General features: G+C 41.3%; 2 protein-coding genes and 1 non-coding gene across 3 annotated transcripts; all 3 read right to left on the bottom strand.

The window, feature by feature from the left end:
• Nucleotides 1-12,206: 12,206 nt before the first annotated feature.
• TRNAK-CUU (transfer RNA lysine (anticodon CUU)) lies at nt 12,207-12,279 on the bottom strand. The gene has a single exon. It is a non-coding gene; the product is annotated as a tRNA-Lys (tRNA).
• Nucleotides 12,280-25,157: 12,878 nt separating this feature from the next.
• Nucleotides 25,158-33,521, bottom strand: LOC147903659 (uncharacterized). Its single transcript, XM_087372550.1, has 7 exons — nt 33,287-33,521; nt 33,005-33,097; nt 32,811-32,915; nt 32,484-32,525; nt 32,243-32,372; nt 32,019-32,120; nt 25,158-25,412 (listed from the first exon to the last, which is right to left on the bottom strand). The coding sequence occupies exons 1-7, from the start codon at nt 33,479-33,481 to the stop codon at nt 25,336-25,338; spliced, it is 744 nt and encodes a 247-aa protein (XP_087228676.1). The 5' UTR covers nt 33,482-33,521; the 3' UTR covers nt 25,158-25,335.
• Nucleotides 33,522-43,346: 9,825 nt separating this feature from the next.
• Nucleotides 43,347-47,185, bottom strand: LOC147903660 (putative GTP diphosphokinase RSH2, chloroplastic). Its single transcript, XM_087400489.1, has 6 exons — nt 45,625-47,185; nt 45,309-45,494; nt 44,769-45,229; nt 44,521-44,679; nt 44,061-44,421; nt 43,347-43,945 (listed from the first exon to the last, which is right to left on the bottom strand). The coding sequence occupies exons 1-6, from the start codon at nt 46,408-46,410 to the stop codon at nt 43,625-43,627; spliced, it is 2,274 nt and encodes a 757-aa protein (XP_087256615.1). The 5' UTR covers nt 46,411-47,185; the 3' UTR covers nt 43,347-43,624.
• Between the last annotated feature and the right edge of the window lie 24,904 nt (nt 47,186-72,089).

The raw sequence follows: 72,089 nt of genomic DNA on the forward strand, positions 1-72,089 counted from the left end.
CCTCAGGAGATCCGACAAGGACGAGCTCTACGAGTGACCCTATAAGCAGCTACCTCCCAATAGTCATCTATCAATGATGACTCCAAATGCCCTCAATGAGCATACACAGCTCCAACAAAGCGCAACCCGATAGCTTCGCCCAGTTCTCCATCGCTCGTCCAGTCTCAACGCTATTCTCTCTGTTTCTCTGCATGTACCTAAGCTTCTCTCTCTAATATCTCACTAGTTTCTCTTGCTTCTCTCTACCACATGGAAAATAAGCCCACCCCATGGTAAGGTCAAACTAATTCTAAGCGCTCCTCTGCATGATACATGGCACATAAGAGGACCTGAGCTAAGAGGGTTTGGTCAGGGTTTTGCCACATGGCCATATTATCCTCAAAGATGCATCATCTGCCCATGTGGTAGTGCCATATCATCACTACCACCTCAGCAATGCCACCTCAACATCTGTGCTTCATAGGCACTTTGTGCTTCTCCCAAACAAGCTAACTAAAGCAAAAATTATTTTTTAGTTTCAAACCAGCTTCAGTCCCCTACGGAACCTATCATCGGTATTCATCTCACTCAATCGATACATGTTCCATTCTTTGACAGAGGAAAGATTCACTCTTGTTGAGTCACTTGGTAGTTTGGGTTTATTGATTTATGATAGCTACACAATTTAAACTCACATGCCACCTTGTAAAGTCACTAGTTGACTATTTGGCATTGGTTCCTGCACTACTTCTTCAAGCCTTGAAAAGCCTTTGTCTATCATTGGCACTTAGTTGTTGCTATTTATATACAGGTTTTGATTCTTGGTGCACCATGGTGAAATCACGTGATGATGTTATATTTCTTCATCAAAGTAGCAAGCTCAATGATAAAAACTATGGTAAATTGAATTTCAAAATGTTGAACATTTTTTAGCTGAAGGGTTTGTGGGACATGCTTGCCTTGAACATCATCAACTTCAATGTGAAGGATACTATGATACCTTTTCTTTGTGGGTAGACCTTAGCTGTACTTGCTTGTTGGAAGACTTTGAAAAGAACGTACAATGCCAACAACATGTCACGTATTCAACTTGTTAGTAGAGAATAAGCTGAACAACAATCTAATGCTTCCAAATGAATCAAGTTCAGATTTCTTACTTAGATTAAAGGACCTCGGCCTAGTCTAGCTTGCCATCAATAGACTTGGACTAGATTATGGGCAGTTTGTGACTACATTAGTCACTCAAGATGCACCTCCATCATTTCAACTCATGTCAGACCTTGGGGCACCAACTCCTTTTAGTATGAAAACCTATCAAAATCTTGAGTAGGAGATGAATTTAACAATATGCCATGAGTAGAAATTATTCAAATTAACATGGTTGTGTTCTACACGAAAAGCGCTTCAAATATGTCTTTACACCTTGAAATTTGGGTAGCACATGAAAACGTTACATTCATTTGAAACGAGATGGGTTTTCACATTTTAGTGTATTTTTTGTTTTACACCCCCCTCATCCAAAAGACCCCCCCCTTGGGCCTCACATATTATGAAAAATATGTACAAATCTTAAAATCTTGCATATTTTTCAAGGTATATACTTTATATTTTATGGGAAGGGGGACATGAAATTTCCATATTTTTCCCTTGCATATTTGAAAAATTTTAAAGAAATTCATGCATATTGTACATGGACCTTGTCCCCCTATACCCTGGATTTTGGACAAGGGTAGTAACATATTACACATTGAGTTGGCACCCCAAGTGTCAAACATGCTCATGCAGGAGCAATTGATGCACAGTCTTAAAACGAATTCGAGGAATCATGACACCACCTTCACAGCAAGAGGAGGTGTGAGAGGGTCATACAAAGGAAGAGGCAAGAAACTTCAGATGCTCTAGCAACCAAGGAAAATATCAGTACCAAGGCAGGCAGTCTCCATCTTCATCGACTCAAAGCATGGCCCTCCCACATAGAGCAGGACATGGAATCCCAAAGGTAGAGGTAACACTAGAAGAGGAGGAAATTAGGAAAGTACTCCTAGATGAGAGGGAAATTGCAACTATTATGGCATCCCAAGCCATTGGGAACCATAATGCATAAAGAAACGAAGGGATTTAGCCAATGCAGGCCAGTCAAACAAGTCTCACAACTCTCACAGAGGTATCCATCATCAACATCAATCTGCCCACTATGCTTATGATGAAGACAACTCTTAGGACTATCAACACAAAGCTCTCATATCACACTCACGCTCAATCTGAGAAGTTCCACATCTCAGTCACAGAAGGATGAGGTGGTAGAAAAGCAGACTTCAAAGCCTTGGTAGAAAAGCAGCCTGGTAAGTACCTAAACGTCCTCCGCTGTGACAATGGAGGTGAATACAAGTCCACAAAGCTCAATGCCTTTTGCAGACATCATGGCATCACACATCAATTCACATGTAGATATACTTCTCAATAAAATGGGGTTGGTAAACAAAAGAACAAGGTGATTATAGAGTCATCTAGATGCATGCTTGATAAGAATAATGTTCCAATTCATTGCAAAACATGCCACCAAAAGAGGCATTCACAGGGACTGAGCCCTTTATTGGTCACTTGAGCATATTTGGCTCTCTTTCTTATGCTCATGTTCCCAATGCACTTAGGACTAACTTGATGTTAAGTCAATCAAGTGTGTTTTTCTTAGATATGGTGCAGAGTCGAAGGCATACCAACTCGACGATCTATATCCAGGGATGTTATCATTGATGAGGCTTCATCATACTTTGACATTTCAACTATAGTTTCTACTCCGCCTCAGCCAGCAATTCCAATGATACATCAAAATTCTTTGCCTGTAGAGTCAGACAAGATGCACTCCAGAGTGATGACACTCAGAGTTAAGGCAATGAAAAGGTCCTTGACATAGTGGATATAGCAACTACCACAGTCATCACTAAGATCAACTACAAGAGCAACTATGCATTCATGGCCAAAGTGATGGAATTTGATGAGCCGACCTCCTTCAAATATGCCTTTGAAGTCCCTGAGTGGCAACATGCAATGGATGAAGAGTACAATGCTCTTCTCAAGAACCATACTTGGACCTTGACAGATCTTCCTACAGAGAAGAATTCCATAGGATGCAAATGGGTTTACAAAGTCAAACTCAACTCAAATGGAGAGGTTGATAGATACAAGGCCAGGTCGATAGCCAAGGGATATGCCCAGGAGTATGGTACAAATTATTAGGAGACCTTTGCACTAGTTGTAAGAATGACTACCATCATAGCTCTTGCAACTCACTTTGATTGGCCTATCCACTAGATGGATATGAAGAATCTACATGATACAGCCTCTAGGATATGCTATCAGTGGGATGGAACACAAGTTCTACAAGTTGTAGAAATTACTTTATAGTTTGAAACATCCTCCTCGTGCATGGGAATGCAAGGATTCATCGTAACTTTTTGACATCTAATTTTCAGCCACCAAATTCAAATCCATCTCTTTACATCAAAAAGACTATAGAAGGCATCCTTCTTATAGTGCTTTATGTTGATGACTTGATCATCACCATCTCCAATGGAAATCTCATCTCAAAAACAAAGAGTTAGCTTGCCTCAAATTTTGACATGAAGGATATGGGAGAACTCCATGATTTTCTTGGGATAGAAATATGGAGAAATAAAAGGACTACACTTTCTCAAGGCAAGTATACTCAAAAGGTACTTAAGCAGTTTCACCTACATGACTGCAAGCCACTCCCTACTCCTATGGAATGCAATATCAAGTTGTCACCATTTGACATTTCACTAGCTTCAGATCCTCTATAGGACAGACAACTCATTCGCAGCTTGATCTACTTGACTATCACTAGGCTAGACATCTCATATGCAGTTCGTGTTCTCAATTAGTTCATGTAGAATCCCAAGAAGAATCACCTCCTTGCCAGCAAAGAGGATACCTTCATGGTACATGGGATCATGGACTATATTATGCCAAGTCATCTGACTTACACTTCTATGGATACACAGATGCCAGATTGGGTAGGTAGTGTAAATGATAGAATATCCACCAATGGAAATTTCTTTAGTCTTGGCTCCATATCTTTGTCATGGCAAAGCAAGAAGCAACCAACAGTGGCATTGTCTTCCACCAAAGCAAAGTATAGAGGATCCACCAATGTGACATGTGAAGTTATTTAGTTTGGAAGGCCTCTTTCATAGATTGAGATCCTTTTCGGAGAGCATACTATGCTCTATTCAAATAATATGAGCAGCATTCAACTGGCAAAGAACCCAATGTTTCATGCCAGAATAACACTTTGAAGTGCATTATCACTTCATCCATGAGAAAGTTCTTCGTGAAGAAATCGACTTGGTCCATTGTCAGACACAAGAATAGGTTGCAGATATCTTCACCAAGCCACTTTCCCTTGATAAGTTTGCACACCTTCGACATCATCTTGGTCTTCGCTAATTGTAACTCATGAGGGGCAAGTGAAGGTTAAGTTGTACACCTTTGTACATACTTTTTCCCACTGTGCTCTTTTTGCACTCTTGCGCATCTTTTCTGATCTTTGTTGCTGTTGCCATCATGCAACATGCAGAGAATCCAAAAATTGTGTTTTGTAAAGCACCCTCTTCTTATACAATGTAAATTGCATCTTAGGTTATGGGACAAACCCTAACCCTAACCCTAAGAAAAAACTCTCTCCGGGGGTCTGTTCTACATTCCATATGTCAAGTCAAGGCTGCCATATAATTACTTTCCATCGACATTGTTCATTATTATTGTTATCTGACCTTCTTCTTCAATGTACTAAATAGTCATTGATGTAAAGGTCCCTAATGGGCCCTATGTATCTTGCTCAGTCATATCAGTTCCTTTCTTGGGGCCATAATACACATTCCTCCAAATGGAAGTGGAGTGTGTGTGTTTTTCCCACCAACCGCATACCCGCAAGTCCGACACACAATCCAAGTGAGGGCAGTAGTGTTGAGATATCGAGCTCCACTTGTGATATGCCAGGGTGACCGTTGTGCATTTATGTTACCGACTTGTTAGCTGCAGATGCAGTTGGTACACTGCCCATGAATAATAGCTGGATGACAACTATCCTTATGTACTCTAGTTCGTGGCTCAGTTAGTATGCCACCTTAGTTAGCTGAGTTTGGTTTGAGACCCACATATAGGGTTCTTCTATTTCTTTGTACAAGAGTTCTTTTGGCTTTCACAACTAAGAAGAGAAAAACTATTTTCAGCCTCCACCTTTGTGTGTATTCCCCCATTGTGTATGTGAGAAAGCCGCAAGTGAGACTCCTTCCTTCTCTCCCACTATCTTCACATGGTATCAGAGCTTGGTTTGTGGTAAGGAGCTCAAGAAAGCAAACCAAGTTCGTGGTGTCCTGGTAAGAGGACTAGTGTTGCTTTCCTTTTTCGAGTTTGGGAGCAAATCTGTGCAGGTAGCACAGCCGAAAAGTGCAAGAGTGCATTGTCTCAGATTGAGACGCCCTTCATAGTGTGGCGAGAGGGCAATATATGCTGTGGAAAGATGGCGATGCCCTCGATGACTTAATTTTTTTTATTTGAGGCCATCTCGGGGCCGTTTTGGAGGCGAAACTTCTCCACAAGCACTGAGAAAAAGGCCCTGTTTTTGCTGTGCGACCACCGCTCTACAGGTCGGTGAAAAGTTACCACAGAAATTGCATCGTATGCCTATGCGCAGAGATACTGGGAGTTACAGAATCATCCTTATTGCCTATTGATGCAAAATCGTCACTAGGAAGTGACTATGTGGTCAAATACCACTTTCGTCAGTTTTGCAAATTTGCCCGTGTGAGGCAGAAGCTGTGGTTTTTTGTAGTGACAAAATATTTTGCAGTGTTCTGTAATGGCGTCTGATTATCTTTCACAGATTGTCACTAAAAAGCTTGATAAGAACAACTTCCAAGCATGGAAGTTTAGAATGACGAATTTCCTTATGGGAAAAGGCTATTGGGAGTTCATTACAGGAAATGAAGAAGAACCAGTCCTTCCTAATGTTCCCAATCAACAGGAAATGCAGGCATTTAAAGGATGGCATGAGAGAGCTAGAAAAGTTATGTACTGGCTATCTATCAGTATTTCGGATTCTATAATTGTGCATATTCAAGATGCAAGTACGCCAAAGGAGGCATGGGATACTTTGGCAAAAATGTATAGCACAAATATGCAAGCTAGGAAAATGCAGCTCAAGTAGGAGTTGCACAATGTGCAGAGAGAAAATATGAGCATCAACGACTACCACATGAAGGTGAAGAAAATTGCAGATGCACTTGCTTCCATTGGGTCACCAATGGAAGATGATGATTTAGTTTCTGTGACCTTGAATGGTCTAGGAAAGGATTATGCACAGTTTCAGACATCCATTTCCGTACGTGAAAAATTTCCTGATTTTGAGGAGTTTTTTGCTCTTCTAATTTCTGAAGAGGAGAGAAATGGTGATGCATCTTCTTCAGGAGGAACTTCAAAAGAAACTATCTTCTACTCAAATGTTGGAAGAGGTAGAGACAGAGGTAGAGGAGGCCAATTTGGAGGCCGTGGTAGAAATCAAAATATGCAGCAAACGCAAGAAAACCAGTCCTTTGGAGGAGGACGTGGTAACTCTAGAGGCAAGGGGAGCCAAAGAGGTCGTGGTGGATGGCAGAGAGACCAAAATGCAAACAGCAATGTCGAATGCTACTATTGTGGTAAAATGGGTTGTATGGCTAAAGACTGCTACAAAAAGCAAAATGACATTATGAATGGAAAATTGCAGCAAGGCAATTATGCATCCTCTAGTAGACAGGGTGATGACAAAAATGAGCATTTGTTTATGGTGCAGCACATGACCAATTCTGTGACAACTGCAGAAGAAAGTAATGATGTGTGGTATGTTGACTCAGGTGCATCAAACCACATGACAGGTCATGCAGAATGGATGCAAGAATGAAGGAAAATGGAAAGACCAGGATTTGTGGAGATTGGTGATGATACTGCACATCCTATTGTGCAGATTGGTAAAATTCCTTTGTCTATGCAGGATGGGAAAAAGAAATGCCTATCTGATGTATTTCATGTCCTGAATATCACCAAGAACCTAGTCTCTGTTGGTCAAATGGTTGAGCAGGGCTTGCAGGTCAAATTTAATCCTCATGGATGCTTTGTTGAGGATAAAAAAAATAACGGTGGCTTGATAGCAAAAGAAAAGAAGAAGGGGAGGATGTTTACATTGGATGTGGACATGCCTGAATTGAGTGCAGTAATGTTTGCACATGGGATCGGTGTAGTTGCAGATATTGATATCTGGCACAAACGCATTGGTCATGTTAATGTACAGTGACTTAAATCAATGCAGGCCCAAAATATTGTTGCAGGATTGCCTAAATTCAAGGTTGCAGAAATGCATAAGGTATGTGAAGCATGTCAATTTGGAAAACAGGTAAGGAAACCATTTCCTACACATGTTCAAGAGAGTAAGAAGCCATTGGAATTAGTCCACTCTGATGTGTGGACTACTAAAGCTATATCTATTGGAGGCTATCATTATTTTGTCACTTTTATTGATGGCTACAGCAGAAAAGTTTGGGTGTATTTTATGAAAAAGAAAAGTGAAGTGTTTGGGCATTTCAAAGCTTTTAAAGCTATGGTTGAAAAAGAAACAGGCCTGCAAATAAAATGCCTAAGGTCAGATAGAGGGGGAGAGTACCTCTCAAATGAGTTTGCAAGGTTCCTGCAAGAGCATGGCATAAAGCAGCAATATTCATGCAGTCATACCCCACAGCAAAATGGACTTGCACAAAGGAAAAACAGGCATATTGGAGAGGTATCTCGTGCCATGCTAAATGAAAAAGATCTGCTAGATTATTATTGGGCTGAAGCAGTTGCTACAGCAGTTTACATAATGAACAGAACTCCCACTGTAGCAATACATGTAGCAATACATGGCATGACGCCAGAGGAGATGTATACTGGTAGGAAACCAGATATTTCTCATTTAAAAATTTTTGGTTGCATTGCCTATGTTCATGTGCCAGATGAGTTGAGGTCCAAGTTGGATCCAAAAGCTGATAAGTGCATCTTTATTGGTTATTCTCTGCAGCAGAAAGGGTATAGATGCTATAACCCTTCTACTCATAAGTTTATAGTGAGCAGAGATGTTGTTTTTGATGAGATGGGCAGCTGGTATAAACCAATAAATGTGATTGATGATGTAGATGCACAAAATGGTAATGCTGCACAGAATTCATAGCAGCAATCACAAAATATTAGTGGACCTATAGTGTCCTCTAGCAGTGGTTCGCATACTTCGCCACGGACAGGTAGATTGTGATCAGGAGAATCTCCTCAAAGCAATGCAGATAAAGGTATGCGGGTATCACGAAAAGGAAAAGAGAAGGTACATCACCCCATGTTTGATGTGAATACAGGTCACTCTTATGTGGATGGTGAATCCAGTGGCTCAGAACAGAGTATTGATGATGAGTTGGGTATTCCTTCTATTGTTATACCTGGAGTAAGGAAGACCAGGGATGTTTTGAGAGCACCTGGAAGTGAGCCTACTTTGCACGGGTCTACTAGAGCTAGGTATCCTATGGATAGGCTGAAATATGATGGATTTACAACCACTCACTATGCTTATATGGTCAAAGTGATACAGGAACCAGAACCCACTTCTTTTGAGCAAGCCATGGGAAAAGAAAAATGGGAGAAGGCCATGGATGAAGAAATGGATGCCTTGGAAGCAAATGCTACATGGGAATTGGTGCCTTTCCCTAAAGACAAGAATGCAATTGGCTGTAAGTGGGTTTATAAGGTGAAGCACAATGCAGATGGTTCTGTGAACAGATACAAGGCAAGATTAGTTGTCAAGGGGTATGCACAGACATATGGCATTGATTATGAAGAAACATTCAGTCCGGTTGCAAGGATGGCAACCTAAGAGCAGTCATTGCTATGGCTGCATCAAAGGGATGGTCTTTACATCAGATGGATGTAAAAAATGCCTTCTTGCATGGTGATTTGCAAGAAGAGGTCTTTATGGAGCAGCCACCAGGTTATGTTCATGCTATTCATCTTGAGTTTGTTTGCAGATTGAAGAAAGCCTTGTATGGCTTGAAGCAAGCACCTAGAGCATGGTCTGACAAGATAGGACAGTATTTTGTCACTATTGGCTTTCAAATTTCCAAGGCAGATTTCTCACTTTATGTGAGAAAAACAGAGAAAGGTATTATGCTGCTTGTCATTTATGTTGATGATTTGATCATCACAGGTGATAGTGATGAAGACATCCTTCATGTGAAAATGCTATTGAAGCATAAGTTTGAGATGAAGGATTTGGGAGAGCTATGTTATTTCTTGGGCATTGAGGTGATTAAATCACCAAGTGGGATACGGCTCTTACAGAGGCAGTATGGATTGGACATGCTGTCCAAATATGGGATGACATGCTGTAAGCCTATTTCAGTTCCTTTGGAGCAGAATGTGAAGTTGAGCACAGATGCAGGTGAGCTTCTGGAAGACCCTACTATGTACAGGCGCATAGTAGAAAGTTTGATTTATATGACTATTACCAAGCCAGATTTGAGCTATGCTGTTGGATTGGTGAGTCAGTTTATGCAGGCTCCAAGGAAACCGCATTTGGATGCAGCTAGATGCATATTCAGGTATGTGAAGTCCACATTGCAGTATGGACTATTTTATGAGGCTGGGGTTCAGATACAGTTGCATGGACACACTGATGCTAATTGGGCTGGTAGTATTTTTGATAGACGATCTACCAGTGGATATGTGTTCTCTTTTGGGAGTGCTGCAGTCACTTGGAGTAGTAAAAAACAGCCTACAGTTGCCTTGTCGAGAGCACAGAGGCTGAGTACAGGGGTGCAGCAATGGCTGCATGTGAGGTAGCTTGGTTGCATAAGCTACTTTATGATATGCATCAGTCTACAAATGGGCCAGTTATCTTTTATTATGACAACATGAGCAGTATACACTTGGCAAATAACCTAGTCTATCATGCTAGAACAAAACACATTGAGGTACATTATCACTATGTGCGGGAGAAGGTTTTACTAGGTCTTATTGATCTAGTTTATGTCAGCACAGAGGATCAAGTAGCTGACATATTCATGAAGGCATTGGGCACAGAGAAGCTGCGCAAGTTCAGAGACCTGCTTAGTGTGCAAGAATTGGGATTGAGCTCGAGGGGGAGTGTTGAGATATCGAGCTCCACTCGTGATATGCCAGGGTGACCGTTGTGCATTTATGTCACCGACTTGTTAGGTGCAGATGCGGTTGGTACACCGCCCATGAATAATAGCTGGATGACAGCTATCCTTATGTACTCTAGTTCATGGCTCAGTTAGTATGCCACCTTGGTTAGCTGAGTTTGGTTTGAGACCCACATATAGGATTCTTCTATTTCTTTGTACAAGAGTTCTTTTGGCTTTCACAACTAAGAAGAGGAAAACTATTTTCAGCCTCCACCTTTGTGTGTATTCCCCCATTGTGTATGTGAGAAAGCCGCAAGTGAGACTCCTTCCTTCTCTCCCACTATCTTCACAAGTAGTCCACTTATCACTCGGACAACTGCCTAGCAAATAAGCAAATGTAAATTGAACTTTTATGTGATGCAAAGTAAGGAATGTACCCATCCATCTCCTTAGTCTTCAGAAGTCATGGTTGCGACCGGGGAAGTCCTACTGTAGGAAGGTTCTAATCACTCCCTGGCTCTTATCTTTCTCAAATATGTTTCCCTTAAAAATTTTAATCAGTTAAAAGCTAGATGGCATGGAAGACTGGCTTAACTATGCCTCTTATTGACCCCAAACTCTTCTCGTGGAATGTTTTTTCCACTTTCCCCTTGTTAGCAGTTATATCTAGATTTCTTAAGGTAAGGTTATGAAGGTATCATTAACCATGAACATGAGGGGAAAACATGGGGACATGTGGTAGCTAGCCTACCACATGTCACAAAGAAGGAGCTCTTAGATGGAGCTCGAAGAGGGGACGAAGTGGAAAGACAAGGGGCAGGCTTTGAGTGGGGAGAAGGTAGAAGGAAAAGCGGCAGATTTGGGAGGAAGGAGGAGATAGAAGGTCAATGGAATGGAGGAGATGGAAGTTCACCTTTGGGAGAAGGAGGAGATGGAAGGTCTCACAGCCATGGGTTAAGACTTAGCAAAATTTTCAAATGCCAATCCAGGTACGCAAGATGAATTGATTAGCAATCTAAGAACCTATCAATGCATGTGCCAAAAGGAGTTTCAAGTGTTTAAAACATGCATTTGTTTTTGGCCTTGGCAATTTCTAAATTATTTTTTGATTGATCTGTTTCCTTGATTCTAGCAAAGTAGACAAACGAGAGCTCCATTGGATTCAAACAACGGAAGTAAATTGGATTCCTGAATCTAGCCTTGATAAAAGAAGCCAATAAGAAATCATTCCATATCTAGGGGAGAAGGAGACCCACCTTGCAACATTTAATTCCCAAACCACCATTGTTGGATTACTGGAAACTTTTCTATTGAACTAATAGTACAATCTGTAGAAGAATAAAGTAGCATTTACAGATGGAGCTAAATGGAGCGATCATATGCGTGTTTTTGCACAAAGTGCTTGATGCGCTCCACCTGATGTTGAGATGATGGTCACAGAGTGGATCTCTTGCAACCATTTGCATTACTCTTAAGCCATAGCCAATTAAGATTATTCACATAAGAAATTGATCGAACGATGGGAGTGTAACTCCTTGAAGCAAATGCTTTCTGTTGGTTGGCTGAGGGAATATCCACCTTCAGATAGGGAGTGGTTGAGGATGGTCATGCATCTTTGCTCGTGCAAAGCACGAGTTTAGTACTCGTCAAAACTGTGGGGGAATAGTTATGGTCTAGGAGACACCATTGGCGTCTTACATTTGGTAGAGTGCAAAGCATGGGTTCAGTACTTGTCAAAACTGTGTGGCAATAGTTATGGTCTAGGAGACACCATTGGAGTCTTGCCTTCATTGGCTCGTATTTGGTAGATTATTCATTGTTAACTTTTACTTTCCATGTGTGCCATACAGGTAGGGTCAACTTTTACTTTCCTTTTGCCATACACTTTGGGTAAGGATGATGAAAGTCTAAGGAGAGGTTAGCCAAAAATTGTTTCAAATGGTTACTTAAAAGATAAAAAAAAGATTTGAGTACCAAAGCACAAAAAAAGATATTGTACATCAAAAGCGCCGGCCATGGGGCTCGAACCCATGACCACAAGGTTAAGAGCCTTGCGCTCTACCAACTGAGCTAGGCCGGCTGCTTGCTTCATCTAGGCAGAAAAAAATTTATAACTTCAAATATAGCCGCTTATGACTAAGCTCTCCAAATGCGACGATTGCCGCTACGCTACGCGTTTCGGAAACGAGAGGTATATCGCTTCTTCGTCGTTAGCCGATTGCAGGAATTAGATCCGTTGGTTTCTGAGCCAAGCAAGACTTCAAAGGTCTCAAACAAGCTGGTCAACCATCCTCGGTTTGGGAATGCGCAATTAGTTACCGGCATGTTGCGTTTCTCTGCGATCAAACTTTCATAAGCACACATAACACAGAGTCACAGACGATGTTTTACCACACTATTCTCACAAGAAATACTGGTCATGCGCTACTTACCTTAATTATAATTGCCCTTCTTGAAGCGACATCTAATCTCTAAGTCATGATTACAAACATGCAAGCATCTTTTCTATTGGTCTACATTCAACAAAATGTATTTCCTCAGAGGGTTAGAAATTTGTATTACAATCTCCATCAGGAAATGTTAATGCTACCTAGACACCTAAATAGGAAAATTCGTATAACAATCTCCATCAAGAAATGTTAATGCTACCTAGATGCCTAAATAGGATGTCACTGAACATGTTGACGTTTTCCACACCAGTCCAATCTAGATTACAAGTCACTTTTGATGGAATTGGCCCCTATGATTAAGGCTCTTAATTTTTCCTAAGGGCCTAGAGCATTCAATCAAGAGGTGCTTTAAGGTTTATTTTAGTTGGCATTTTTGAAGCGAATCTTCTTAATAATTCTTGTGAGTGCCTAGTATCATTAATGAAAAACTTGCCCAGTAAAACATCAACTTGATTTATGTGATCAACATACGTAAACTACCAAGTTTGCTTATCTACCCATAGATTGTAAAGCTTGCACAAGCCAAAACCTCATGATATCCTTTGAAATATCCCCGAAGGCCTCTTATGACGTTTTATAGAGAAATTATGCAAGGCATCAACAGATCATTAGATACTTCACAAGATTAGACTCATTTGTAGTCCATTTGAGGCCAACTCGTATCTCCCTTCGATGGGGAGAGGAGGATGCTCGTTAACTTATTAGTGGGACTTAACAATCACCAGATCACATGGAGAAAGAGTATAATAAAGAATAAGTTTGAGAAGATAAATTTATGCCTTCTTTAGTATTTCCATTTTGCATTAAGGTTTGGTAAATTGAACAGGATCTTGAGTTCATATCTTAAGGTTTCAAGAGATTCAAGATGGAGAATTGTAAGGAAGTAGTGACTAGATGGAGATTGGAGCAAGGTGCGCAATGGGAACTCCTTTCAATTGGTTGATACTATCAAGTATCAATAGTGTATCTATTTAACCAATCCAACTTCATAGTTGATACTGTCAAGTATCAATTAATGGATGGGTAGCCAAATCTATTTGACCCATCCAACTAGATATGAGTTTCTCAATGGAGTTACAATCCCAATTCTCATCTTTACAAGGCCAACTCACTAGAACACCATGCACGAGGGTATTAGAGTATCTCAAAGGTAAATCGTACTAGATAAGTATTCACTCTTAGTGGGCACTAGGATGCAAAGTGGGTTGCTGATTAGGATACCAAGCAATCAACAATAGGATATTGTTTCTTGGTAAAATCAACAACCATCTCATTGCTTAATACATCTTCAAAAGATATTAATTACAAAATGGAATAAATAGCAACATGTAAGTCTTCAACAGAGGTTGATTAGAGAATGGCCTACAAGCAACATGTGAGTTTATGTGGCTTAAATACCTACTAGAGTCCACAGATGCCCTTCAAGAGCACCCTTCAGGAGGGGGTTATGACCATGATCCTTAGCAACAACCCAATTTATGATTGTGGTTTCCAAGAGCTCTATCTTTTGTGCTCAAACAATGGACATCAATGTTTACTACCACTTCCCTAAGGAGTTGATCCAAGATTGCTAACAATAAAGAATGCCTTTGTCATGTTCATGAAGGCTCTTCCTAGAGAGTAGATGGAGCTTCTCATTTGACGCATATGTATGGGCCCACAATAAGGTCATTGAGATTGCTTACTTGTCAACCCTACATATGAGGGAAGGGGTGGATGAGAGATGGGGAAAGAGGGGCACAAAGAAGAGGTTGGGAGACGGGGGGAGTGACTAGATGGGGGGGGGGGGGGGTGCAAGTGTTAGGCAGATCTTGCCACCCTATTCTTTGACATGTACTTGTGGAGGAGCAAAAATTTTAAGGCAAGCCTTTTAGAGAGGCTAAGGTTGTGGTTGTTCGACTATCCCAAGGATAGGTTCATAAAATAACAATTGAGAGAGACTAAGCTCAAGAAAATCTTATGTGATAAGGGAGAGAAGGAGCACACCGACACACAAGCAGGATAAACACAAGAGTGTGGGGATAAAACATATGTGTGTACCTCCCCTAGCACACAGTCAACCTTTTATATGAAAGGATAAGGTTACAACACTAAGTACGGTGTACTTAGTGTACTTAACAAATAAAAGTACTAACTGTACTTAAGTGTACTAACTGTACTTGGGTGGCCATAGTGCCTTTACCCCAACAACCTCCCACTTAAAGGCAATATGCCCTCGAGTAAAAATAAATGAGGCTTAACCTATACCCATCAACTGTCGGCAATGTGCAAACCGCTCTGCAGGCAAGCCTTTTGTCAACAAATCTGCTGGATTATCATCTGTGTGAATCTTGACAAGCTGAATCAGCTTATCATCTATTACCTCCCTGATGAAGTGATACTTCACATCAATGTGCTTTGTCTTTGCATGAAAGACAGGATTGTGTGCCAACTGAATAGCACTCTGACTGTCACAATGCAACAATGGAATATCACCTGTAATGCCCAAGTCTCCCACTAGCCGAGATAATCATAAGGCCTCCTTGCATGCCTCTGTGGCTACAATATATTCAGCTTCCGTGGTAGACAAGGCTATGCACTGCTACATCCTTGACATCCATGACACTGCACCTCCAGTGAATGTATAAACATAACCGGTAGTAGACTTCCGGTTATCGGGATGACCAGCAAAATCTGAATCCACATAACCATGCACCTTTGCATCTCGCTTGCCAAAGCATATGCACAACTCCTGTGTGCCCTTCAGGTATCTCATGATACCTTTCACTGCATTCCAATGCTTCTTGCCTGGATTTGCCATATACCTGCTAGCCACTCCCACTGCAAACGCAATATTAGGTCTGGTAGCAACCATGGCATACATGAGACTGCCACAAGCTGAAGCATACGGAATCTTGGCCATTTCAGCCCTATCAGCATCTGAGTGTGGGCTGTCCATTGCACTGAGTTTCACATATGGAGGCAATGGAGAACTAAGGGTCTTCCCCCCCTCCATATGAAACCTGTGCAATACTTTGCCAATATATTTGGTCAGAGACAAATACAACAAATGCTGTCCCCTGTCTCTCCGTATCCGCATTCCCAGTATGTGATTTGCATCACCAAGGTCCTTCATATCTTTTCTTAAGGTCATCAAGCTCCTTACGAGCTTTACCAGCAATAAGCATGTCATCCACATATAAAATGAGAATGATTAAGCTGCCATTTGCAGCCCTTTTGGTATATAAGCAGTGATCGTCATCACTTCTCCTGAAACCTTGGGACTTCATGAAGGTATCAAATTTCTTATACCATTCCCTTGGTGCCTGTTTCAGCCCGTAAAGGCTCTTTTTAAGCTTGCATACAAGTGACTCCTTGCCCTTGACTGGAAATCCTTATGGCTGCTGCATGTAGATCTCCTCATGAAGATCACCGTGAAGAAAGGCTGTCTTCACATCCATTTGGCATAATTCCGAATTCTCACATGCAACCAAAGCAAGTACAATCCTGAGTGTGGTCATCTTAACCACTGGAGAAAAGATCTCATCAAAATCGACACCATACACTTGCTTAAAGCCCTTGGCAACCAACCTGGCTTTATACCTTGGCTTAGCTCCAAGTGTCACTTTCAATCTATACACCCACTTGCATGGCAGTACTTTCATGCCCTTAGGCAACTGCACCAATTCCCAAGTACCATTTTTATGGAGACTGTCCATTTCAGACTTCATGGCTAGTTCCCATAGCCTTTTTTCATGCATTTGCACAGCTTCCTTGTAACAGGAAGGTTCTCCACAATCTGTAAGCATAATAAAATCTGCTCCTGGAACAAATCTGTCTGGCGGTTTCATTTGTCGAGTGGACCTTCGGACCCATTGGTCTTGCTGTCCAACTTGCTGCTCACCTAAAACAGGTGGCTGTTCCAGTAGATCAGGCTGCAGAATTATGCCTGGGAGGTCTTCCAAAGGTGGCATGTCCCGTAGTACATCTTCCGCCACTACGGGCTGTCCATTTGGACCTGCTGCAGCATCATGCATTGGCTGATTACGCTGCTGTTGTGGCTGATTCGCAGCCTGCCTAAATTGTACAGGATGTCTCGAGTCATCAATGTCAACCTCTGAAGCATCAGAAGGCTTATCTGCTGCCTTAAACATACATGACTCATCAAATAAGACATCATTGCTGCGTATTAGCTTCTTATTCACAGGATCCCATAGGCGGTAACCCATCTCACCACTGTCACCATATCCAAGAAAAATGCATTTAAGAGACCTAGGATCAAGCTTGCTGCGATTTTCTCTGCGTATATGCACGTACGCAGTGCAGCCAAAGACCCTCAAGTGCTTATAGGAAGGAGGTTTCCTGTCCAAAGCTCCTCTGGCACTCTGCCATCTAGTCTTTTATTTGGTGACCTATTGATGAGGTGTACTGCTGTTTTTACAGCTTCAGCCCAAAATCCATGAGGTAAAGCAGCATGTGACATCATAGAGCGAGACTTTTCCTGTATGGTTCTATTCATACGCTCTGCAGTGCCATTTTGCGCTGGACTGTAAGGAGCAGTGAGTTCTCTTTTAATACCTCTAGCATCACAAAATGCATTGAATGCATTAGACATATACTCCCCACCATTATCTGACCGCAAAGCCTTCAGTGTTCTGCCTGTTTGGTTCTCAACCATAGAAGCCATTTCTGGAACACTGGAAAGACATCACTCTTCAATCGAAGAGGATATACCCACACCTTCCTTGTGGAATCATCTATAAATGTGACAAAGTACCGTGCACCTCCAAGTGAAGGACTAGGCATCTCACACACATCTGTATGCACAAGCTCAAGTTGAGCATCTTTATGTCCTAATCTCCTTTTATGAGGACACTGTAACTGTCTACCATATATGCAGTGCTCACAAAACTTTAAATCAGAAAATTTAAGAGACGGTAAGTAGCCAAGGCGAGCCAATTGCTCCATTCCACTTATGCTCATATGTCCCATCCGGCTATGCCACATAGAAATATTCGGCAGCTCGGTGGCATGAATATCAGCATGATTACATACTTTAGCATGAAGAGTATACATTGTGTCAACCTTAAAGCCTCTGGCAACAATTAGGGCACCTTTGGTGACCTTCCAGAAACCATGACCAAAGCTGGTCACAAAACCTTCGTCATCCAACATGCCAGTAGAAATCAGATTTTTCTTGACTTCGGGTACATGCCTGACATTGTGAAGCATAAGCTGAGTACCATCAGCAAATACAAGCCTAACATCTCCAACACCGACAATACTGCATGCATGATTATCCCCTAGAAAAACGACTCCATTACTGCCTGCTGCATACCTTACAAACAATTCTTTGTAAGGTGTAACATGAAATGAGGCACCTGAGTCAATGATCCAAGAGTGCATGTCTGCAAAATCTCCTGCATGGAGAGAATGAGCATCCAAAGTAGAGAGAAATAGAACCTCTCCCTCACTGTCATAACCGTGTGTAGAATGAAGCTCTTCAATCTTCACACTGCTCTTGCCATTGCTTACTGGTACAATTGCTTTTGCATCTGACACATCAGTGTTTTTGTCTTTGTCTCTCTTATCATTTTTCAGTTTAAAGCACTGCTTTTTGGTATGTCCCTTTTTGCCACAGTAGTAGCACTCAACATCTTTGTTGGAGCGGGACTTGCTCCTCCCTTTTCCCCTTTCCTGAGATTTGCCTCTTTGCTGACTTCTCCCCCTTGCATTTAAGGCATTGTTAGGCTTTACTGCATCTTGAGCTTTCAGCTTCTGCTCTTTTTGCAAAATCAGCCCTGTGATATCTAAAAAACTTATGAAAGTGTTTGCATTTGTTATAGCTGTGGTGAATGTATCCCAACTTTCAGGAAGAGAGATCAAGAGTGCCATACCCTTGGTTTCCTCATCCACCACATATTTTTGATTTGCAAGTTGAGTGACAATTGAATTAAACTCATTGAGATGTGCATCCATGGAGGTCCCTTTCTTCATCTTCAGATTGAAGAACTTCCGCAACCAATATATCTTTGTGGCTACACTTTGCTACTCATATGTGTCCTGTAGCTTTTTCCACACACCCCAAGCTGTTTTTTCACCATCCACATTCCAAACAACACTCTCATGGAGTGACAATTCAATTATGGACTTTGCTGACAGATCAGCTAGTGCCCAAGCATCATCAGTTGTGCCAGTGGGCTTCACACCTTTGTGTATAATAGGAGCATGAAACTGCCTGAGAATTAGCACATTCAAGACCATCTTTTTCCACATTGGGTAGTTAGCAGCACCCTACAACTTTTTAATATTGAGAAGAGAAGATTCCGAGGATGAAGCCATTACAATCAGCAAGAAATATAACCCACACTTGGGTGCCTGACTCCCTGCAAACTAAGTGCACAGATGCACTTGTAGTTGTGCTCAAAAGTTAATTCCTGCAATGGAACACAGGACCTGCAACTTTCTCCCACTTAACAGTAAATACTGTCTGTTTCCTGCCTGCTGCAGATCCAGAACAGCAATACTTAATGCATTAATTGATGCTCTGTAGTACAGTACAGCAGTACCTTTATTTGACACAATGTATGTCCCTGCTGTAACAGTGAAAACAACACTATTTTATGCACTTTAAACTTCAGTAAAGTGACTGTTTACAGTCCAAAAGTTGACTCTGGACAATACCTGACTGTACTTTCTAGTACAGCAACAGAAATTGACTGTATAACTGTCCAAAACTGTCAGAATTAGACTTTCTCTTGCCTCTATAACTGTGTTACACAGTTTAGAACTTGAATGAGGCAAAAGCCCCTTGACTGGAAGCCAATTTTTGAAGATTTTAGTGCATACACCGCTTTCCCAAAGCTCCACTGATCACATAAAGCATCTAGGTGTTTCCCCCAACACTGATATGCATAACAATGTCAAAAGCCCCCAATTTTAATTGCACATTCAATGCTCAATGTAACAATGTGGTACACACTGTATCATATGCATCTGCCACTGTCCCGTAAGTCATAAAATGCATCAAATCCTTGCACAAATCAACTCCAATCAGGAGGATATACGCAAACAAGTGCGTGTATAAGCCAATGCTTGGCTGTCGCTACGAAAGCCCCTTGATTCCGCAATTCAAAAGTGAGAATTCCTCTCACATAGTAGGCATAGATCTGCAGATCTACCTCACTGACAATACATCTGACCCACAATGCTCAGGTATGAGCTCAGAAATTGTGCTGGGACAGAAAAGAACTGAAGGAGGCTGAAGAAACAAAAAAAAAACAGAAGCGGATGAAGCGGGCTGCTCTACGATGTGTTGCGCATCGTGATCGTCTCCGAGCTCTCCGACGATGGCGATGGCGAATACAAGCACTTGTGGCCACTTGTGGCGCTGGTGGCGGAGTTGATGGCGCCGCCTGGCTGGCGACGCTGGTGGCGCCGCTTCTGGCTTGGTTACTGGCATCGCCGGTGGCCTTGGCTGCTGGCATCACTGGTGGCCTTGGCTGCTGGCGTCGCTGGTGGCCTTGGCTGCTGGCGTCGCTGATGGCCTTGGCTGCTGGCAACGAACAGCCTCGACGGCTGATAGCGCTGGCAGCGCTAGAAGCTGCTGGCGCTGCTGGAGCAGCTTGCTGCTGCTCCTGGCGTGATGCAGTAGCGAATGCTGCTGCTGCTTCTCCTTCTCTGTCTGCTGCTGCTAAGACCCACGTTTGGGCACACACAAGAAAAACGAAATTAGGCAGCTGCAGAATAGGCGAGGATAGGGAGAGTGTGCTGCTCCAAGCTCTGATACCAGTTGTGATAAGGGAGAGAAGGAGCACACCGACACACAAGCAGGATAAACACAAGAGTGTGGGGATAAAACATATGTGTGTACCTCCCCTAGCACACCGTCAACCTTTTATATGAAAGGATAAGGTTACAACACTAAGTACGGTGTACTTAGTGTACTTAACAAATAAAAGTACTAACTGTACTTAAGTGTACTAACTGTACTTGGGTGGCCATAGAGCCTTTACCCCAACATCTTATAGTTTCATTTTGAAGCTTTGCATGCAATGTACTTCTTAGCAGGCCACCAACCACAAACATTAGCCCAAGAAATCTAAAGCATCCTTATCTCAAAATGATGGCTAATCACCTCTTTTAGAGATGCATAAGATATTTAATCACATTGTCCGACACCATTATTTTTTGCCTATAGTTGCACAAAGTGATTTGACATCAAATAAAAGGATTGAAAGAAACAAGAGAGGCGAGACCTAGGCGAGAAGTAGCAGGCCAATAAAGCCTCACTTTCGTCCCAAGCATTGCAACACTGCTCACGAGCTAGGCGTCTATGTCCCAACCTAATAGCTAGTCCCGCCTCCCTTTCTAGCTTAGTTTATCTGGGGCGGATGCCTCCCAAAGAGTAACAAAGGTGTGCGAAGGTAGGCTCAAGCTAATATTATGATAGCTTGTGAGCATAATGGTATAAGCTTGCTTGATTGTAAAACTTTCTAGTCGAACAGAGACGAAGGTCGGCTATAGTGATTCGAGAGTCCCGAGTGGAAGTCAATATTGCAAACTATAGCTTCCTATAAAAAATAGTCATGAATGCCTTCTCAATGTCTTTTTAAGAATCCTTGTCTTGGCTCCATGCAAAAGATTGATGCTCAATTCAATTCTCATAAATTTGTGGATGAGATAGGTCCCACACTATGTCAACCACACCTCTCAACTTCCATTGCATGCACCAAGGAAGCAACCAAAGTTGGCCTCCTACTCAAGTCATAGCCCTTCAAATTTATTTACATTTATTATGTATGGGGCCTCCTTACAAACACATAAAATGTATAGCAATGTCTCCACAACACTCGGTAAAACGTCATTTGAGGTGAATATGCATAATCTCCGAAGAGTATTCTCCCTTAAATCTTTGAAGAGTATTCTCCCTTCCTCATCCATATGTTTCTTGAAATTATGATTTCATTGGATAAACCATCCTTTGTAACAGAGAATGAACAGTAGATGTACATTAATTGTTCATGTAGAGGCTAATTTAGTAGAATTTTTGTTTTTTTTATCGAGACACTGTGTGGTATCACAAATAAAGTAGATGAGAGGACATAGAAGGCAATGATCCCATAATATCCCTAGGGATTCATCAAGGATTACTTGTTATGCTCGAGTTGAGATAACATGACTTCAGAATGGTGAATAGTATTTTTCCTTTAGAGGACTGAGCTTTGTATTTATGTTTTATTGTAAAGGAACTAAAGGAATTATATGCCCGTCATTGGTGAGGGTGAATGGCACAGAATAGGTGCACCAAACTATGAAATATGCCTAGAGGTAAATCAATGATATATTACTCCAAGAGAGAGGTGAATGGTGATTAAAAAAATGGCCTCAAGATTGTGACATGTGGCAACTAGATGCATCTAGGGAACTATGGGCTCTATAGTAAGCACAAAGCAAATGTATCTTTTGAGCGTGTGCTGTAGAAGTTGCTATCACCTATGATTTGCTAGGTGAAGAGAGAAGTTCAGGATTTTAATTTCTATGTTTCATTTGGTATCAGAGCTTTAGGCAGGTAACATGTAAAGAGAGCATCTGGAATTCATCACTCTACAATAGATTTGAAAAAGAGCCGTCGTTTGTCAAGACCAATACTGGACTATTATACTGACCCATTGACAAGCTTGTGTGCTTATTGGAGGGGGGCAGAGAACTTGAGAACAAGGTTACGAGTGGGCTACATGTACTTTTTTATGACAGTTGCACAATTGTCTGTCTTTGGTTGAAAAAGGAATTAGTTATCAAAGGAATTCTACCTTGATAAATAGTCACATGATTATGGGTCGATCACTGGGCACTTCACTATGATAGTTTGTCAATAGTATCTTATGAGTCGTCATTTAGAGGCACCTTCCAACCTCTCTTATTTTAGTTCCTTGGAAGATACGATTATGGGTTTGATTTGTGTAAAGGGTGCTTTGCTTTATACGATTGTTGGTTTGCAAGAGGCAACCCACATTTTGGGATTACACAAAGATATTAGTTCATAAATGATATCGAGCATGATTAACATAAGCTCCCCGCGCTTTGGTTTTCAATGGTCAACGGGGGGGAAGTTGGTTAAGCTTGAAAAAGGATTGATGTCACTGGATAGACAGTTTTGCTAGAGTGCAGCTTTGTCGTCAGCAATTTTTGATTCAAAATTCTACAATCTAGGTGGGCCTTTTGCTGACATCGAGTGGTGGGTACAAAGGGAGGTACTAGATGAAATACAAGCAATTTGGTAGCTATGCTAGAAGTTTTGATTTGGGAATTTCCATTAGTTATTGACGGAATCCCCACTTTTCCCATCCATAAATTGATGAAACTCGATGGAACTACACTCGTGGGAGGTTCAGCATCCTTGAATGCTTGGACATGAACTTGGGATCCTTGAATGCATCCTGATGAAGCATCCCAAGTTTTTGTCAGTACCTAAATACTAAAAGTTTAGGTAATGTAGACTAAAGATATATGAACCTCTTCATCAATCGGTGCAAGTAAAGGATTTTAGGTTTGGACTACATGATATATTAAAATGGAAGTTTGGGCTAAGTATGCAAACACACTAGATGAAGCAATAGCTATAGCCTCAACTATGAAAATGACTGAGACAAGAAAAGTGGGTTTGTGCAGGTAGGGGCTCCATATGAGTAGCCAAAAAAGAGTGGGTTTCAAAAGAGGTGGGTTAGAAAGTTTGGTGTCCCACAGGCAAGCAAGCAAAGCCAACTGAGGCCCCTTCAAAACCAGCTACCATCGTTGGAGTGAAGAGGAAAGTGAGTCCAATGGCAACCCGTCCTTGATCAAAAACCTCTCTAACCCCAAAACAAAAGAAAAAAACAAGGAGATATGGCTTATGCTTTGGATGCCTTTACCCTATCCTTGAAAAGATTGTCCACACAAGTGAATAGTGCACCTGATAACATTCTATCTAAGCCCATAGCAACGAGGTATACATCTTTTAGTGATACGGAGTTAATTAAAATGAAAGGAAATGTAGCCAATCATGATGTTATTGTGTTGTTTGACTCGACGTCAACACGAAATGTATTAATTTCAAGTTCATGAAAAGATTGAAACTAAAAACTAGTCCATTTGACTATGCATATATAGTCAAAATGGCAAACGAAAGTTCTACTGATGTGTGGGACCAAAGAGTTACCCGATTAGAGCTTCAAAGTTAGGACTATGCAACAAAGGTTTGAAATGATCAACCTTGCTCACATATATGCAACCTTGGGGAAGGCATGGTATTTCCTCGGTATTCCAAGAAGAATCCAAATTGGGAAAAACACATTTATTAGTTCATGATAAATGATGTGCAATACGTTCTGCGAGTTGAAAAGGATTTGATTGAAGCTCTGTTAGTCACCATGATGGAAGTTTGAAATACTTCAAAAGCTATTATTTCATTGTACAACATCCATAGAGTCAATTGGTAATCCATCAACTAGCATTGACCCTACCCAAGATGGGAAAATGGCCAAGTTGGCTGATTGGATCATAGAGTTCTCTAATTATTTTAGGAATGAGTTGCCTCATGGGTTACCTCTTAAGCAAAATGTTCAAACCAAGCAACATGATGAGCATGTCAAGTATCCATTGTCATCCCTTCCACAAGTTTAGCCTTGCACAAACTATTTTTGCAATCCATCAGGAGAGTGACCATAGTCCTTGCATGTATTGATTGTCATCCAACAAATCTACATAGCCCATGAGGTTGTGTGTCAATTTGCCAAAAAACTAACCCACGACATAGAAATCTGGCATTTCTAATCATGCACCTTTTGGTCTGTGTTTTGCACCTTTCCTCCTACATATAACTCTGATGCAAACCAAGGAAACCCTACTTGGGAAGCAAGTGTCTCGTCTTGCTTAAACTTGCACTCAGTCCAGTGTAGGCTCTTTTCCCAATCAATAGCTGCCACCCACACCGATCTACCATTTGGCATGAAATCTAACATATAGTTGCAATCATTTAAATCTGTGTATGAAGCCTCACTTGTACACTAATCTCATTGCACTAACAATAATAGTGCAAATCTGCAAAGCATTTTGACAGAATAATCGTGCTCACATCTTGGTCAGCGGGGATGTTTTAAATGGATTTTGCACCTAGGCGACTCACTATCCAAGGGTGTTGTTTTGTTTAAGGACAGAGAAGATAATGCAAGGCATAAACCAACAAGAATCCTAGACCAAGGAACAATGCAAGTACGCAATCGAAAGATGCCCACAGTTTTGGTTGCGTCAAAAACAACAGGACATATTCTGTCAACCTATAGCATTCCATACCCTCCCTTTCCACGTCAACACGAATCATCCACCATTCCTACTTTGTAAAATGATATACAGGCCTACATTCAAATTGATGTCGCTAATGCATAGAGAACAACCTCTTGACACCAGAGTTTAGCATCAACCTGCCACAAGAAAAGAATCACATACAATGCCAAAAATCAACATGATTTAAATTAGACAAGGATTGCCCCAATATTGTAGCCTTCGGCATCTAACAAGAATAGGTTATGAAAAAAAAAAAGCCCCTTCAATCCAGTCAATGCTCTGATAGGAGCAAGAATTGCTAGCGAATTTCAGCCTCAACTGCTTCCATAAGGATTGATATTTGAAATCTCTTGATATCTAATACAGTGACCAGTCTATACTGAAATTCAGCTTTCTGACAAAGATTCCGCTTTGTTCGAAACACTCTGGAGAAAGTCTATAATTGTCAACGCAGCTTCATCATCTTAAACAAACAGAATTAACAGTCATGTCAGTGATCCCACCAAACATGATACATTTTACCTGAAACTGTTTCCACACTCCCTCTGAAATTAAAACAGCACACTCACAAAAAAAGGTGTATCAGAGCTAGATAGACAATAGTAAACAAAAACTGCACAGCTTGGATGCATCTGATTGATATGAAACTTTCTTTGATACATTAGCAGAAGAACTTTTATTTCTTTTTAAACAGCAAATCAAGCTTTCAAACAATGCAAAACGTTACAATCCACTCATTCAGTTATAGGTATTTGGAGTATAATTGCAATACGAATATTTAAGCCAAACAGTTTCTAGTAGTGTTGCCATAAGAATGAAATTCTCATGATTGGAAGTTTATACTATAATATCCTAGGAACCCAAAAATCTGCACGTGCATGTGCTGGGCATGCACATGTGGTGTGCAACATAGATGAGTATAGGATTGATACAGAAGCTCCAAGACAAAGGGCAGAAATATATATATACCTTCAGAAGACTAAAATATAACCAATCGTACAAATTAATATTTTATTAAACAAGCGACAGAGCGAAGAAAATTAAAAATGTATTAGTAAGCACAGCAAGGCTTATGTTCTCATCAGTATCCAAGAATAAGCTACCATCTCAGATTTGAAACATCTCCTAAGGGAAGAATCATCACTTATAAAAAAACTAGCCCATATCCTCTCATCAAAGGCATAACTGAATGTGGATACAATATTAGAAATGTAGCCCGTAGGGCAACTGTATGTTACCTTGGATTCAGAAATTTGTTTGAATATTATAGTCACCATTTAGAAAATGAAAAGATTGACTACAAAATTCCTATGTTATGTCAGCTGAAGTCTGAAATTAATGAATTAAAAATAATCACAAATAGCATAAGTTTTGTATTTTGTACTTAGTTAACAAACTTAAAATGTGTGCCCTATTGATACTTCTGGTTTAAAATTCCCTAGGCAATAAGAATGAAAATTTGTAGGATCTAGCCAGGAAAATGTGGGAGAGCACTCAGTCATGTATGCCTTCATAAGATACACATACGTTTGTGGTAAGAATAAACCTTGAAAATTTGTCGTTGAGCAGCACTATAGGATTTAGCCAGGTAAAAGAGCAAAAGAGCATGAGGTAGCTAGGCAGCTAATGCAGTACTCGAGGATGGAATAATATATCTTCTATGTAGGATGGAAGGCCTCAATCTGAACTTTAGGGACTCACATATTCAGAAGTTTGATTGCAGGATTGCTATCATCAAATCAGAATGGCTTGGAATTTCTTCAGGATGCGCAGCCCAGAAATTTCATCTTGAAGAGCCAAACGCTGAGGCCCTTATAAAAGATTTAGTCTATCTTTGATCATATCATATCAATCCTGGAACTCTGAGATCCCATTAAAAAAGAGAAAGGTAGTAGTAGAAATGACCAAAAAGTAGAAATGGTTCAGCAATTGAGATGTTGTTTGTGGATTATTGCACTCAAAAGCTCATATTACCTTCTGTCAAATTGGTAACTCCATTGCAATATCCTGAATGGCTGATCAAAAAATATCCTCCAAATGATAAACAAAAAATCGTGAAAATCGAGGGGAGGGGAGTGCAATTCCAGCCATCAAGGATAGTGGCCCCAGTGACACCATCAACATTTATATAGATCTATATACCTAGATGAATCCAAGAACATTCCCAAACTCATCCTCTAAAAACACAATATAGTGTAGTTTCAATCTCACAATAGTCACCTAGATGAATCCAGGAACATTCCCAAACTCATCCTCTAAAAACACAATATAGTGGAGTTTCAATCTCATGATAGTCACTCATATGATTGGCGCCCAACAGTGGGTGTAGACCATAGTATAAAAATATGCTCACACATACAAATCCACTAGTCACTCATATGATTGAAAACCATAAGCTCCATCACGCATGGTAGGGACTAGCTACTATGACATCCCCACTGACGTCATCAGCGCCCAACAGTGGGTGTAGACCATAGTATAAAAATATGCTCTCACACATACAAATCCACACACCCACACATACTTGAGCATCCATTTATACAAAGTCTTTGTACTGAGTTTCTGTCGGCACTCCAGAGGTGAAGGGCAGACTCAGCCACAACGAAGGCTAGCACTAAAGGAGAAGGCTAATCAAAAAGTAGTCCAAAATCTGTTCATTCAAGCTACAACTGCTTGTGAAGTCTAAACGATTTCATTTTAGTCTCTCCCAAACGAGCATCTAAAACTAGGCTGACTTGTAGGAAAAGGCTATCCATAGATGTAAGATGAAGGTTACCATGAAACTTTGCCTGACTTAGGCTATGTGCAGGTGTAAGACCAAGGTTACAGTGTAACCTTTGCCCCAGTGGCCATAATGACTTCCATACGGTTTCTAGTATTGCTCGTAGTACATTTGTCAGCTATGTAGTTGAATGAGTCCACTTGGAATGCCTGCTAGGATATGCAATTCAAGGGAAGGTCCACTTGGTACACAAGGTGGACTCAAGCAAGCACCAGTTAGCTCATAGATCACATCTATTGTTTCAAGGTGCAAGGAAAGAATTGTGTATTTTGCAACTTTCTATAGAGATAAAATCATTTGACAGAAGGAAGCAATGAGGATTTGATCAATCATGATAATCTTGCTTCACATATTGATGGAGAAGGCAGGTAAAACGACCTGCTTGTTGGGGATCAAGTTATGAAGTATGCAGAAACGTATCAAAAAAGATTAGCATGAGGGATTGCAAATTGGTGTCTACATGGATGGAGTTCAATACCGAGCTATACAAGGACGGAAAAACCGTGACAGTAACCTATTGACTACTGAAATACCTCTTGGACAATGGACAAGTGTGTGCCTTTATATCTCAGAGATACTACTATTGGGGATTGGATACTGAAGCAAAGAAAATCAATATTCATGACAGAGACCCCACAAGCAGGGACATGCTTGCTTTCTAGGATGAGACACTCTCAAGGAATCTCTGAAGATCCCGACTGAAGCTGATACTGTTGCCCTCCAACCAAAGCTCACCAAGCAATGTCATTACACAAAATGCTTCATGAAGCTCACCGAGAATCACTATCGGCTCAAGCTATTAATACACAATAGATACACCTTTGTAAGACTAGAATAAGTCCAATCATACAAATTTAGATTTGTTGTTGTTCTAAAGATCAAAAATCTACACAGAAAATAAAAGAGAATATGAAAGAGAAGAAAAAAGAGGTAAACAAAAACTTTTAAGAAAAACAAAAGAAAGACATACTTAGCAAGCAAAGCAACACTTATGTCGTCATCAGTGCCCAAGCATAAGCAGCTATACTAGGTTTCTAAGACCCGCGGAGTCTCTTGGGCAAACCCAGTGCTTACTAAAATACGTCAAATAAATAGAAGAGAAAGAAAACAAGAAATAAAAAAGAAAGGAAGCAGGTGACTAAGCAAAAATAAACAAGCGAGTCAAGAAACAAAAAACAAAATCTTCCAACAAACTGAAATATCGTTCTCTCTCTCTCTCTCTCTCACTCTCACTCTTATTTAAAACGTAAAAAGCTAAATGGTCCTTTACACTTATGTATTGTTTCCTACAAAGAGTCAAAAATACATTTCTAACTTAGAAAGCACAAGCATACTCAAACAAACTCTCTTTTGAAATTAAAAGAAAAACGGGCTATTCAGCTCCCCACTTTTTGTTTTTAGCTTATGTTCAATCATTCTAAACATACCTAAGGCCGATACACCATAGATAAAAGACTTCATATCTAAGATTGTGCATACTTTTTTCATTATTTTCCTTGGATTATACCTCGTGTAATAGTAAAGTGATCAAATTACTACATTGAGTGATAAAAGACTCCTTAGTTGTACAAAGGCGGGAAAATCTATGGAATTGGGAAGAAATGACTCCATATTTTGCCAAATCAAAAATGTTTTGAGTCAATGTGAGGCATTTTTATAATGTGTAAACCACTATATTCAGGTTGTTGTTTATCGTATATATCAACCTCTAATCCTATGGTAGATTGAGAAATTCTAAGATCTAAGAAAACACAAGAATCCCCTCTTGAAGTGCAATTCAGTTCACAAGAGTCACGAGGATAGATTCCTTCTCCAAAAGCACTAGCATCTTTGTACATAAAGTCTTGAAAGTTAGGAACATCTGATACAAATAAATCATCTATAAAACGCCTAACTTGGCTAAGCTTATGTAAAATGATAGGGCAGGGTATTGATAGAAATAAGACGTTGCATAAACTCAAATTCATAAGTGAAAAGATAAAAGTTTGCTAAAAAGACGGCACAATTAGTGCCCATGGGGATTCCTATAATTTGTTGAGAGAAAGAATCACCTATTGTGATGTAAAGACTATCTAAAAGAAAATCTATCCAAGAGCAAACATCTTCCACACTTACTACCTTTGTGTATCTTTTCTTTTTAGAACCTATGTCATGATCTTTATTTTTTAGCCACAAGAAGTCAATGCATAAGGCTGTTTTCTCAACTTTTAACACTTTGCATCTATCTTTGTCAAATCTCAGATTGAAAACTTCAGCCACTAGCTTTTTTATTCTAAACATCAGGTCTTCCAGCTCAATCTTTGTGTAAAGCGTCGTAAAATCAAAGGTTTGAAGGAGAATAGGAGACTCTTTTTCTTGAATGCTTCGAGAGGAATTAAAAAATTTTACAACAGGAATCACTCCTACACAGTCATTTAAAATCCAGCTCGAGTGCGAGGGGACATCTGCCTCTTTTAATAAGTCCCTTCAAAGTTCATGGACACTAGGCAACATGTCTTTGAAGCAGTAGCTTAGCCATTTAGAGACATCCGTCAAAGTAGTCTCACAAGCAGCCGCAATAAATCTTGGCTTTTTGGGAGTTTTGTGAAACTTCCAAGCAGCACAAAGAAAAGGTATACTTGGATTGCAAACAAACCCAGAAGACTTGCAAAAACTCTGATGTTTTGAGATCAAATCCTTTTGAGAAACTAAGGCAAGGGCGTAAGTTTTGGCAAGCGAGTTCACTTCTCTCAAAAGACATTCTAGGTAAAACTTTTTGCAAATAAAAACAAAGTTATTGGAACATTTGTCCATATAAGAAATGACAAAATTCCGATGGAATTTTAGAAGGAGAGTTTCATCTTCTTTAGAAAGATGGTTACTTTGCTTTGAGCAATTAATCGAAGGGACTTCTTCTAGTTTCAAAGCAACTTTCTTCAAAATCTTCCCTTTCCATTCTGATAAGATATTTTGAACTCCTAAACATTCTTCTAATTGCAAAACAAACTTTGAGATTCCCTTATCAATAGCTTTTAAAAGGCAAGACTCTTTGAAAGAGTACAATCAAAATTTCATGCCTTTCATGAAAAGGTCTCTTAAGTTACTAGAAAGCAAAATTGAGGTATCAGCTGTGACTACATGTCCTAAATCGACATCAATAAAGCTTTGGAATCTCTTACTTTTACAACAACAAGGTTCTCTAAGGATAGGAGATTTTGAATGCTCTGAAAGCCTTTTACCTATCTCTTCATAGTTGAAAGCCTTTTGTCCTAAAGTTTTTACATACTTCCAAGCTACTACTGGATGCTTCCGAATTCTTCTCACAAAATGAGGAAGAGAATCCATTACTTCAGGAGACTTCAAAAGTGAGTTTAAGCCTATCTTGTCAAGTGAGGGAGAAGTAAAAATACAAATCAAGAGTTCCTTATTTAGATAGACTTCTTTGCTTTGAAAGGAAGCTTTTACTTTTAAGAAGTGATCCAACGAAGTTTTAAGTTGTATATAATGGAGCTTATTTAGATTCAAATCCTCAAAAGAGAAGTTTTCCAAGGTGTATTGAAGTTTAAAAAGAACTTTGACATTATATTTTTCAAAAACTTTTATTGAAAAAAGACCCAGAGACATTAATCTATCTAGGTAGAGTAGTCTTCTTTTATAGTCTCGAGAAGCAAAAACTCTTGGAACTGAGGAAGTTAAAGGAACTAAAGGAGGGGGAAGTGGAGGAAGAGGAAGTTAGGGAGGCAACTCACGAACAACATGTGAGATTGCAGGAGAGCTAGGACCACCTCGTAACATAACTTTAGGTTTCCATACAATGTTAGGTGTATGACTATGTTGGTAATGAGGAATGTTAAAGGGCTTGATATGAGTTCTCCACATCAAAGGGTTCTTTTTAGAGGTTCTTTTATTTTTACGAAGAGTTGATTTTCCTTCCAAATTAAAACCTCTTGGGAAGAAAGTGTGTAAAGTTCTCATCCAAAACAATTCACGAGGACGAGCAGCCTTGTAAAAATCCTTGGCATTATTAAAATGGCCCTCTATATGCTCAATGGGAAAGCAACGAAAAGATTCAAAACCAGACAATAGCACTAAGCCTTTATCTATTGGGATAAGCCCGTTTGATGCAATAGATGGTCAAAAGAAACATCTTGACATTTCCTCCTATCCGTCTGCAACTATCTTTCCAAGGATGGGAGTGGCTTGTATTGATAAGACCCATGTCAACTGATGACATCGTGCAGTCACAAATTTTGAAGTTGTGTCAGTCATAAAAGGTGCCAACAAAAGGAGTTGCACACAATAAGATACCTAGCCTTGGCACAGTGTGCCTTGCCCCATGTCGAATGACCACAGGATCTTCAAAAGCCATCACAAGCTCCTCATTTCTGACTTTCAAGAAGTCATTCGCCCCTGTAGTGACACAAATATTGTAGTTGTCAAAACTTGATCAATGAGGTGTAATAACGAGCCACGAAAGCATTGTATAAGGTGAAAAAGCTCTTGAAGAACGTGAAGTACGCATAGCTTACAACCTATTAGGTGCACAGATGGACATTTGATAGGTTCTGCATAGCAATCCTTCATATGTTGCTCATCGTCGAGCAATCCCCCTGAGATGATGATAACAAAACGCAGAGATGGACTAGATGTAAGAGCAAGTCCCTACAGTACAACCGTAGAAACAGCAAAAATCAGAAACAAGAAAGGGCGAGGAAGAGGTTAAAACTTGGCTCAGCCGCAACGAAAAATGTCCTGTAATTCAAGGACGCCAACCTTTCGTTGAAGGCCTGCCAGAGCAGCCGACAGAAAAGCACCCTACTCCAAGACCAAAAACTCAAAGTTAGGCTTCATTTTACAGCACAGTGTCTTCAGTAAGATTGTAACCGAGACGCGCTAAATCTAGTGTCTCTCAATTCAAAAATCGGCCCTCCCGAGTAAATCACATCAATGGCCAACGTTTTTGGGCGACGTTTAACAAAAAGATTCAAGTACAACGTAGATATCTACGGAAAGAAGCTTCCTAACTATAATGCCTAAACAATCAATCGGGACACGTTGTTGAGTCATTTGCGTCTTGAAAAAGTTGGACAAGTAAAACACCTGTGAAAATCCCATCAGGCCATCAAATGGACCATGTTTCTGCATGAAATCCGAAATATATGTTTTGCATTTTTCCAAATTGTGAAACTTAACATGCGTCTCTGTCTGCAACAAAGCAAAGGTGTAAGAGACACTGCACACACCAGTTTATGCTGACATATAAGGAATTCGGAAAGCGAACGACCACTCTTTACCCTCTCAAATTGAAACCATTCGTAAAAGGGTGGTGAGAAAATCCCCTCCACGTCCGATGTTCCAGCAGCGGGAAAAGGCGCATCCAGGAACACCTTTACAACGGAATGCCAGCTCCGGAAGATAAAGTCAGGAAAATTTGCCAAGAGTTACGAGAACAGAGAACAGAGAACAATGCTGGACACAAGCCTATGCGATCCCGTGACGAAATCGCCGTAAAACCTAGAGCAAGGAGCTGCGTCAGCAGCTCATGACAAAATCGAGCAGAGAAATTGAGAGAGTACCATGTCGAGAAGGCCAAGGACGCGGCTGTCCCATTTGGCTAATTGCTTTTCAAGGACGGAAGCACTGGTGCGGAAGCCATGGAGGCAGAGGACGCGAAGCTTGGGGGAAGGGTTAGGGGAGACCATGGGGAAGGCGAGGGAAGGTCGGGAGCAAGAAGAGAAAATGGGAAGGGGAAGAGGAAGGAAGATGGACATTCATTCATTCATTCATTCATTCAGGCCACTCAAGTCTTTGAAGACTCTGCTCTCCTCTGAATGCTGACCATTGACTATTGACTTTGACTATTATATCAATAACATATTCCACATTGAACATAGCCTCTCTCCCCACCGGCTCTCTCCGGTATCCCTACTCGTTGGATTGATTTGCAGCCCCATGGAGCTTGAGAGCTGGCTCACCCGGCCTCCCTCGCACTCCCATGAGCCTCGAGAGCTTGCAATCTCGGATTCCTTACCCAACTTTGCACTCCTCCGAGGAAAGATCCTCTCCCATTCGTGGACAAGGGGACCAAATTGCAGGTTCACGGAGGGGGAACTCGGTTCCAAATAGGTACAATTTGGCCCCGGTTGCTACACATGGGGACGGAATTCATGCTCAAATTGGAATGCTGGACTCAGCAGCTCCCTCCATTGCAGGGAGCTGCTCTAACCTGCCTTTGAGGCCTTCCCCATAGTGGGGAGAGTGCCCATGCAAAGCGGGGTCATCACACCGCCTCCCTACAAATGCATCATCCCCATACTCCATCACTACCCAAACCACAATTAGTGCAGGTGACCCGACACTGGTCCACCCGCTCATTCATGTAACTTGCATGGTGATGGCAGCTGACAAAAGGCAGAGGGTGATTGTGAGGATTTAGGGCGCCTCCACATGTCAGTCGCTCTACCAGCACGTGGGTGAACTTCAAACGGAGGTGTGGAGTACCCCCCCTAAACCTCCTTAGTGGAGGTGCACCATGCAACAAGGATGTGGAGCACAAGTGTATGAGAATCCAATCCCCTATTTGCCAAACCAACTTGTGACGGTAGTCTGTGCAGACTATGGGGACAGCCTCTTAGAGTAACTCCCTATGCCTGCTACTACTAGCAGGCCATTATTGATGCCCCATGCAGCTCCGGCACAACATCGATGAATTGCATGATTCTAGCCCAGCATTCGAACACTGGACTGGGAGATCTGATTGTTCGTACTATCAGGCACTCCAATGAGGGCTCTATCCACTAATTGGCAACATTGAACTCATGGAAGCGCTAGTAGCCGATGAAGCCCAATCAAAGGTTCCTAGAGCTCTATGTCAAGTCTATGGGGAAACATTTTTAACAACACAAGGGAGCTAGCTGCCAACTTATTGGAGTTGCTAAGTTCCCAATGGGAACAATGGTGCAAGGAGCTACTTAGACCAGTTACACCCTGACTATGCAAGTGTGGCCAGGTAGGGGCATGCGCTTGCGTGGCCACCACAAGTCCACATATCCATGGCTATGCAAAAATGAGAGCACCCATGGGACAAGCAACCCAACCACTACCCTTAGCCCATCACTCACCCACAAGCACTTACAATTTCACTAACAGCAAGATTCGAACCCCTACCACCAATAGTTAGGTATTCATCCTAAACCACATAGGCATTATCAGGCGCATGACAATAAATGTGTTCTTTTTATCCTTCTATTGTGGCACCGCCAATCCCTTTTCTAGCTTGGGGTGGCACCAAGTGATGTGTACCCGCCCTTAGACTGTAACACTCTCCCCTTTATAGACAATAAACGTCTTAGACTATAACCCTCTCAAAGTGCATTCAGTTGTGCGGAGGAGCAGCAGCTCAAGCGGTTGGGCATTTGCCCACCTGAGTTGGCTACCCACATTCAATTCTCTCGGGAAGATCACCTGCTTCTTGTCAATGCACACCACGGGTAGTTGGCCCCTCGTCATTGTGTGTGTGTAGGGGGGGGCATGTGAGGAAAGAAAAGGTGCATTCCACATTCTCTCTTCTTCCATGGAAATCCCAAGAAAAATCAAGGTTGTATAATAAGGGAGTGGAAAGAGGGGAGAGGAGGAGTGTGAAAAGGGGAAATTGATGCAAAGGGGGGAGGGGTCCATCAAATAAGAGAGGATGCAAGTGGAAGTGAAGCCCTCGGTCATACATTTAATAGACTCATGCATGTCTTACAACCAACCCCTCCAAAATATTCTTTTCATTCTTAAATATCCTCACCAAGATATTTGAAGCGTTGCCTTTTTGCAAAGGTGGAAATGGGAGGTTTTGTTGAAGAGCTAAGAATTAAAAATATTCCATTACTATGCCCTAAGGCTAGCTACTATATCAGCATGTCCAAAGTTGAATATTGTGAATTATTCAACAAGTGGTTGTATAAGATCATGTTTGCATCACTAGAAATGCAACTTGATTCCTTGAGGGAGCCACATGCAACTTGATTCCTAGAGGTAAACGTGCACATGCATGGATCCACAAGGAGAAGAGCTGATGCACTTTGCTATTCACACGTCCATAAGAAAATCCCCCCCCCCCCCCCCCTTGTCAATAATGGCCACTCTATTCTTGAATTTGAAGGTGAAGGAGGCAAATGGAGGACTATTCCCATCCTCCATTCATGGCTACAATGTAGGAGAGATCAAAACTTCTCCAACAGGACATCTCACACCATCAAAGCTCACATAGAAACATGTCATGATCTTGATGTCTAGTTGTTTACCATTGTGTTGCGACATTATAACTTGCAACTTGCCCACATGATGAGGGTGGGGTTGCAATCAACCCCTAACAAACACCATCATGACCAACTTCAGGGAGTGTACAAGTCTCCTCAAAACCCACCCAAACATTTCATTACTATCATCATAGGCTCTTGTACTTGGTTGCATAGCGCTACAAGTTTCAATGATGCAATCGACCTGCCCACATAGAGTTGCTACTTCCACCGATCTAAGCTTCACCCCATGTGTGCATCCCCATGTGCACTTCATATGAAAGGAGGAGTAAGGACCAAGTCTCATTGAGCCATGCTTATAGTGACCTTCCCAGCTCTATGCACGACGATTATGCGGTCCCCACCTCCATTTTTTGGGTGGATACTTAGGTAGAAGCAATGGGGTTTTGACATTTTATGAGTTTGCGAGTTTTTCAAGTATTTTTATGTGTGAATTTTATAGCTAGTGGCTAGTTATAATTCTTGCATATCACCATGCAAGTATAAATAATAATTAAACCATGCAAAATATTTCATAAACATAGGAAACACTCAATAGAAACCATGGTGCTAGTTCTATTAGAGGAAAGATCTCATCATAAATCCCTTGGATCAATAGATCATTGTCACGCTATAAAGGCAAGCAAGCAGTAGCCAAGCATCATTGCATTCGTGGTTGAGCCAAGCATAAATAGCTAAAACAATAGCTCGTCGGCGAGCTATGAAGACAGGGTGCCAAGAACTTTTTTCCCAGATGGCATTTTGGGTTTTGTTTGCAGTCATTTTCAAGGTATTTAGGCCTTCTGAGCTCATTTTTGGTGTCAAAGAGGTCAAGTTGTGCATGTATCAAAAGTTTTGTTTCTTCCAAGTAATTTATACCCCTCTCGCAACATAGTCAAGTTTTGTTTTGTTCTAAGAAATTTTTACCAATGGAGCAGAGTAACAATGGTCATCCATAGGTCAAATATTTGAACATCTATAATTTCTAGTTTTGTGGGAGATGTGTTGTTTGGATTAGCTCCTCTACATGTAAGAATACAAGTTGTTCATAAAACAATATTTTAAATTTCTCCCAATGCTAAATGCATAGTTCTGCTTAAATTTTCCCATTTAAAAAGACCAATACGATTGAGTCAAATCAATACTTGTAGCTAATGATCAAGGTGGTTGTAAGAGTTCTACACCATACGATCTTTAATGGCATGCCATGAGCTATAGAAAAAATTCAATAAAAACTCGCAAAAACTTACTCGCAAAATGCCAATCCTCGAAGCAATGCTTATGGCTTTTCATACAATTTTATTATTCAAAATGGTTACATGGAATTCCTAGATCGCACTTCTCCCCTCCATGCACACTCGACCAATTTCATATGCATTCCTTTCCATTTTCACCTTTGGGATTCCATTCAATGCTTAAACGATGTATTTTTCCATATTTCATTGTCATCAAAGTCTTGTAAGATCTCTCTCTCTCTCTCTCTCTCTCTCTCTCTCTCTCTCTCTCTCTCTCTATGTGTGTGTGTGTGTGTGTGTGCACGTGTGCGTGCGTGCGTGCGTTTTTATGTGTGTGTGTGTTTGCGCGTTTTCGCTGAGGGCTTTATTGACTCTCTAGGATATACTTGGATCCATCTCCCCCACTCATTGAGCATCGCTATTGGGCAATCTCAGGTTTCATCATATTAAAGAGAGAGACGGATTTGTGCCTTCATGTGATCTAAAGGAGATCGAGTTAGAGGAGAATTTTTATCTTCAGATGCCCTGTATATTACGAGATCCAAGGCAGCTACTATTGTCTCTTCAGAGATAAGCTCTGGTCTGCTCTCCCGCTTCCTTTCCCATCCAGTTCAAAGATTCTTAGCCGCCTTCATTCATGAGGCAGTTAAGCATCGAGAGCACTTTCTCAAACTACAAAGCAGGGCTGGAGCACAAGCGAACTCATTCTTAGCACATGGTCACAGAGTTCTTTCAGCCATATCACACAGACCCTCATTCCTCACATAGTCGGCGATGCAAAGATCCAGAGCCAATGACACAATGTATCTGATAGAGGGAGGAGACACAGATCATGCTCAAATATATTCCTTCCATATTTAGACCCGAGCATTACCCACACAGTCTATAAGAGTTATTGTGGCCCTAGTTAGATGAAGAGAGCTACAGCCAAGAGACCACGTCGGACCGTACCCATAGACAACAGTCAGTACTTTATATGTGATCTTACACCAATGGAGCCCCGCCAACCTTTGGGTCCAATAGGACCTCTCTCTCTCTCTCTCTCTCCCTCCCTCCCTCCCATCTCTCATCCGCCCCCTCCCTCCCATCTCTAGGCAGCCCCCTCCCATCTCCCTCCTCTCTCAGTCGCCCCCTCCCGTCTCTCTCCCAGTCGCCCCCTCCCATCTCTCTCATAGTAGCTGCTCAGCTCCCTCACTCACCACGTTGTAGGTTCTGCTTGTTGTTGCCATGGTTCATTGTTTCATGTTACGCCAAAGCTCCAACCAAGGTCCAAAGTCCAAACCTTAAAGGGCAATCAATGAACTTGAGTTGCTCAGTTTGCCCAGCCAACCAGCCACCAGGTTCTCACTTTTTTTCAGTTCAGCTCAATTAGCCTCTCTCAGTTCAGTCAGCTAAACCACTCTAGGTTGGGTTGACCCCTAGCCCAACCTAGAGGTTAGTTCCAGCATAGGGGCATTCAAATATATGCAGGCCACTATGTAGCTCCCGCTAAGTTGAAGTCCTTTGCCTTCTCGATTCTCGACACCTACGAGTAAGCCCTCGTATTTGGCCATTACAGCCTTATCACAGCATCCATCTCCTATATCTCAGGCACGAAGGAGCAAATCTATTATTTACAAAAAGAAATCAGAGAACTCAAACTTCAGGTTGCAACGCTCGGGAGGAAAGTGCAAGATATCGAGAGTAATAGAAAATAGGAAATTATTGCAAAGGTCATAGATAAATGTAACGCATCTCCACTGGCACCGACACTTGTCTCCATGGTCAAGGATATGATCACCAATCAAGTGAGCTCAATCAAGAAATAGTTGCCGATTCCAACAACAAAATCAATAGAGCGTTTCATTATATGGAAATGAAAGAGCAAAAAGCTAGAGCACAAAATAAGACGATCTTATGCATTGGGGGATTAGAATAGGATTCCTCCATGATGAACTCTCTCTCTCTCTCTCTCTCTCTCTCTCTCTCTCTCTCTCACACACACACACACACACACGCACGTGCAATATACATGTGATATTTGTAACATTTTCATCATTGGATTGCATGGAATCTTCCTTTTTTTTTACACTCCGATGTAGAATTACAAGTCCTAGATTCTAGAGACCTAAGATAAATAATGTTAGGTGGATGGAGAACTTTTCATCTTGACCTAATTCTATGAAAAATGCAGATCACAGAAACCTTTAAATTACGGATGAAATCCTATTATGCTATGGTATAAACTTGCAAATTTAGTGAATTATGGCATGAATCCTTTAAACATGTGGCTTCAAAGTTTTGGGACTTTCATGTCATCCACGAACGATCTATGGCTTCCCAAAGAAAGATAGGCAAGACAATTGAAGCATCAACTTCTTATCTACAACTTCCTATCCAATCGGAATGGGTATGCTCTGGTTGTGTGAGTGAGTGTGAAAGATCTACCTAATTATTGCCGCAATTCTCACTCTGTCTACAATGATCCCAATGTAGAGGTCAAAGAGCTTCGTCGTTCACAGTAAGATGTGCCACTCTATGTGGCTTCTAGTTTCCAACAATGAGACCACACACTAAATGAAGGGTGCAATCCTAAGGAAGATGGGTCCTAGGTAACATTTGCAACTCAAAAAGATGAAACTATAAATATATTTTTTTTGGGTGGGAGGGAGAACTGTGGGCAACTAGCTAGAAATTATATTCATAATTTTTCATCACAATATGGGACTTCAAAAGCTCGTGATGCACATGGTTCAACAATCACCTTTTAGTGTGCCACTAAGAGGTAACCAATAGTGCCATGATACTCATTTTCATTCCACCCTTGAAGCATGGATCCAATTGCACACACATCCATTTTACCAAAATTGATTGTTGTTTTCAAGTCGTGCGAATGTGATTTATTTTGAAAATATACGTGTAAAGTAGCATAGAAAATTCATAATGATGGACAAACCATTTAAAAGCTACTTCATCACATTTTCTTGTGTGGAACTTATTGGCCCGAAGGCAAGCTATGCTTTAAGTGCGTCGTGTGACCTAGCTAAGTGTTCACAATTCCACAAGCTGACTAATGGGAAATGGTCCTCATTGTCTTCTGGTTGACCAATCACTATTCACCTAAAAGAACTTATGATGGAGGTCGTTAGATTAACTTATTTTCACAACTAGTGGTATGTTGGTTGCCTTACATGATTGTGGATGCTCAGCTCATGTTCCCAATTTTATTTCATATCATTTACATGCATTAGAATGTGCAAAAACTAAAAGGTCCAGGAGTGAATATTCTATATTGAAGACTAGAAGCGGAACAAACATGCCATGAATGCGTAGTCACTTCAATCCCAAAATTGTGTGAACAGTGGCCACAAACTTGTTCGATGCACATGGAGAAATTTCACATACTTTTGGAGCTTCAAGGCTTCATGGCAAGGAATATGACCCACAGACTTCACATACTTTCCAAAGCATCAAGGTTGTGCAACAACAGCCCCGCCATACAATGTGGACAACCATGGTTACATTTTTTATGTAGAGTAATCACTCATTAATAAACAAACTCTCTCTATAGCCAATTATCAATTAAAATATATGAAGGCCTGGTTGTGCTCAACCTTAAGACATACTCTTGTGCTTTGACCAACATGTGAAGAACAGAGTAAAGAGAAACATGTGCCCAAGGATGGATCTGTGCACAAACAAGTTGCTACCAAGGGCAAGGTTGTTTAGTGTTTAAGAAATGCTCCTATGACCCACATTCAAGCTTATATATAAAGGACCCCTTTATAAAAAAATTAGGTTGCTTACCCTCTAATCTATAAAATCTTCTATTAGATAAAGGGTCTAATGTATGTGGACATTCATCCTCCTATAATTTATATGCCATGTCTCTGCATTTACCATGGTTATTCAACATTGGTGCTATAAGAGCATCCAATAAGGAGGAGGTATTGCACATAATCCTTAAATAAAATCTTCACATTTCATATAAGGAGATTCCATAGATGGTACTAGAGCATGTTTTTATGTGCCTGTGTCTGAAAGTCTCTTAAATGCAAAGGAAGTTGCGTAGAGTCTTTGCATATGTGGACGTCCACAAACCTCTCGACTTTGCATGCATTACTACCATTGTACGTGGGAGCTTCTACACCCCATATCAGCCCATGGTCGTGCTAGCTACCTCTGTTCTGGAATTCGGTGTGTTGCCCCAAAATATTGAGGGCTTAGCTCATAGGGTTTGGTCCCATGACGGAATTAGGCTGGTAATATGCTTAATTACAGCTACTCAATAACAATTTGAGCCCAAACCTTCACTTATCCAAGATCATTACTAATTCTAGATAAACTACACTCAACTACGTGGCTTCAAATGGAAGCTTCTGATTGCAACTAAAAGATGACAAATAACTGTTGATTGGATTTCTTTGAGCCACCAAAACATAGAAAGTAGCTAAATAGAGCCCTCTAGTGTGAAAAAAAACCCTATTAATTAATTAGTTGGTGTGGGGAAAGTGGGAGTGGTATACAATGGCAAAATATTTAGGGATAAAGGGGGGATTACTTCACTTAATTTGGGTTCAAATATTTCCTTCAACGTTTGGAGAAGCCCCCCTTGGACATAGTCTATGCATAAAATAAAATAAGCCATGGAGAAATATAGGTTAATTAATGCATAAATAAAGTGAACATTACAAGTGATTGCCATGCTTTTCAAACAACTCCTCCCTTAAGGAATACATTTTTGAACCCCCAACCAACGAGTTGGGAAGCAACTCTCAAAAACAGTTTTCAATGCTCAGCTTTCTTTATGGCCAACAAGCAAATTTCACATTGTGGATAGACCATCCTATTCCCCTGCCTCCTCGAGAAGGTAAAACCGATCAGCAGCCAAACTGACTCAAAAGCAGCAAGCTTGAGTTGAAACTTCATTACAATCTCATCAGTTGGCTCTTCTTTAGAGCGTAACGCAGCTGAACTACTCCGATAGCTCATAACCTTTACATCGTCCTATGATCAAACCTATTCAAAATCCTATTCGAAGAACTGGCAAGCAAACAGTAATCCTAAGATCCAAACCCACTCAAAGAACCAGAAAAACTGTTATCACAATACCATGAGCTACATGACCCACCCGCTTATTCCAATATTTCAAGAGAGCCTACGCTGAGGCCATCCATATATTACTTCCCACAGGCACCTAAAACTCTGCTTAGCACCCCTGCGTTGCTATATCTAACATGGTTCCAAATGTCATTTTGTTATTAAGGCGCACAACTGTTTTCAGCCTAGGTCAATCCGTCCTATCCACGTTCCAGGCTGATTTCAGTTTAAAAGCACTAAGTGTTGCTTGGTATGCACTTGATCTATGACACAGTCTCCTCCACTGAAGCACGTGCTTCTGAGATGCTTTGAATTCTACATCAGTAGCCAGCAGGATGCTGCAAAAGTATGTTACTACAAAGAAAGGAGTGAAGCAACAGCAAGTAGTGTCAAAATAGTCAACAAAGGATATTGGGAGGAAAAATTACACTGTGGACTTCAGTAACCCCTAGGATTTTTGGGAGGGAGTAAAGAGTGCAGTCAAAACCAATTTCCATGTCTAATTCTTGACAGCAGCAATCCTTGACACTTGGTATGTCTGGCATCTGAATGGTCTATCTTTTAGAACATAATAGACCACTGCGAAAATAAGACATCCCTTTCTTTCCCAGGGGGAACAATTTCTCCTTCTCAAGGCTGGGTCTTCACAGAACAGGTTGACTTGGTTTACCAATGCATTTGCAAGTTTTCACTCAATCTTCATTGTTTCGATCGTCAGGTCTTCTTCAGATTGCCAAACAACTACGTGCCCTTTGATCACATTTGCAGCTTCTCTATGTGACATACCTAGTAAGTCTTTGCAGCTTCTCTACATGAAACGAAAAACGCATTACATTTCCAGCTACCAAGGACAAAACCCAAATTCTGTCCACATAAGGCCCTCTCAGTATGGGCAAATTTTTTGAGACATAAATGACACAAGCTGAAAACTTGGAGTGGACAAAATTGTGACTATTTACAAAGAAAAATGACCCACAATTCAGGGTTGTTTTCCTGCTATCTACAAGAACAATAGAGGTAGCCAAATGGCTACAACAGTCACGGGAAAAAATAATAGTCTTCTTGAAGTGGGCAAAATATACACTATATACATAGAAAGTCACCCACAATTGAGGTCTATTTCCTGTCAGCTACGGGCTGGAAAAAGGTAGCCACAATAGCTACAACAGCCAGGGAGTAAAGATTGTAATTGCGAGCTCAGTTAATCCCCATCTCCCAAACAGAAAGAATTACTGTACAAAGGAGTGATCTCCATCTGGATTGAAAATTATATACAGTTTATGAACCTCTTCCATGATTTCTGAGGTTGTTTCTTTCAAAACACTGCTACTTCTGACATTCTTCCCCAAGAGGGTTTCTGTTCCCTTTTAGTATCCTGTACGGTGCAATCATCAAACATCCTTTTCAGCTTTTCTCTGTAGTCACTCAGAGAATTCCGATCAATGCAAGGCGTCAATTGTACCAGATCACCCATTTTTAGCATCTGCTGAAGGTCATTAAGATCTTTATGATTGACTTTTGGCCTCATTTCTTCCCAAAAACCAATCCCTGACGTTGCTACCAGAAAATCTTCCTTGGCAGTTCTTTGCAGCAGATCTGCCACTGTAGAACCTCCTGGCATTTCTTGGACCATCATCTGATGGACAGCATATCAAAGACAAGCATAGTGAGAAGGCCACCCGCATCAAACAGTCTACACAGTTCAAAAGGAAGCCCAGAAGAAAATAACTGCAATGGAAACAGAAGTCTACCTTGTCTTCCTCTAAAATAATAACGAAAACTGGATCATCTTCATGACAAGGTGGCCTACGAGAGAGATCTGAGTGAAGGCAATTCTCTCTGTGGAAGGGAAAAGGACAAGGGGGCCTTATGTCTCCATCAAGACGAGAAAGTCGAAGTTTAGTATCCATAATCTCATTTTGCCAAGTCAAAACCCATCTTGTCCACTCCACCATTTGAAGGACAAATGAAGAATGTGGTATATTGCCCTCTTTGTATCTCCAATGTGCAGCCACTCCAAACTCAGCCTGGTGATGCATTTCCTTTGTTCTTATCTGAATCTCTAGAGGAAGTCCATCGTCACCCCACACAACGGTATGGAGAGACTGATATCTGCAAAAGAGAAGCACATGGCAAAGTATTGTCATGGAATCGTTAAAAGTAAATAATTCACAGCCAATACTTAGGATGGGGCCAACAGAAAAAACTTACCCATTCACTTTTGGTTGCCTAATGTAGTCCTTTAATTTTCCTGGAACACAGGGCCAAAGCTGATGAACAGCTTCTAATGCAGCGTAGCAGTCTTTCTCATTTGAGACGATTAGTCTGAATCCCTGAACATCATATATTTCATTCACATCCCGCCTTTTCCTGCAAATAGTTGGACCAACCAGATGTTAGTCCTTACACATCTCTACTTGCTGGTATAACGAACCTCATCATACGAAATGGCTGCTCACCTTAGCATTTTTGCGTAAATGCTGTATAAATTTTTCGGTCTTCCACAAAGGTCGTGATAGTGCACCCCTTTTTCCAGTAAAGCCTGATCCAACTTACGTATGGCAAACATGATTGTTTCTTCTCTAAAGCCCTCTGCTAGTTTGATTGCTAACTCTTGGTGCTCCTGAGGCTTCAAGTGCTTAAAGCACAAATCTTCCATTTCAGCCTTCCAACTCCAGATACCCAATCTACCAGCAAGAGGAACAAACACTTCCAGAGTTTCCTTAGCAATGCGACATCGCTTCTCCTTTGGGAGAGCTCCCAATGTCCTCATATTATGGATCCTGTCTGCGAGCTTAATAAGAACAACACGAACATCCGCCATGGCTAAAATCATAGTATGTAAACGATCAGCCTCAACTGTCTTATACGCAGTATTGTTGTCTCGGGCCAGCTTGCTGAACTCACTCAATCGTGTCACCTGCATCAAGTTTATTAAAATCAGTGCTAATTCAATCGCACATCCTCCCCTCTTGTACATAGAGATCATAGGGACGTACCCCTTCGACAAGGTTGGCAATCTCTGGCCCAAATGACTCTTGAAGCCGCGTATGACTAATGAACGCGTCATCGATAGTATCGTGGAGTAAACCTGCTGCGACGACGACCTTGTTCGCACCAACAGCCGCCAATATCATTGCGGTTTCCATACAGTGGATAAGATAAGGATCACCATCTGCGCGAAACTGCAACCAAGGAAACAGATCTGCACATTAACTTACAAACCACAAAAACCATTTTGCGGCAAACAACCACCCAACATAGCTTTAGCATATTGCTAGCTAGCAAGAACTAGATGTGAACATTTCCTCTAACCTGACCCGAGTGAGCTTGCTCAGCTTCTTCAAAGGCTTTTATGACGACCGGATCTTTGAAAATCTCGTGGAGCTCTTGTGCGTTTCGGAGAATGTCTTGCGAACTCCGGAGAGTTTTTGGAAAAAGAGGCTTGCAAAAAAATTCTGAAAGGGATGAACATGCCAACTTCGTGAGACGAGGGGTTCCCGGTCTGATTTCCAACACCTCCGTGCCAATATCCAGGTCACTTAGCGTGGTGCTTGGAGACCCTTGTGTGACGAAGAAGAAATCGTCGCTAGGTGTAACTGGATCATTGTCCGACGAGGATACCTCCACATCTGCCGTGGAAGAATTCAGGACGTAGCTGCTACAACTTCTGTCTCGGGCTGCCGTAGTTGATCTGCTAGAAATGTTGCCACTGCAGAACGACGACGGACCATGTAGCACTGACACTGGGCTCCGTTCTCTGACCTTCAAGGAAGCTGTACAAGAGAGAGAAACGGAATCGGACCAACTCTCGTTGCCCTCTAACAGGGCACACAGATCATTGTGCGAGGATCTCCGAGAGATAGAAGTGCCCTCGATAATGTCAGATGTGGAACAAGGAGAGAGGCGAACAGCCGGGCTGGCGAAGAGGGAGGAAAGTCCACCGAGAACGGGTCTAGAAACGGGATGATGGATGGCCAGGGCACGGGGGTGGAGCTCGATTTCAGAAGAGGAGCAAGAAACGCAGTGGGAAGGGTTGTGGGAAGGGGGGATGGTGGGAGGGGAGCTAGAGTAGAGGGAGGCTGCAGTTGCCATGAGCATGGCCTCAAGATCGCTGGCTGCTGTTGTAGATCTACTGTTCCAGATCAAATTACAGCTCAAATGGACATGGAGATCTACTGATACTGATCTTGCAGCTCGAATTGGAGATGTGAAGACGGAGATGGAGATAAGCTATTCCTGATCTTGCAGCTCAGATTGGAGAAGGAGAGTCGATCAATCTCTGTTCTTCGGAGCCCTACGAGGCAGAAGAAGAAGAAGAGGTTGCTCGAGCAGCTCCCCTGCCTCTCTTGAGCTCTTTCGCCCTGCACGCTGTTGGATTTACGCGTTCCTTTCGCTACTATTCACTTATGTACAGATTTGAACCCGTAAAAGAGAACTGGCAAAGAGCCCGCCTGTTTCCTCTCTCCTTTCCCCTCCTCCTCCTCCTCTCCTCGAAGCCGGCGCCACTTTCAGCCCAAGAAACGCGGCAGCAACAGGGACACTCGTAGGCCCCGCGCAGCTGGAAGGCTCTGGATCCAGGCAATGTCGGCCCAACGGAAAGCGGACTGCTTCTCTTGACCGTCCAAGTGCGCCCTTCTGCAGCCAGGCAAAAACAAAGGCAGCTACCAGCGACCTTGGGCGGGGGGGGAAAGCGACGGGGGGCGGGGGAGGGTGGGCGGGAGAAGGACCGGTGCGAACTCGGGGGGGAAGAATGGGTGGGAATGAGAGCTCTGAAGCGAGGGAGGCGAAGAGAGGAAACAGAGCTAAGGAGAGGGCGAAAGGCAAGAAAACAGAGCTATGGCGATGGAGAGAGGAAGATGGGAACAGAGCTATGGCGATGGAGAGGTCAAAGGCAAGAAGAAGGAGAAAGGCGAAGAAGAAGAAAGAGGTGACGTGTCTCTCCAGCGTGTCGAGCTGGAATAGTGCCATGTGCCGGCCCGCACGCTTGTCGGCCGGTTGCCACGTCAATGCACGCAACTTCCTCACGTCCGCCACGTGGGACGTTACCCCTTTACCTCCTGCCCACGTGGTTCCCTCGCTTCCTTCCAAAACCAAGTTCCGATCTATTGCTTGTTGACATTTGTCTCCATTCACCACCCTTTCACCGTGTCTCCCCCCCTCTCGCTCGACCTTGTATGCTTAGAATCTAGTCTTCTTTTTCATATAATAACGGATCAGCACATCCCTTAGCACCTTTGATCATAACTCTTCCCTAGTAGGTAGCCCCATTGGCTTTGAGGACGCTTTTAGAACGGACTGAAAAGCTTACGATTTGATACCCCCTTCGCCTCAACCACACTAATGGTCATTTCGCTCCCAAATTCGACTGGAGAACCACTTCCATTAACATCGGAGAATTTGTAAATGTTCAACGTGAAAGCAACAACGCTCAATTTTCGGAGCATTTTAACAAATCGAAAACTCGTATGATCGTTGATGGGAGAATGTGATCAGCGTGATAGTCGCACTGAAATGTTTGGAGCTTATGTTCCCACGTTGTGTGAACTTTTCCAACCGTAAATACCTCCTATTGTTTTGCTTCAGACGTGGGAATCTACTCTTAGGCATAGTGCACATGGGCAAAGAAATGCGAAGCTGGTGCGGGTTTTTTTAGGTTGGCACAGGTTTCAAGGGTAGTTTGAAGCACCATTGGAGCTGAGATTTGCACCTCCATCTTTTGGGGTGCCATTTTGGAAACCAGAGCACCATTCCTTGCCCAACCAATAAAGAGATGACAACCAATGAAAAGATGCCAACCAATCAAAAGATGCCAACTCTCAGATGTAGAGCTCCCTGCCAAACCTCAATTTCTAACACCTTTGTCATGTATTAGATGCATGAAGCGTCTTCACCATTTTAGCGTGTGAATGAAATCGCCTTATGGCACCAAAGGCACATTAGCCACTCATGTGCACTAACTCTTAGCTCCTGTAAAAGTGGAGAGCGGCGAAGCTCCAAGCCACTTTTACAGAAGGTAAGGCCAACTCATGGCCTCTACCATCAGTCAAACTCACTTTGGAAGGGCCACTTTGCAAAGCTTTGGACACGTCCACGATTAATGAAGTCTTTATTTTGATGTGATGGGTCGATGGGGCTATGTGCCGATGGGCACGTTTGAAGCGCTCGCCATTTTATGCCTATTAAAGCCATTGTTTGAGTCTCAACGACTTGACAGGGCATGGGCATTCCCACGTTAGAATTTATAGTCCCTATTTCTACAAGTCCACTCGTGATTTTTGCCACCTTGATCAACTCCTCTGAGGGGCCTCTTTATTTTCATAGTTACCATCAAGGATTTTGGTAAAGTTAGCCAGGAAAATAGGTGGAGAGAAGATTTCGGGAGATGTGAGCCAATGTGCTGCAAAACGAAATGCCACAGAACAAAATGTTGAGTTTTGCTCCAAGAAGCCTGAAACGTCAAACATTATGTCAATGGGTGTTGCCAAAGCTTCACATGATGTTCCCACGAATACATTGCATAGCTTCTGCCTATTCCTTCGTTCACGGGAATGTCCTCTTAGAACACTTTTGCCAAAGGCCCTCTTGAAGATTCTAAAATTGTTGATCAGTTTTGTACCAAGGTAAAAATTAAGCACTTATGAAAGTGCAGGCCAATGGGAGAATCTTTCCAGGAAGAACTTAGCAAATATAAAGCTCTAAAAATTAGCCCATGTGTAGTGGTAGTAAATAAGATTCTCTTTTAGTACTCCTACCATGAGAGTCTATTTAGGGTAGTATGTCATGGATATGAAAAGAGGGGAAATAGTCCCTTATGGTGTGCAAAATGCACCATGCTAAGAAGAGAGAGAATACGTGATGGGAAATAACACTCCATGCTAGATAGAGGGAAATACGTAATGGGAAAGGGCATTCAATGCTCCAAAACTCAAGGGTGCTTTCCCACACCCTTTGAGAACCATTGATATAACCGTTCTCTATTATTGATGTGACATTTCTTTATAAAATTCTCTCATTTACCCTTGGATTTTTATGCCATGCACAAGGGGAAAACCATCCAAAATATGCTCTTCCAAGGAAAAAACATCCAAAAAAGCTAGCCTTACTCCACCTCTTTTTCCCCTGCATAACATAAGGCCCTGACATGAGGGGCATGCTCTCATGGGAGGCATGTTCCCCTCTCTTGGGGGGCCTCTCAAAGAAGTCCCTTCATCCAAAAAAAAGGGGTAATACATACATTGAAAGGCCAACCTTTGTGCTCTTGGCTCAGTCTAGAGTCCATGATGGGGTGGCTAGCACAATCGACTTGGAATTCTCATTCCCATGAGATAAGAATTTGGAGTAGGTCGGCGAGTGCTCTAAAGCCAAGGGAAAGAAAGTGGTTGTCATGCTTCCCATTGTGTGGAACAAAAGGGCTAGGTGATGTGCAAGGCAGTGAACCAAGATTGGGACCATAAGGGAGATCGACGTAAAGTGGACCAATGTTGGGGACCACAAGTGAGATTGGCCAAGGGGAGTTTAGCAATTGAAAAGCAAGGGACGTACAACCATCTGAGAAAGATGTGTGATCTTTCTTCTCACTACTATGGTCACTAGTTGAAGAAGGCAACATGTGAGGAAGTTTTGGGACCAGAAGGGAGATTGCCCACGAGGAGTTTTAGCATCCAAGGAATTTGTGAGCAATTGAAAAGCAAGGGACCAAAGCCCGTGTGAGAAAGATGTGTGATCTTTCTTTTCATTGCTATGGTTGCGCTAGTCAAAGGACGCATTCCTGTCATTTCATAAAGCACTAAGCCATTCTAGACACACAATCTATAATTATGTGTCCCACAAAGTTTCATCATCCTAGTTGTCAAGTATCCATGTATTAACTATTGACTAATGATAGTGCACCTCTTTAATAAGCCATTGGGTATAAACTCTTGCTACATTTTACGGAGTTTACAAACTAGCGCACAATGGGCACTGCCCATGGATCATGGATGGGCAAGATTGCCCACCTACGGCCAAGATGTATTCAATGTACCATGGGTGGGCATGGGTGGCCCCAGTCTGTAAACACCCTTAGCTTTTGGGGGTTGTGTTATTTTGATATTAGGGGGCTCTTGAGGGTTGTATTATTTCCACATTAGGGAATCATGAATACTAAAGTGCAAAATTCATCCTTTGACACCAAGGCATGTCTAAGCTTTACCTACTAGAAGGCTCCAATAGCATGTTTAGAGGCTTGCCAAGGCACTCATCCTACTGTGTTCATTTTGTACACGTGCATGAACATTGCCATGGAAATTGCCATGGAATCAATGGTTGATTAGGTTCTATAGTTGGCATGGCTAAGTGGTTGAAGCTTTTAGCATGCCCTATTGGTTTTGTTAGAGGTTTTGATATGTAAACCATAGCAAGACTATATGGAGCAAGTCCACAAATGATTTGAGAAGGAGGTTAGCAACAAATTCCCTTTTAACATCATCTTTGGGATAGCAAGCTCCCAAGTGGTCTCTTAGACAAGCAAGTATGTGTAAAAAACAAACTACTATGAACTTTCACGAACATAACATTCAAGGGCAAGGAGAGTAAATTTTTTTTCCCAACCCTAGCCAAACATATCAACCCCAAGCATCAACCTTGGGTTACCCTCACCCCACCCCCCCTCCCCCTCCCCCTCCACTCCCCCTCTCCCCTCCCCCCCCTTTCTCCACCACCCCCTCCATTCCCTTTCACCCCAACCTCCACCCCGCCTTTCTCCACCACCCCCTCCATCCCCCCCCCCCCTTTTCCCACCATCCCTTCATTCTATCTCCACCCCCCTTTCCCACCACCCCCTCCATTCCCCCCCCCCCTCCATTGAAGAACTAATCAATTTCACATTACTAATCAATAGATTGATTCCACCCCTCCCCCCCCCTCCATTCCCTCTACCACCCCCTCTCCACCATCCCCTCCACCCCCATCCCCCCCCCCCCCTTCACCCCCTCCAACCCCCCCCTCTTCACCCCCCCCTCTCCAAATCCCAATGCCCCCCCTTCTCTCTCTCTCTCTCTCTCTCTCTCTCTTCCCCCCCCTCGCACCCTACCTACTCTTCCTATCTAACCTATTCTAAGGGCCTTAAGCACTTGCAAAGGCAAGGCAAGCTGCACACACAGCGGTGGCCCTGCCTGCCCGATGGCACCTATAGCACCACCTACCCGCTCGACGCCAGCCATGCTGTCCTACTCCGTCACCTCGTCGATGACGCCGCCCTACTTCGCCTGCCGCGCCTTTCACTCACTGCCACCTACGACCTCCTCGTGCCTCCCACCGCTGACCTCCCCGCGCCACTCTCTACACCTCCCTCCCTCCTACTCTCCTCCACCCCCCACCATCCCCTCCACACCTCCCTCCCGACCCCCTCAACTCCACCCCCTCACAGACCCCACTCCTAGCGGCAGCGCAACCACCAAAGGTGCGCCCGCCCCGTCGGCCCACCCGCTCCTCTCCACCCCGATGCCTTAACATCCTCCGATGCCCACCTCTTCAACCTTCCCCTCCTCTCCATCTACCTTCCCCCATCCTCTCCAACCCTTCCCTCCTCTCCACATTCCAAGTGACATCATATGTGAGCTCAGTAGAGCATCTAAATCCACAAATCACTCCACTGATTTCTAAATCAAGCCCATGAATCTCTCAATCACACCTACTAGAACCTTATACCACCTAACTTGGTCACACTCACCACCATGTGGTGACACACACAAACCTTGTACCCCATTACATCAATCTGTCCTTCATAGAGAGCCAACATCTCAAAGGCCTTGTGTATTGACTCCATAGGCACACAATGACCTTATTGACCTAGCAATGTGTACCATACCTTTCTATCAACAGGGTGTTACAACCGAGGACTCGCAATCTAAGATTGCAATACAAGCCAAAGAGATTGAGGGCTTACAAGAACATGTCCACACACTAGAGCTCAGCTCTAGCAATATAGAACCAATTTTGGGGACTTAGACGCAGAGGGGATGCGAAAGATGATGTTGATACTTTTGATATTGTGGACTTGACCAATCTGGACAGACAGGATGCAAGACCTAGCACTCATGATACTTCATATGTTGGCCCTATCACATTTGTCCCTTGAGATATTTTACACACAAACCTATTATATGAGACATTCTATTGTGAACATGTGTATTTGGACTACAATTTTGTAAAGATGATCTTGAAATATAATGACTCTTTTTCATGTGCTTTTGTGATGCATTTTTGTAATCTTGGTTTTTCTGTGAAGCAATGTCTATTATCTATCAAAACCATTAAGAAAGTAAACTAGATACATGTCTCAAGATGTTACAGTCCTTAACCCTAAGAGGGAATATATCCTCTTTTATATCTTCTCTTAAAAAGGTTTTAATATATTACTTCTTTGTGCTCCTCCTTTTTCCTCTCTTGCTTGCATTCGCTTTTTTGTTTCCCTTGCTTGTGCCCTCCTTCTTTTCTTCTTGTTTCATAGGCCCTAGCATTTCCTGAGATGTGTGTCCTTTTCATATGATCATCATTTGCATGGTTTCAATAGAATCCTCTAAAATCTCCCTATCAGACTCTTCTTGACCTGAGATATCCATGTCAGCACCATCTTGGGTGCTAGGGACAAGATGTGCCCTAGGGAGCATGCCAACACCAATTGGGGGTCCCATAATACCATGGTATTAGAGGTATAGCTGTTCCAAATATGCTATTAAAGCCTATTCATTAGGGGCCATTGGAGAGAAAGATGTACCTATGAAAATGCATGACAGTGTCACAAAATTTGAGAACTCTTCATTTCAATGTTAAACATAATAGAAAGACTTGGGAAATGGGGATTATAGGAACTCATTATAGAAATGGAAACATAGTGCATAAATGCACAACTCCACACAACTTTTTTCCAAGACGAGATGTTAAGAACAAAAGAAGATGATATGGGCATTAGGCATTATAAGATTACACCAAAGCATACATGCATCAAAATTAAACAAACAAAATTCCCCACAAAAGCATACAAGTCAACAATGGAAACATAGTGCATAAATGCACATAACTCCAACATGCAACTTTTTTCCAAGACGAGATGTTAAGAACAAAGAAGACGATATGGGCATTAGGAATTATAAGATTACATCGAAGCATATATGCACCAAAATTTAACAAATAGAATTCCCCACAAAAAGCGTACAAGTTAAGACAAGGAGACAAGATGGATATGAGCATATGTGATCTTTCATTACTTAGCATATTCTCCTATCCATCCTCTGACATTTGTGCACAACACTCTATATCATAGTCAACACTAGTACGATATCATCGATCTATTTGACTTCACTATTGTCACTAAGTAGCTGAAGCTTGTCCTCTTCTTCACTTAACGCACCCTCAACAACAAATTCTATAGTCAAGCATTGTTCAGCAATTCTCGTTACATTGGATTCACTTGCTGCCTTTGTCGCAACATTGAACCCTTTCAACACTCGTAGATTTCCAAAGAAATAAACCAAATTTGTAACTCTTGATGGCTTTAACAAATTGCGTCTCTTCAAACAAATAAAGTCATATACACTCTAGTCACACGTGTTGCAACATGCTGCAATTCCAATGTCTCTCCACCATATTCCTTCCACCAAGTAGGTGCAACCATCATCTTAATAGCATATCACCAAAGATAAACATTTTAGGGCAACCATACAATAGCTCCATAAGTGTAGAGTCTATTTTTCTTTTTTCCTTCCTAGTTGCAAACAAAACAAAAACATTATCGAGCATGCCCTTAAACGTGCATGTCTAATTCTAGTGAAACATTGCACACTGCCTAAACTATATCAGCTTGTCAATTGGTTGCCACTTTTAGTTGTGAGAAACCTCAAGTAATGCACTTTCACATGAACATTGGTTTGCATGTATATGTAGAACACATTTTTTTATGTTTGCAAATAAATTGCTATATCCTACATAGTCTAGGATACATATTTCATATGCAAAATAGCATTTGCAATGGTTTAATGATATTTTTAAGAAGGAAATTCCATATTAAATTTGTCTCATATTTAAGTTTTAAATGTATAAATTATTTTAGAAATTGAATATGTGAAATTACATTGAGCAATGCATAAGTTATGGGTTGAGCAAGTTACCCATATGCAATATATTCCTTGAACCTCACTACAAATGCCGACTTGGTCATGCTTTAGCCCAAAAGATAATTTACATGAGAGGGCAATGATTATCACCACTATGGGCATTATTAAATAAACCAAAGGAGAAGTATACAAATGATAAAGAAGAAAAGTAGGACATAATTGAAATGTTGCTATCAAGTAAGCATTTTAAGTTTAAAATTATTTCCACAATAGGAATACTATTTGGTATAATGTAGAGAGCTTGTGGTTATGGCAACATTAAGTAGTTTCAAATCAATTTATGTTATGATAATCACAATCGAGAGTAGTGTGAGAACATAAATAGCAATTTTCAACCATTGAAAGTGGAAAAAGGAAGCAAATAAAATTGAAAGATGTTTGGTCTGCTAATGATGGCTCTCCTTACTTGACATCTTCCTATTGTCTCTCCCCCTACCTTAGCCTACCTCATCACCCATGCCCCTTGCCACCCCCTCTGCCTACTTGCTCTTCCCTTCTTCCTCCTTATCCAGTCTCCTACCTCCATCTCCACCATGCCCTATGTGCATTTGGACACCCCCCACTTCCCAATGTGGAATGAGCCTATACCTATTGGCTACTCAAGTATAGCTAGACTTCTAACTTCCCTCAACACCAATTAGCGCTATCCCACAACTCTTGTGGGGTCTCTTTTCCTTTTTTCTCTGTTTTAAACTTCTCTTCAAGTAATCTTTTAGGGATTCTACCCTGCTCTCCCTAGTAGAGGGACTTTGTTCAATTGTTTGAGGAGTGAAAGCTTGGTGGTGGCATCTTTTTAGGTCTCTCTAGAGGCACTCTTTGGGTAGTTTCATGTTCTCCCCAAGCCATTCAGAGTTCTCTTTTCCTAGAGGACAAAGAAGTGAAGAATTTCCATCTAGTCTCTTCAAAACTGGGCAGTGGTGGGCCACATTGTTGGCCTCATGCCCACCCAAAGCCAAGTTTATGATTGGATACATGCAAGCTTGGACTTGGAGGGTGACCACATTTAGGAGGTCACCACCTATGGGAGAGTTGTTTTTCTTCTCCAGCTAAGTCCTCTCAACATCACCTAGGCCCATTGTTGAGATATCAAGCTCCACTCGTGATATGCTAGGGTAACCATTGTGCATTTATGTCATCGACTTGTCAGCTGCAAATGTGGTTGGTACACCGCCCATGAATAATAGCTGGATGACAGCTATCTTTATGTACTCTAGTTAGTGGCTCACTTAGTATGCCACCTAGGTTAGCTCAGTTTGGTTTGAGACCCACATATAGGGTTCACCTATTCCTTTTGTACTTAGAGATTTGTAATGCTGAAGGAGATGCAGAAGCAAGGTATGCTTGGTCACTTACCTGCAGTAGCAGAAATCAAAGAACCATGTGAATCTTGCATGATGGGAAAGCAACAAAGAAAGGAATTCCCACAAGAAAGAAAGAATAGAGCAAACGCTCCTCTGGAGTTGGTGCATGTTGACTTGTGCGGTAAGATGCCTACATAGGCCTTGGGGGGATCTTCCTATTTTTTATTGATTGTCGACGACTATAGTAGGAAGATGTGGGTGTACTTTCTTCGCGAAAAGGCTCAAGCTTTTGGTAAATTGAAAGAATGGCTATAGCTTGTTGAAAATGAAATAGGGAGAAAAGTGAAGAAAATCAGATCGGATGGTGGTGGTGAGTTTGTTTCTACAGAGTTTGGAGATTTTTGCAAGAGCAAAGGGATCAAGCGACAAAAGATGACACCACATATGCCTCAGTAAAATTTGGTTGTTGAACATTGAATGTGGACCACCGTGGAGATGGGGAGGTGTATGTTGAAAGGTGCTGGACTGCCAAACCTCTTTTGGGCTGTCAATACTATTGAAAGCTGCTGGATTGCCAAACCACTTTTAGACTGAGGCTGTCAATACTGCGGCTTACATCCTTAATCGCAGCTATGCAAAGGCACTCAAAGGTAAAACACCACATAAGGGTTACAGTAGTAAGAAGTCATATGTCTCCCACTTCAGAATGTTTGGGTGTGAATGCTATACGCATGTACCAGACAAAGAGAGAAACAAGCTACAACCAAAAAGCACCAAATGTATCTTCTTAGGCTATTGAGATTAGAAGAAAGCCTATAAGTTGTATGATCGAGAGGGAAAGAAGATCATAGCAAGCTGCGATGTGGTGTTCAGGGAGTAGCCACATGCGGTGAAGGCAGAGAAGAGCTCTTCCGCTTTATCATCAAGCAAAGAGGTAATTCACTATGGACCTATCCCAGGAGCTATAAAGGAGGAGGAAATATCAGATGATGAAGGTATAAGTCACCAACCTATTGTTACACCACTGGAAAAGCCACTGCCGCGATGGGTAAGGCAACTCTATGACCATGATAGCCAGATGCTTATGTTTGTTGAGTAGCATGCAGATGGACCAAGGTAGTCTCAGAGAATTGAGGAGCAAAGGAGGGCTTCTACTCACATAGTCAATATGGCCTTGATGGCTGAGATTATTGCAAAAGTAATGGAGCCTATGAGTTTGGAGGAAGCACTTACAAACCGAGATTGGAAAAATGCTATGCAAGTAGAATATGCAAGTAGAATATGACAACATCATGAAGAATGAAACTTGGGAGTTGGTAGATCGACCACCTAATAGAAAGGTTATTGGCACCAAGTGGGTTTGGAAGGTAAAGTACAAGGCCGATGGGACATTGGAAGAGTACAAAGCCAGATTGGTTGCACAAGGTTTTTCATAGGTTGAAGGGTTTGATTTTCATGAATCTTTTGCTCCAACTGCCAAAATGACCACTATTCGCATAGTACTATCGGTGGCTGCTCATAAAAAGTGGCCAGTTCATCAAATGGATGTTAAATAAGCATTCTTGAATGGTGACCTCAAGGAGGAGGTGTACATGGCTCAGCCACCTGGGTTTGAGGCCCCCCATTCTAAGAATAAGGTATGTAAGCTAAAGAAGGCTTTGTATGGGCTAAAACAGGCCCCAAGAGCATGGTACCAATGGATAGACAAATTCTTTCATAAATTAAACTTCAAAAGATGTGCCTCAGATGCTAACTTGTATGTGTATAGGAGAGGTGGAAAATCTGGTATTATTGTTCTATATGTGGATGATCTCCTTATTACAGGTGACTATGAAGACATGATCCAGCAGACTAGAAAGGCATTGAGCACAGAGTTTGAGATGACAGACTTAAGCTTGATACACTACTGTTTGGGGATTGAAGTCTGGCAAGAGCCAAGCAAGATCTTCATCTCTCAACAGAAATATGCAAGGGAGATCTTGAAGGCATTTGGTATGTCCGGTTGCAAGGAGATAGCTACACCTATGGAGGTAAATGCGAGGCTATCTATGGAGGATGCCTCACCACCAGGAGGTACAGGAAGTTGGTCGGTAGTCTCATCTATCTGTGCAACGCCAGACCGGACATCAGTTTTGCTGTTGGCATTTTGAGTAGGCTCTCCAATAAGCCTCGGGAGAATCATTGGAATGCAGGGATGCAGGTGCTCAGGTATGTGAAGGGCACTCTTGATTATGGCATCACTTATGGTACGGGCACTTCCTTGGCTGGTCATTATGACTCAGATTGGGCCGGAGATGATGATTCCAAGAAATCAGTTTCTAGATATTGTTTCTCTTTAGGGTCAAGTATCTTCTCTTGGATCAGTAAGAAACAACCAACAATGGCATTGTCTTCTACCGAGGTTGTGTACAAGGCAGCATGTTTTGCTACTTGTGAAGTAGTGTGGCTAAGGAGGATCTTATGGCACATGGGAGTGCAAGAGGGAGGCAGCTGTGCTAAGGTATGACAATCAAAGTTGCATGGCCATTACTAAAAATCCAGTGTTTCATGCATGCACAAAACATATAGAGATTCAGTATCATTATGTGCATGATTTGATTGACGATGGGATAGTGGAATTGGTCTACTGTCCAATAGAGCAAAATGGAGCAGATATCTTTACCAAGGCACTCAAGAAGGATCAGCTTTAGGGTCATCTTTAGAGACTCGGCATTGGGCCGAGAATGTAGTTCACCTACGGTTGGACATTGAGGGCAGGTGCTAGATATGCTCAATGCCCCAGCCTCCTAGTAACCACCAATGGTCCAAGGTGCTCAAGTTGTAAGGCCCCCGATGAGGAGAAGCCATGTGTGAGCGCGGGACACTAGATGGATCCTGACTTGCATGTCAGATGAGGTTTATCAATGAGACCATTGATGGTAGAAAGGTGATTGTGTGGGAGCCCCTTATTCTTGTTGGGGCCTAGGGGCTAGCTGGCCCCCCTGGTGGGGGTTTGGGGGCAAGAGCCCTCGAGGCGACGGTATAGGAAATATTCCTTGAATATTCCATGGACAACTAGTCGGTTCCACCGACGATTGACTAGTCGGCTTCACCGACTAGGTTGACTGGTTGGTTCCATTGACTACGTTGATCCGACTACTGCCCTCATAGCTATAAAGAGGCAACCTCCCCAGTCCATTGTACCAGATCATATCTTCCAGTAGAGATCTTCCAGCTAGTGGCTCTTCACCTAGTATTTGTCTAGATCACAATCTAAGCTCCACTGTGGGATGGAGCCATCATCTGTACTACATCAGTATTGAAGGAAAATCTTGTTCATCTCCAGTTTGCTATGTACTCTCTACTCTTTGTTCAGTTTTTGTTCCACTGTGCCGTGTAATTTAACAACATCTATATGGTGATGGTTCTTTTTGAATTGTAAGGGACTAGACACTGCCACATTAGTGGTAAGACCTTCCCTATGGCCTCCAAAATAAAGATAGATAAGTTTGAGGGACAGGGTTTTCATACTTGGCAGACCAAACTAAAATTTATTCTCATGAAAAAGGGAATTTGAAATGTGGCTAATGGAAAAGAAAAGAAACCAACCAGTAGGGAAGGAGAAGCTTTATGGCTCCTTAAGGATGAAAAAGCACTAGCCATAATTGCTCTTGGATTAAGTGATTCTTTTATCCACCACATTGATGGCTGTGAGATTGCTCATGCTACATGGAATCATCTTGAGCTTGTCTTTGGAGCAAAGGGGAGGTGTTCCAAGTTTAGCTTGGTCATCAAATTCTTTCATCTGAAATTGGATAGAGGAGAATCCATCTCTTCACATTTAAACTCCATGAAGAGCATACTAACTCAGTTATCTAGCATCAAGTTTAATCTTGATGATGACATTGTAGTTGCTATCTTACTCAAAAGCCTAACTGAGGAATATGGCACTACTATTTCTACTCTCACCAATATACCAAAGATTAGTTTGGTGGAAATTGAGGCATCCCTTTTGGAAGAGGAAAGGAAAATCAAATAGAGGAATGACTACAAAGAACACGGGGCATATTTAACCAAAAGCAACTTCAAGGGCAAGAGCAAGATGAAGTGCAACTTTTGTGGAAAACCTGGACATTTTGAGAAAGAGTGCTATGCAAAGAAGAAATGTTCAGCAAACCTTGTGGAAGAAGCAGAGACAGAAGAAGAAGAAGAATCAGAGGATGTTAAAGCTCTCACTGCTTTCACCACCCAAGTCAATCTTGACAAGGGTGATGACCCATATGTTTTCTAAGTTGTTTGTATGTGAGGTTGATAATGGTTCTCTGCCATGGATAGTCCATCCTTAAATGATTGTTAGTCTTTTGCTTGAGGTTTTACCTTGTTGGACCCATGGGGATTTCCATACATAGTCATTGTCTATCTCCCAATTGTAAACCAAGAGTCCTAGGAGTGAGTCACAGGTTGGGGCCATGTGTGTTGCCACATGATGGTGGGCAAGCCATGGAGTATCCCATGTACTACTATTGAGGAATGATGTCATCAATTTGTGGGGGGGAATGGAGGACAAATTGATGTGATGGGATACAAGGTTTGTGTGTGTCACCACATGGTGCTTAGTGTGACCAAGTTAGGTGGTAGAAGGTTCTAATAGGTGTGATTGAGAGATTCATGGGCTTGATTGAGAAATCAGTGGAGTGATTTGTGGATCTAGATGCTCTACTGAGCTCACATATGATGTCACTCTTGGATGTTACGTGTGCCTATATATTGGGCATATCTCTCATGAATAAACTCCCCCATTTTTGCTTCATTTGCGGAATCCTTCTTGCTACTCCAACACTATGTTCTTAGACCTTGCTTGCTTGCACTTGGCAGGACTGACAAGTTGTGTTTATTGGTCCAATCTACGTGTCGATGCAAGAGATCATGGACATACACTTGCTGGATGAAGTGTATAGGAATTTTTTGATTGTTCAACATGTTCCCTTCAACTTCTATGAATCGCTAGAGTACAATGTGCGCAAGAGCCTTGTGTCATAGATCAAATAACTGGGGCTATGAGTACTTATTTCTAGCATCCGCACTTTGAAGAAACAGAGTGTTTCTTACAAACTCACTTTGACAAAGTTTGGCCACTTGTCAAAGAGATAGTGGGCCTTACACAGTATCGTTATCCACTGGACCCATTACAAAAAGACCTAATCCCTCCCTTCCAAGCATCTCTCATTGCTCATTCAAAGTTGATTGAGCCTTGTTGTGATTCAGTTGCTCAGCCAAATTGGCCTCTTAAGACCCTAAACCATCTTGTGGGCTCGGAACATCCTCAGGATGTGTATTTGTAGACTCCTCTAGAAGTGTGTCCATAGACCTCAGGATGCTCTTGTGCGGGTATGTTTTCTCCCTTTGTGCTCATATCAATCCTAAAATCAACCCTTAAAAATGACAATTAATGCATCAAGAACATGAAAACGTGTTTTAAATCATGATAACTACACTAAACCACATTAAAGAATAGCAACGTAACACTTATCACATTCAATCATAGTAGCATAACACTTGCTGCATTAAATTTCAGCAACATGACACTTATTTAAACAAAGTACAAATTTTCAAATTATACAAATAATATTTAGGTGCTCATCTCATGGATGGAGGACTCAATGATATACGTATAAGTGCACTTAGAAGATAAAAAATACGTTGATGAACATGTGGAACTCTAACAAGCATTTTTTTCTTTATCTATGTGTCCTGCTGGAGAGGGTCTCTTTCCATCTCATGTCCAAGATAGGTCATCCATCTATCCAAATGATTTCCATACCAAAACGGGAATATTATCAATGGATTACTATCATATAGTAGACCTATAGCTCGGATGATTCCCAGGTGTACAACATCCCCCAAGCATGTGGACTCTGCCAAAGCTTTCACCTACAAATCCTTGGGTGTCTTGGAGTGCTTGAACACCTTGTAGGCATAAATCTTATGGGGCCTGAATGAGCTGATGCAAATGTTGCACATGCCAACATTTCCAGATGTGCTGGTGCCCATAGCTGTTTGCTAGTGTGAATCAAACATCTTGCCATTAGAGAAGTGCAAGTGCCAGTCACTGTGACATTCTCATTTCAGTGGGTTCATCATGGTGCTCTAGTGGCATTGTTATTGGTGAAGGCGACGGGGCTAAGGGTGCAGGTGTGGGCGAGTGCAAAGGAGAGGAAAACCTATCTATATGTGCAATAGGAAAAAGGTGTGAAATCAGGATGTGACCTCTTCGAGAGATGTGCAACAAATTACACAACGTAAGTTGGGTGTGGATATGGTGATAGAGGGAGTGGGGGACCATGTGCAAAAAATGAAGTTAGAACTAGAGATTGTGGGTTTGGTTGTAGGGGAAGGTGTGGTTGTAGGCGATGCAGTGGTTGTGGTTGTGGATGTGGGGCATGCAATGGTACTTGGTGGAATGAAGGATGAGGCAGCTCTCATACCCTTGAAGGCTTGCCACACATTCTTTATGTACGTGACTCTAGCTATTACGATGGGGGATGACCATTTTTTGAGCGAGATCTTTTGATCATCCGAGTGAAGGAAAAAATAGATCTTTTAACTACGTAAAAGTATGGCAAAAATGCATCGGAAGAAGACATAGTTTCACTTAGAAATATGTAAAATATTATAGGAATGCCTATTTCACACACAAATCTTTACATAAATCTTTGGGGATGGTGAATAACATAATGAGGTCGCTTTTGAAGGAACCCACATGTAGAGTAGATTTCTCTATGAAAATTCCCTTATGATCCTTCTTAAGACAACTTTTACTTAATAGGGGGGTGACATTGAAAACCCTCTCTCAACCTATATTTATGAAAGGGTTTCTCAAAAGAAACCTCATTGACTGAACAAAGCCATTCAAGGTAGTTTCGCCAGTGAAACCTCTTTGAAGTAGGTCTCCCAAGGTAGTTTTGTTGGCAAAACTACCTTGAACAACACTTTAAAAGTGACATAACTTTCACATATAATGTCCAAATATAGTCATTCAACCACTTAAATTGACCAAAAAATGCCATTTGAGCACATCTAGGGGGTTATATTTTATAGAATCTTGCATATACTACCTTTAATCTTGCATATATATATATATATATATATATATATATAAGAGTAGATACATAAGCCCAACAGTTAATACTTATTTATAGTAATTTTAACTTCTTTAGAAGATATCCATAAATGTTATGTTATTATGCTATGAAAACACTAGAAAGCTCTTGTCATATTGACATAAATGTGTTTAATAAGTAATTACATTTGTATAATATTATTACATTGAGAGTGATTGTAAGGGATGTTTCTTAAAGAAATTAATTTTTAACACTCTTTTTAGGTAATAAAATGGGTACAAATGATGTCTATGAACAAAAAAATTTATGTTATATGAAAGTGAATGAGTGACTATTTTGTATATATTTATGACAAAGTGATTTAATTCTTGTGAAAATAAAAGTGTTAAAACCATGTTTCCTAAAGAAATACCATTTTTTAAATCTCTTGAAAAACACGCTCAAATAAAACTGCTCATAGGTTTTTGCTCATTCAAATTACGCACCTTGATGGGATGGGACCCTCCCAATATTGCAAGCGATGTCTCGATCTATTTGACCAAGACATTGATGACTCTCTAAGGCAAAGGTGTGCATGAATTGATCTCCAGATTGTGCTGAAAAAACATCTAGAAATCGTTCATGCAAGGCTCTCACTCCACCCTCAACCATCATCCTTGCATGATTTTCCATGACGCTTTCACCATCACTGAAAGCAGTCTTAATAATGTCATGATCGATATTCATTAAGAAGTGCATGTTCTTGTTCTTTAGAACCTTCTTTTGAGCTTTATTGAGACCAGGATGATCAAGCCTTCTCCTCTCTCCTACGTGAGCCATCATGTAACAGTAAAGCTGCAACATAGAATTCAAAACCGATTCAGTGCCAGCAATAACAACCACCAAAGAGGGATTCATACTTAGCACTTTAGACATTAAAATTTTATATTTTGGCCCTCCTATGGTTTAAATGATGTATTAATAGAAACATCAATCAATTATGCTAAATCCTTTAGACCAAGCATAAAGTTCACTATCTCTAATCTATCCATCTTGCATTCAACCATGTCAAAATCTCCCATAATAATTGCTAAATTTCCAAAAGGGAAATAATTCAATAGATAAGCTCTATCCTTAATTGAGTCTAGCATATAAATGAAAAAAACTTCGCCTGGTAATATAGCATGTTGAAATTCTACACCTATGCCATTTATTTTTGAGACCGCATACTCTCAGACCTCTCATGTTCTTGCTCCATCTCCTCCACGATTTACGCATGCTCACAAGGATCAAGCTTGCAAAGAATATTTTTGTATTGTATTTCCAACTAAAAATGACTTCTTTGTACCTCCTCTATCCCCTCCCATGGGCCAGTTGCCAAGTGGAACACTCTCACTAGAGTGATCTCCCACTAGATGCCATATAGAATATAGTACCAATAAAAACTAAAACCACAAACACTCTGTTGGATATGTAAATTCAAGAGTGGAGAAAGGGATGAAAATTTTACACCAAATAATATTTAAAATAGATTAATATATAACTATATTATAAAGTTAAAATGCAAATACCAAAGCATATATTTTAGCTTGCTAGGTGCATGCTTGCAAAGTATTATCTCTATTACTTGAACAAATATGGAAAGAGGAGAGGAGAAGAGTGGAGATGAGGAGAGAGGGCACAGAGAGAAAGCACACCAAAATGGCTAACTATACAGTAGTATTAGTTAAAAATGATGAGCATATAGAAACCCCTTTAGGGTTAGGTTTTCCAACCATTTTCTTTTTAACACTCTTTTGGGTTAGTGCTATGCACATATTGAACATATGATGTTGAGATGAATCCTCAACACCTTCCCTCAAGAACAACATCATGAAGTAGGCCTTCCCTCAGGATGATGACTATGGGGAATCAAAGAAGGACTGAGCATTACATTCCATTACACCCCTTTAATGGGAATGTCATTGACAACCATGATATAGCATCTTTACCAAGAAAAAATGCATATCCTTGTGTAGATCTCCTGATCTCATGACCTCCTGCATAGTCATTGCATAGTATCCATGCAACCTTGGATGACTTCCTCTGTACTGAATTCCAATTGCCTTGTACCTCTTATGTATCTCAAGTCTCTCTTGGCTACATTCTAGTGAGACTATCTTGGATTTGCCATAAACTGTGCAAGTGAACTTACTACATTACAAATATGTGGCCTCGTGATAGTCAGATATATAAGAGATTTGATGAGTTGTTGATAGTACTTATCATTAACTATAGGCTTGTCTGGATCTTTAGTAAGTTTCAAACTCTATTCCATGGGAGTGGCTACAATCTTGCAACCTGCCATATGAAACTTCTTTAGGAAAATGTCTACATGTTTGCTGGCTCATGAAGGTGCTATTTGAGTCTCTCTAGAACTCAATTCCAAGGCAATATTGCATAAGTCCAAGATCTTTCATGTTGAACTCTGTAGATAGCTAATGAAGCTATCATTACTTCCTGTCACAATTAGATCATCTACATACAAAAGAGCAATAGTGATGTCTTCCCCCTAAACTTTGCAGTAGAGAGTATGATCTGCATTGGACTTCATGTATCCCAGATTAGCAAAATACTTATTGATTCTACTGTACCAACTTCTAGGTGCTTGCTTTAAGCTATAGAGGCTTTTCTTGAGGTGTTAAACCTGATGCTCTTTCCCTGGTACCCTACTGGTTGCTCCATGTAGAACTCCTCATCTAGGTAACCATTGAGAAAAACATTTTTGACATCTAGTTGGTACACATTCCATCTATTGAGTGTTACTAGTGATATTAAAAATCTTATGGAATCCATCTTGGCTATTGGAGCATACGTCTCATCATAGTCTTGACCATATTGCTGTGCAAAACATTTTGCAACAAGTCTGGCTTTGTATCTTTCAATACTTCATTTGGATTGTACTTCACTTTATAAACCCATTTGTTTGCAATGGCCTTCTTTCCTGGTGGAAGGTCGCATAATTCCAAAGTGTTGTTTTTGTACAAAGCTTCCAATTCTACATTCGTAGTAGTAGTTTGCCATTCTAGCTTGTCAACTGTGTCTTCAAAGTACTCTATAGCCATGATGGTAGTCAAAGAGCATAATTCGTGGTTTCAATCTAAATTGCTTTGCCTTTTTGAGCATATGTCAATCTACCAGGCGGTCTACTTTCCCTAGTAGATCATATGAGTTGTTGCTCTTCTCGGGGTGTCTTTGGAAATTCTTGCTCTTCTTCACTCATCAACCTTCTCTATAGATGACTGAGTAATCTGTGTGTCTATCCCTTATGTGGTTGATGTTTTCCAGTTTGATTCTTCATCAAATATGACATCTCTAGAGATAATGATCTTTTGGTTGATGGGGTCATACTAATTATATGCTTTGCTTTCTTCATTGTAGCCAACCATGATGCATTTACGTGACTTCACATCCAACTTTTAGTGATGATCATCATGTATGTGGGCATATGCTATGCAACCAAATACGTAGAGATGCCCAATGCATGGCTTGTATTCAATGAATGCTGATAAGGTGTGATACCCTAAATCGATTCAATCGGGAGCTGATTAAGCAAGTAGTTTGTAGTGCCAATTGCTTCTGCCCACTACTGATTCAAAAGATGCTTCTCACTGAGCATTGCTCTAGCATTTCTTCCTTTCAGCTATTGCATTATGCGGAGGAGTATCTGCACAAGTGAACTTCTTAGAATGCCATTACTTTTGCAAAAGTTCATGAATGTTGAACGCATGTATTCACCTCCTCTATTTGATCTCACGACTTTGATAATTCTACTAAAATTGGCTCTCTTTTGTTTACCAAAGAAACATGCTTTGCAAACTTTTTTGAGAAATTGAAGTTTTGGAATTCCAATTGCCATATTCTGGTTTTTAAGCTGTATCAAGCCTTTGAAATTGACATGTCCATATCTCTTATGCCATACTGTGGAAGGTGGCAACGGTTGCTACTTAGCTAACGTGGCATGCAAGTCTGGTATGGAAGCTAGCATTCTGAACAAGCATCCATTCTTGACTGCTTTTCCTACTAGCAGATATCCTTTGGATTTGTCTCTGATTGTGCATTCATCTCCATCAAAGATGACTCGATAATTGTGTTCTATCATTTTCCCAACAACTGACAAAAAGATTTTGCTAAGCTTTGGAGCATAAAGTGCATCTTTCACCAATCCATTCATACTAGTGAAATTGTTCATAGGGACAATGCCTTCCTCTTAAAATAGATTTGGTGTTTTATATGCCATGTATATGACATTCTTCTATTCTTCTAATGGTTTCATCTCTGTGAACCATTCTTGATTCTTTGTCATGTGAGATGATGCACCATTGTTAATGTCCTAGGGATCTTTATTTGTTTGATCAACTTCATAATTGCATTTTTCTTTTCAATTGCAATCGATGTCAAGATACGCTATTTTAGTCTTCTATGTATCCTCACTTGTAAGAAACATATTTAGAGGTTTGTTGGCATAATGACTATGACTTCAATGTCCACCGCGATGATTTCCTCTTCTATAAAAATTCTCTCGATTGCTACTAGATTGACCTCCTTGGTTGTACTGCTTCTTGCAGCAATCTCTTTCATAGTGTCCAAACTTATGGCAATAGTTGCATTGAATGTTTAACATGTTGGTGGATGCATTCCCTCTTCCTTGAGATCTTCCTTGATTGGAATGATTTCCTCTTGGATGTTGATGTTGATGATTACACTGATGTTGATTTTGATGTTGAGATGATCGCTTCTCTGAGATGCTCTACCTCTGCCTCTGCCTCTACCTCTGCCTCTACTTCTGCTTGAAGCTATGAATGCTTGATCATTAGAATGGCTTGAGTCCTGAGTTCTTCACCATGTAACACTACCCATAATTCTTCCAATGTTGGAATTTGCCTCTGAATGGCAATACTCTGGACTAGATTCTTGTGTCCCTCTCCTAATCCATTCAAGATGACTTGAACCATTTCTGTGAGATTCATGGTCTCTCCTACTATTGTGAGTTGATTGTTGTAATCCTTGGTTCTGAGTATGTAAGCATGAGTAGTTTCATTGTTATTGCTGCAAAAACTCTAGTTGATCTGGTTTCTCAATGTGAGAATTTTGGATGTGTTAAGACCTTAAAATCGTAAAGAGCTACGAACATACCCCATGCTTCTTTTGATGTCTTTACTATGTTGAGCTATCCTAGCATGACATCTTGTAGATTCTGCTTGATCAAAATGATATGCATAATTGTCTTTCTTATCCCATTCTACCTATGCTCGGGCAATGGTAGCATCTACTGCATATGTGGACACTGTTAGTATATGTGTAGGACCTTCTGCTTGTGCTGCTGCGATGATAGGAGTTGTTGTTGAACCATCATATGGTCTAGGTGTAGACCCATCAACATACTCCCATTTGTCTTGAAGTACAAGAATGGTCTCCATTTGGTATTTCCATGTGCTGTAGTTTGAGTTGTCTAACTTAGCAAATGCCTTCAAATTGAGGTTGCTAGTGGTAGACATGGTGCAATATAGTACTCAAAGTTGCTTAATGAAAAACATTGTCTGAATCAACTACAAAGCATTGTCTTTATTAACTATAAACTAAAATGTCGATGAAGATAGAACTACAATATATATATCCAAGTTATTACAAGGCTTGTGGGTGGCAAATGATGCTAGGAATATAGCCAAGAGGCTTTACAAGGCTAAAATGATGTGTAAAATGCTAGAGAATAGCCAATAGGCTTTACAATGGTGGCATTGAGTGCATAATCAAATGATGTGCAATCTACCTACTGCTGAACAATCGATCAATGCCTCTAAACACTCTGAAGTTTGCTCATCTCACTAAACTATGGAAAATGAGGCTTTAGGACATGTGATGATGTGAAATTGTCTGTGAGCATAGGGACTGGACTCTAAGATGTCACCATTCACACATATCTTACCAGATGCATTAGTGAGTAACAACTTTACATAAGAAACAAATGAGGGCCCTAGCCCCATATCTTGCAAGGATTGAATAAGAAAATACCAACCCATAAGCTTTATCAAATTCTACCTTGAGGAAGCATATGTCTTGTTTAGTTTCCTTGGCATATTCACACCCCTCCCATATATTTATGATTGCCTCCAAAAGATGATGACCCTTAATAAACCCTTTTTGTTCTTGCAAAATCCAATCCTTCATGTTCTTTTGTATCCTAAGAGCCAGAGCCTTAGCATAAATTTTATATCTACAATTAAGCATTATAAGAGGTCTCCAATTTTTAATTTCATCTTTAGATCCCTCCTTGGGGTTGAGCTTAATAATTCGTCCATTAACATGAGAGGGGAGAGCTCCATTGGTTAAGATTTCTTACCAAAGTAGAAGCAAGTAAGGCCTAACGACATCCCAAAAGACTTTATTAAATTCAATAGGTAAACCATCCTCCCTTGGAGTTTTCCATCTACCATAACTGTAACAACTTCCTTCAGCTCTTCAAGAGATAAAGGCTTCTCTACATAAACCATGTCAAATCTCTCAATAGCTTTATCTCTTACAACTTGGCACAACTCCAAACTTCTTCATTTGGAATCACTGCTAAGGAGAGAAGTGTCTGAAAATGACTATGAATCAAATGAATATTTTCCTCTATGAAGGAGAACAAAGTGTTATCAGCCTTTTTCAACAAAGGAATGTCCTTATTAATCCTCTTTCTTCTAACGAGCATAAAGGTTTCCTTGGTTGGCCTATCAATCTTGCCTGCCAACCAATCTCTATAGTAAATCTTAGTGTCATTTAATATTATTTGTTCCTGTTTTCTATGCTCCTTTTTAGCAGTCAACAAATCACTTTGGGCATCCAAATCTCCTAATCTTGCCTGCTCCTCTAACCTCTTGATTCTAACTTGAATATTGTCCATTCTCTGAGCTCTTATTTTGGCTCTAGCTATCTTGAGAAGATTTTGTGTATTCTCTACTACCACAACCCATGCCTCTGCTATAGATTTGTACTCAACAAAAGTAGCATCCCAAACTATCTTAGCATGCATTGGACACTCTTCATTGAAAACAAGCTTTAAACTCGGAAGATCCTCTTTGTGTAAACCCAAGGTCACAACAAAGGAGGATTGGTTTGTGGTCTAACAGAGTAAGAGAGGGGAAAGTTTGGTTCTTCATAGATTTAAGGCTACTCTATAGTCTCTGAGAAAGGTAAAACCTCTCTAGCCTAGATTCTCTCCTAAACTCACCTAATTGACTATTGCACCAAGTGAAATCTCCATCTAGACAAGCATCCACCATCTGCCAATGCTCTTTGAGTTCCTCCCAAGCATCAAGCTTAGAGCCTCTAATAATAGTGCCCTTTTGCAACCATCTATCCCTCTTTCTTTCAACCATGTTGAAATATCCCATGGCAAAACAATTTCCTTCTGCACAAATAAGAGATTCCCACATTACCTTTCTTTTAGCTACTGCATTTGGGGTATACATAGAAATCACTATAAAGTCATTCCCTTTTATGAGGCATTTACATTTGTTTTGGATACTTGAGTGATCCCTCAATTAAAGCGAGAGAGTACTCCAATAGCAGTTCCTCCCTTTCCTTCAACATGGGAAGTATAGTACTAGTTTCTCCATTTATCAATAGATTTTAATCTACTCTCTAGACTAGCTCCACAAACCTTGACCTCTTGCAATGGTAGAAAAGTAGGGGAGAGAGAGTTAGCTCTCAACCACTAAGCTATCTCTTGTCCTCTACTAAGATCCATCAACCCTCTAACATTGAGAGTCAAGAATGAGATTGTTTTGCCTTACATTGTTTTTCTGCCCCTTCTTGGCCCTGGGGTTGTTGTTATAGTAGCTGCTTTGGATTGTCTCCTTTTGTGTTGAACCACAGTGAATGCTTTACCTTGACTGGTGTCTCCTTGACTTCTTGGGGTACCTTTTACTTGATATTTTTCTTCTTCACTATTTTCTTCCCCTTCCATGGCATCCTCTCTATTAACATCCTCTTCAAATTCTTGGGACCAGCTAGATCTATCATCATAATCATCAGGATTCTAGCTATTGCTAGTTTCATTGTTAACCCCCTTATCTCTAAGAAGTTCAAAATGGTCTTTACTTGAGGAAGGGGATACAACAATTTCCTCACCTTTTTCCAAGTTACTCTTGGAGGTCTGGACCTCTTGATTATTACTGTCAGGCACTATAGGAGTCTTGGGCACCCATTTTTCTATAGGGACAGCTTGTTTCTGAGTAGCAGAAGCAACCTCTTCGGGCTTTACTCTTTTTAAAGGACGGTTTTTTACCATATGTGTAGAAAGGTCACATAGGAAACAAGAATGAGGTAGGTTCTTATACACTAGTCGTTGCTCCCTGAAAGTGCTGCCATTTCTATTCAAAATTACAAGGGTCTTGGGAAGTTCCTTGCAATATCCATCTTAATGCACACTTGGGCATTTTCCCTAGGATTGATAAAATTATCATGTTCTACCCCAAGGACTTCTCCTAATCCACATCACAAAAAAGAAAATTGATTACACAAGTACAAAGGAAGATCAGGGAGCTCTACCCATACTGGGATTCTAGTGCACCTAGGGGTATCTGAAAATAACTCCTTGGTCCACCATTCCAAATACAAAGGCTGATTTCTAATGATCCAAAGACCATGTTGGAGGGATTTGGGTACCATTTCAGGCTTCTCAAATAAGAATACAAAAAAAACCTTTCTTCAAAAATCTTACATTTAGTAAATTCATACCCTTTCTCAATAAAAGCCATTGGGGGTCTAACTCTAGGAAGGAAGCCTCCTAGTGCATGAGTGCGCATCAGCCACATCATAGAGTCATTGAGGATCTTGTCACCAAGAAAGTCCATGATTGACTTACCAAGGCTAGATTGTTCACCCTCACCCATAGTTTGGTGTGTTCCTCCAGCAACTGATGGCGTATGAGCTCTTGTTCCCTAACTGTTTTGGGTTGATGGCACATTCTCTTTCTTTTCATTGGGTGAGGGTAGCCCCTTCTTGTTTGGAGTCTGCCTAGCATTCGCATGATCATCTCTTGAGGGTCATCCCCCTACGCATCCACTACTTGCTGCAGAACCACTTGTTGTGGTTCCTCCATCTCCACCTTCATAGCTATTCCCTCCTCTATCTCCTGCTTCACTGCTACTGAAGCTTCTCCCACTACTTGTGCTTTGGAGGTGTCTATCATCGCGTGACTGAGGCACCATCTCTTCTAGCTC

Source organism: Dipteris shenzhenensis, chromosome 3 (genome assembly GCF_047967505.1).
Source record: "Dipteris shenzhenensis isolate YYH24624 ecotype China chromosome 3, Dip_SZ_1.0, whole genome shotgun sequence".
In the NCBI taxonomy this organism is placed as follows: domain Eukaryota; kingdom Viridiplantae; phylum Streptophyta; class Polypodiopsida; order Gleicheniales; family Dipteridaceae; genus Dipteris; species Dipteris shenzhenensis.

Excerpts from the sequence above, each read along its gene's own strand:
- LOC147903660 (XM_087400489.1), bottom strand. The coding sequence starts at position 46,410 with ATGCTCATGGCAACTGCAGCCTCCCTCTACTCTAGCTCCCCTCCCACC. Across the intron at positions 45,230-45,308 it reads TTGCCAACCTTGTCGAAGGG|GTGACACGATTGAGTGAGTT; the intron begins GTACGTCCCTAT and ends AACTTGATGCAG. Across the intron at positions 44,422-44,520 it reads AGGCAACCAAAAGTGAATGG|ATATCAGTCTCTCCATACCG; the intron begins GTAAGTTTTTTC and ends TCTCTTTTGCAG.
- LOC147903659 (XM_087372550.1), bottom strand. The coding sequence starts at position 33,481 with ATGTCCATCTTCCTTCCTCTTCCCCTTCCCATTTTCTCTTCTTGCTCC. Across the intron at positions 32,526-32,810 it reads GCCTGATGGGATTTTCACAG|GGTGCTTTTCTGTCGGCTGC; the intron begins GTGTTTTACTTG and ends GTCTTGGAGTAG. Across the intron at positions 25,413-32,018 it reads GCACACTGTGCCAAGGCTAG|ATGATGAAGCTGCGTTGACA; the intron begins GTATCTTATTGT and ends TGTTTGTTTAAG.